This window comes from Lycium barbarum, chromosome 7 (assembly GCF_019175385.1).
Source record: "Lycium barbarum isolate Lr01 chromosome 7, ASM1917538v2, whole genome shotgun sequence".
In the NCBI taxonomy this organism is placed as follows: domain Eukaryota; kingdom Viridiplantae; phylum Streptophyta; class Magnoliopsida; order Solanales; family Solanaceae; genus Lycium; species Lycium barbarum.
The window spans coordinates 105,922,296-105,994,384 of NC_083343.1; the positions used below are offsets into that span (position 1 = coordinate 105,922,296).

General features: G+C 38.5%; 1 protein-coding gene, 1 long non-coding RNA gene and 1 pseudogene across 2 annotated transcripts; 2 read left to right on the forward strand and 1 right to left on the reverse strand.

The window, feature by feature from the left end:
• The first annotated feature begins 32,617 nt into the window (after positions 1-32,617).
• On the forward strand, positions 32,618-33,699 carry LOC132602375 (uncharacterized). The gene has a single exon (XM_060315251.1). It carries the CDS (start codon positions 32,852-32,854, stop codon positions 33,335-33,337), a length of 486 nt encoding a protein of 161 aa, XP_060171234.1. The 5' UTR covers positions 32,618-32,851; the 3' UTR covers positions 33,338-33,699.
• A 2,145-nt stretch (positions 33,700-35,844) lies between these two features.
• LOC132602376 (tRNAse Z TRZ4, mitochondrial-like) lies at positions 35,845-42,002 on the forward strand (annotated as a pseudogene).
• A 5,736-nt stretch (positions 42,003-47,738) lies between these two features.
• LOC132602377 (uncharacterized) lies at positions 47,739-52,325 on the reverse strand. The gene is made up of 2 exons (XR_009567756.1): positions 51,909-52,325; positions 47,739-50,919 (listed from the first exon to the last, which is right to left on the reverse strand). It is a non-coding gene; the product is annotated as an uncharacterized LOC132602377 (long non-coding RNA).
• Positions 52,326-72,089: the final 19,764 nt, after the last annotated feature.

Below are 72,089 nucleotides of genomic sequence, written 5' to 3' on the forward strand. Positions count from 1 at the left end.
TTAAAAGAAGTCATCATTTTACCCTTTAAATCTTTAATTCTATGTGCAGTTGCATAATTGATTAATTTTTTTATCTGGTTAATCAAAAGAAGTATTTGCAAAATGATTTCTATTTTCATTTATGAGTCATGTTTTACATTATTTAAGTTCTAATGGACTATTAATTAAGTTTCTTTCTTTATTTATTGGTTTATTTTTCCCTGACCTTTTATGCATATATATGTATATACACCATGTATATACCAATATACATGGTGCATATACAATATATATGTATATATAGAGAGGCCCAGCGTTTCAGAAAAATAAGGGACCAGGCCCAGTCCAAAGGACCAGGACTCGGTCCATTAAGAAGTTAAAGGGGGGGGGGGGGGGGGGGAGTATTATACTCCTCCACCCATTTCAACAAAAGAAGACCCTAGGGGGTCTGTTTGCAAATAAAGAGAGGAGTGGCGGCTAGGGAGCAAAACCCTAGCGCCGCCTCCTGTTCACCACCTACCTCGACCCTTTTCACGATCCCGTCCCATCTCAACACTGGTAGCGTGAAGAGAGAAGGAAAAGCTATCAATGCTTCATCCTTCTCTCTACAAAATTGGGCCAAACAAACCCTTAAAGGTACAATCTCTTCATTTTATATTTTTTCTACCGTTGTTGTTAATATAGAGGCTTCTAAGCCATTGATTTCATTATTGTACCATAGATCTGGAACGTATGTTTGAGTTTGTGAGTAGGACTTGCATAAATTTACAAGTTAAATAGAAACCCCCATTCATTCAAGAAGGGAGTTGGAAACCACATATAGACTAAAAATTTGCCATTTTTAGTCTTGAGAGTTCCAAAGTCAAAATTTTCATTTTTTATGCTTAAGTTTTCTTTAAGTTTCCCAGTTCTAAAATTCGCATTTTTATTATTGTTGGTGTTCGTGGTAGTCTGAGTTTGGAGTTGGAGCACAAAGGCTTCCTAATCCGGCGCTTATGCCTCGGTTGCACTCACAAAAGGTAAATGGCCTTTTAGTTTAATGCTTTTTTATATGTCATGCTTAGTTCATAAGATTCTAGTTAGGGTAGTGCTTTAGTTCATTGTTTTCTTATTTATGTTATGTTTAGTTAATGAGATTTTGTTTTAAGGTAGCATATTAGTTCATTTTCTTTCTCACTTGAATTCTACTTATGTTGTACTTAGTGAGTAGGAATATGTGAGATTTTAGGATGAAGATTAAGTAGTTATTTTTCTTTATGCTCAGTTCCTGTTTGGTGTGATGTTTAGGTAGCATAATTGCATGGTCTATGATAGGGTGTGAGTTAGTGTATTAGCTTGTCATCATTTATGTCTTGATTCTGCTTGCACTATGCCTAGTTGAGGTATGTGTATGGTTTAGGATAGATGTCTAAGTCTATATGTTTGGTTCATTCCTTCTTCTTTTAGTTTTGTGACCACATAGTGCTTGGTTCATGTAATTACTTGAGGTTTAAAAACAAATCTTAAACCTGATGTGCTTATTGTAGTTCCCTTTTGATCTTATCTGCATTCTTGCTCACTTAGGGAGTCTCATGTGAGTTATATAACAATCTTCAAACTTAGTAGATTGTTTTGGACTCAGCTTCTTAGTCTGGATTTTGTTCATGCTTTGTATGACTAGTTGTTTCTATTTCCTTATACCTAACCTAGGCTATAATACTAAGCTAATGAACCTGCCTCACTTAGATTTCTACTTAGCTTCCCTAATTGTACCCTTGGTTGTTCAGTTGTGATTAAAGACCTTTGAATATGGCTTAGGACCATAGTCTGAGTTGAGAGAGTTTTGTCTAATGTGGATTTCCTTCTGAACTTTCTTGTCTTATCATGATTGTCTAAATATTTTTAAGTGTTCTACGTAAGGGTTTGAGTTGGGTTCATGCTAGTGTATTGCTTAGTATAAGTCATGTGTTATGAATTAAGGTCAAGATGGGCTATTGAAGTCATGAATGGTCTAGTCCTGTGTGTCCCATGTAATAAAAAATTAGGTTCATGAGGTTAGTTTGAAGTCACAAGCTCTTTTGAGACTTGATTTACTTTGTGTCTTGTTATTTATCATTAGGATTCTTGTCCTGGTCTGGGGATCAATAAAGGGAAGGGTCAAGAGGTCGGTTTGAAGCAGATTACCTAATCTGATCATTGCTTGTTTTATATGTGGTGATTTGTTGGTTGGGAGTTTGATGTCTTGAACACACGTGATCATAGTTTGTCTTTGCTTGATCATCATGTGTCAGGGGAAAAGTGAGGGCCTGTCATATTAAAAGCTTGTTATGCTGAATCAAGTCTTGTCATGGTTTGTCCTATGTGGTTTTATGTTGGTTGGGAGTTTGATGTCTTGAACCAGTTGATCATGGTCTATCTTATTTGATCACAAGTGTCATTGGCAAGTTAAGCTTGTCTATGTGTGAACCCAATCTTATTATTGTTTGTTTGATGTGGTTATGTGTCAAAAATAATAGTAAAGGCTCATCATGTTGAGCCTTAGCCTATTTGCTAGTGTCTTACCTAGTCATACACTAGTTGGAGAGATGAAAAGTCTAAGAAGAAGTGGACCCAGTCTAGGTATCACATTGTCTTTTCTTAAATAATTTGGTTCGTTTGAAAGTTGAAGTTGTCATGTGCTGGACCTGGCCAGACCATGTCTGTTCTCTAATGGTATTTTGATTCCAAAACTGGTAAATGTCCTGTGTGCTCTTTGTAGATTCCCATTTGTTTGATTTGGCAACTTGTTTGGCCTGATTCTTGTTGTCTCACCTAAACCTTAACCATTTGATAAAACTTGGTACTTTCGGGTTGTAATAAGGTACATTGAAACAAAGATTTTAAAAAGGGAGGTTCCTAGGGGGGAGGGTGGGTGGGTGGTGATTCTTGGGGAAAGGGCTTTAACTGGACCAAGTTGCCTCACTTAGCTGTGCTTTTTATTTGGTTGTTTCTATTTGTGGTAAATGTGGGAATATGCTAGACTGTCTCTGCGTGGAACATGTGGAGTGATTGGCTGTGATGTGATTAAATCTAAAAGGTTTTCTCTAAAGGTTGCTATAATAAGCTAGGCTCAGGGCAGTCCCAAGGTGGCCCATGCCTGATAAAAAGGTGAGGCAAATCACCTAGTCTAATAGGTTGGTTAAGGGGGTAATAATTATGTGTTTGTCCTCACCTAGCCGATGGAATTTGGCTTCTGATAAAAGAGGCATAAAAAGGATTTTAGTGTTGATAGTCTTGGCTAGAAATGTTTGTATGTGTGTGTGGTCGATGGGCTAGGTCTATGTGCAAAAAAACCTTTTCTTTAAGAACTTGCCACCTAGTTACCATAATAGGTAAATAAAGGATAAAAGAAAGAAGGATGATAGGATCTCTGGTATTTTGTTATAAATATTGCCTCACTTGGCCTTGTGTGGTATTTTTCTAGACACTGTGGTGTTTTCCTTGACATTAAGAGATGTGTTTCCTTTAAAGAGAGTGGTATAAGGCTAAAATGATGGTGTTGAAATCTGTTGATTGTTCCTTTGTGTGGTTTGATCCTGATGAACAGAAAATGTGTGCTCTTCCCTTTGAACTATAATGTGGTCAGAAACAAAGATATTCTTCCATGACTTTGGGTTTAGCTTGAAGTTGTCAGGGAAAACTAGTTTGTTCCCATCTATTATGTGTCTATGAAGTGCTTGTTCCCAGTGCATCACATCTTAACTTGATAACCAAGGCCTATTTTTTATAATCTGGATATAGTCTTATGATTTAATCATCCTATTGTTGTGTGCAATATGTTTATAAGGGGGTCTTTTCCCAGTATTTACATTTGGATTTGATAACAGAGGTCTCTAAAACCTGAGCATAGTCCTCACGAATCAGTTAGTTTGCTGTTGTTTGGTGTGTATTTATGAGAGGCTTGTTCCCAGTGCTTAAACCTAACTTTGGTCACAAAGAGTCTTTAGACCTAGACCATAGTCTCATGAGTTTGTCAAAGGGATGTTATGACAATGTTGGATGTTTATGAATCTGCCTAGGACCTCTGGTGTTGGCACTGGATGATTAGGGTAAGGACATTAGGATGGGGGAAAGGGTTTTAGGAGAGGAAAAGGTGAGCCTGGACATGAACTGAGTTAGTGACCAGCGGGGCCCAGCATTCCTTTTTGCTGAAAGGAGACTCACGAAAAGGAGATGGGGAGATGATGACCCCACCCTATCCTGTTTCCCTTTCAAGGGCCTGAAACTCTCACTTCCATTCTCTTGGACCTTCCTCTCATGATCCTAGGACTCACAGAGGCCTCGGGTAGGGGAGAACAGTCTAATCATGTCTTACAAGGAAGGGAAAGATACACCTAGAATAAAAAAAGCTACTGCAAATACATGCCAAGTCTGAGTGTCATGTGATCCCTACCTTGCTTCTTTTTCTTTTCTATTTTTTGAAAATCCTTTTGTCTGAAAGTTTTGTAGGTATCCTGAGCCTTAGTTATTTGAAATTGGTTGTGTGTAAAAGGAGTGGGGGGCTGACGGTTGTGCTATGTGAACCTTCGTTCATCTATGAGAAACTGAGAGTTAAGTGTGTTATGTGTGTCATGTGCTTTGTTGTTGGCTATATGCCTTTGTCTATTTGTTCTAATTTGCTTCATCCATGACTGATGTTTAAAACCTGCCACCTAGTCTGTTTGGTTTAGGCTTGTCCTTTATGCGGTGTCTGGTCTCTTTATTTTGCCAAAACTGTGATCAGGCTATCAATTCGTTTCTTGCTTTCTTGTTCTTCCTCTTCTGTTCTTTGGGAAAAACCTTGGATTAGTCTAAAAAATATTGAAGGAACTGTTTTTTTTTAGGAATCAAAGTTGTTGACAGATTGTTTAGTTGACTTGTCCATCGAGATCCCCCCCCCCCCCCCCCTCTCTTTTAGTAGAGTTTTCTTTCAAAGTTCACTTCTATATTAATCCAGGGTCTTGTGTATCAGTTTGTGGTATGTTAATAAAGATGAGTATATTTAAGGGATGCCAGTCCTGAAAATTCTCTAAAAAGTTTTAAAATTGGCCATGAGCCTTGGCTATGTATGAGGTCCTCCTGGGTTTTCTTTTCTTTCTTTCCTCTGAAAATACTGTGTTTGTTTTTTGACCTGTTTGTGAGCAATCTTGAATTTGACTGGGATAAAATGAATGCCCTCAAATAAATTAATGTAATTAGCTTTGTTTCCTCTGGGCAGTTGGTTTTTGAACCTTAACAAATAAGTAGGATAGGTTGTTTAAACGTGGGAATTTGGGACCTATCTTCTTCCATTTATGAGAAGTCCTGGGTTGAGTGACTGCCAGAAAAGTGACCAGTTGGTGTTTGACTATGAAATCTCTTGAACCTGTTTTGATATACCTGAAGTGTTCCAATTTTACTCCTTCTGTGTTTTGTGATTATCTTAACAAGTCCATGGTTTTGAGTGATCATCATCCGTGTTCCCTTTATAGCAGTGGTATACATTACCTTCAGTCATGAAGCTGAATTTTCCTCGCATTATTTTCTTATACTTGCTGCTTGTCTAGTCTCATTTAAGGTGTTGTTGCTATTTTGGTATCAATGTCTCCCTTTAGAGTATGGCACTTGGTTGTTTGTTTATATGAGTTTGCTTTGAAAAATGTTACTGCTCCCAAGTTCCATACTCCCTTTTCCTCTTGTTTAGAGGCACTGGTTGAAGCTAAGCTACGGTAGTTTAGGGTCGTTCAAGCCTTCTTGGTGTTAGCCATGCCTGGGGCTCTTAAGAATCCCCTTGGAACTTGTGCGACATCAAGGATATAAGGTAAGGACTCAGTCCCCATGCTATTGCAAAATTGCCAACCAAAGCAAATCCATTCAAGGAGAAGAGGGGCAAGTATAGAACAATGCAGGTACCTTTCGTGTTTTATATACTATGCATAGTCTTTATTATTTTAGTGATAAGTTCTGTGTTTATAAACTAACCGGGTCCCCTTTTTCTTTTCCTCCTCTACTTGCATGACCATTCGGGTCAAGACTAGCCACCTGTTGGGCCAAAGGCCCAATAGGACCTATATTCAATTAAGATCTAGTCCGAGAAGAAAATAATAGTGAGGCCACTAGGGGCTTGGTATGCCCCTAGTTTAAACAAAAACCAGATTTTTCTTACCAAGTTATGAATACCCATTTCTAGAAAATAGGGGCAAATGAAGGATTTTTAGCACGAAACACTGTTTTGGCCCAAAGTTGACCCAAATTAGCTTACATTTTCAAACGGGATATACTCGTTCAAATATAAAATGCCTTTATAAACATTTAAAGGACCTATGTGTAATATAAAGTTCCGGATAAAACTGAAACGTACCAATGTGAGTCAACCCGAGCCCTGATGTATGAGTATAAAATAAATAACTCATAAATAACATTTTCTTTACTTTTTTTACTAACTCATACTTATATATAAAAGGAAACAACTTATACTCGGACGATATAAATCTGATACTACGATACCCCTATAAATAAAGGGGATATATATTTTCCAAAATATATGATATGCATGAAAGTTCTTTTTACGGGAAAATAAACACAAAATAAGTAGTTTAAGCAAATACTCATACAATGGAATTCGAAGGTCAACCGTATAGTACAGATCCTTAATACTGGGGTGCCTAACACCTTCCCCAGGGGATCATCAGAATCCTTACCTATAACTCTAGATTACGAAGGTTTTTTCACGGTATTTGAATAAACCCTTCACCACTGGCTTTCCTAATTTCCTAAAATTAGGTGGCGACTCTTTTAAAAACAAGTTCGAAAGAGCACCAACGAGTTCGTAGTAGCCTTTTATGCCCTTAACACCGCGTAAAAAGCAAACCGCGACGGGGAGATCTAAGGCGAAATATGTAACACCTCAGACCTTTAACTTAAGCTTTGACCATGGTTCCAGACTTAGAAAACCAGAAAAAGAATGTGGGAATTGGAAATTTCTCTTCAGCTGTTAGATGGAAATTTATGCCCCAGAATACAGACCGAATTTTAGTATACGGCCCATATTTCAAGTCGTAAAGTGACACCCAAAATCACTGTGCCTTCTGAAATTTGGCTTGTGGAATTTTATATTGTTAAATACGGACCGTATTTTGAAATACGGCCCTAAACTGTGATCGTATTTAAGAAGGAAACATAAAGCAGTGATTCTATTTGAAATATGTTGAATTACGATCCAGATTTACAGACCGTAATTCAGTATACGGACCGTATTTTGGTCCGTATTTCCCAACCCGCACCAGAACTTATAAATACCAGCCTTCAGTTATTTTATTTCGTTTTTCATAATTCCAGGCCCTAGAAACGAAGTGTTCTTCTCCCAACAAACCAAAACAGCAAGGTAAGTCATTCCAAGCTCTTCCAAATCAATTCTATCATATATGCTCTTAATCTAGTCATGAAACCATGTTCTTAACATAGGGTTTTCAAGAAAACTCAATTAAAGAGCATAAAGAGCAAAACCTTGGAACTCTTTTCGAAGACCAGATTATTATTCAAGTTTGGGAGCAATTCCAGGTATGTTAAGCATACTATCTACATGAGGAACATTGTTTAATCATCCTCATACCTTAATAATCATAATTCCCAGTAATCCAGCAAGTTCATGATTTTGCCCTAGTTTTTGATTTTCATAACTTAGGGTTAGAGTTCAGTTTTCTAATTATGTTCATACTTGTTTATGCATGCTATGGACCCTAGATTAATCTAAAAGACTTATAATTTAATCTACGAGTCTCAGAATGCAGTCTAAGTCATCAGCCATGATAAAGAGTCAGTAGTAAGTTTTACCCCTGTTGCTTCATGTTTGATTGGGCCCAGGGCCATAGTTATGATTCATATGCATATGTAATTATCTTAGGCCTGAGGCCATAGCTTTGTGATCTCATTATTTATTGGGCCCGAGGCCATAGTTACATGATATTTGCACAGGTGGTTTCTATACAGATCAACTCATGATATGAGTATTCAGTTTCATTCTACTTTATTGCTCATGTATCCCTTATCATTGCTTCAGTTGCTTATCATACTTGTACAATTCAAATGTACTAACATCCTTATGTATGGGCCTGCACTTCATGGTGGAGATTCTGACTTTCAGGAGGATACAACAGCCGCTTAGCTTCCAGCACTTTGAGTACATCAGCTAGTTGGTGAGCCCCTCTCATTCAAGGCCTCCCGTTTATTTCCAGCTTTCGAGTATTAGCTAGTTCATTAGTATTTGAGGCATGTCAGGGTCTGGTCCTGACCTAGTTATTCTTATAGTATTTTGATCATAGAGGTTTCATAAACACAGTCTTATTATGTTGATTTCGCCTCACAATATTTATTTCCGCATCCTCTATTATATTTGAGTTAGAATATTCTCTTGGTTTATTTTATATCTGGCATACTTTCATGATACAACTGTTAGACTCAGCAGCTATTGGTTCGCTCGGTCATAGACAGTCAGGCACCGAGTGTCGTGTCACGCCCAGGCCATGGTTCGGGGCGTGACAAAGTTTGGTATCAGAGCAACCAGGTTCAGTGTCGTAGGGAGTCTATGAAACTGTATCTAGTGGGGTCTCCTTTATATGTATGACAGCCACATGCATATAAACAGCTGACCAGCAAGACATATTAAGGTAGTCTCACTTCTTTGTATTCTAGATCGTGCAACTAGAGCTATAACATCAGGATGTCTTCCTAATTCTTGTGTTTACGTAATTTCAGACGATTATGGCTCCAAAGAGAAAGACTATAAACAGTTTAAGGGCAGCTTCCAACACTGCTCGTCATGCGGCTATTCGAGCCAATTCTGATCAGACGCCTATGCTAGAGACTACTCCTACTGCTCCAGCTCCGACAAAGATTCCGGATCCTCTGACTGGAACAAATAATGTGGATGTTGGGAGTGTTATTGCAATGCTCACATAGTTAGTAGTTGCTCAAGCCCAGCGTCAGGAAGCTGGGTCCAACTCTGGAAATCATGGAGAATCCCCAGGGCTAAAGATTTCTTAAGAAGGAAGCCCCAGTCTTCTTGAGGACAAAGAAGGAAGAGGACCCTCAAGATTTCATTGATGGTCTTTAGAAGATTTATAGAATGTTGACTGTGACGGAGACAGAAGCAGCTACGTTTGGAGCTCACCAGCTGCAAGGAGTAGCAAATGCCTGGTACGAGACTTGGGAATTATCCTGAGGTAATGATGCTTCTGATGCCACATGGGATGAGTTCGTAGAGGGTTTTCTAGACAATTTTATGCCTATTGAGGTCTGAGAAGCCAGAGCTAAGCAGTTCTTGAAGCTCAAACAGAATGGGAGGATTGTTCAAGATTATTACTTGGAGTTTACGAGTCTGGCAAAATATGCTACTGAGCTTGTTCCTAACATGAGGGCCAGAGTAAAGAGGTTTGTCACCGGTCTTGATTCTCACTTATATGATGGGGCGAATATTGCAACCCAGAATGGAGGTATGACTATTGCCAAGATATTGGCATTTGTTCAAGGAAATGAAACAAGGCTCAAGGAGAAGGAAGCTATGCAGAAAGAAAAAGAGAAAGAGAAAGAGTTTAACAAGAGGGTTAAGTCAACCGGGCAGTTCAGCGGAATAGTGGAAGGAACAGAAAATTCTTCAGCAACAGGTCATCTGGACCCGTTCCTTCATCAGCCAGTGCTCCAGCTCCTAAGTTCAAAGAGGAGAAAAGAGGAAGCTTTCGAGCGTCAGGATCATAATCTAAAGGAAATTTGAGCAGTCATGGCTTCCAACCAGTTTGTAATACTTGTGGGAAGAGACATTTAGGGACAGGCCGTTCGAGCATGGATGGTTGCTTTGGATGTGGCCAGTCAGGTCACTTTTTGAGAGATTGTCCATTTGCTAAGTAGGGTACAGGTGGGACCATAGCTCAGTCCACCAATTCGGTTGCAAACAAGAACACACAGGCTCAGTCAGATAGAGCCCCAACGAGATCAGGGAATGAAAGTGGAGGTCCAAACCACCTGTATGCTTTAAGTGCTCGACAGGATGCTGAGGTTTGTACCGATGTTGTCACATGTACTATCACCGTTTTCAGTTACGATGTTTTTGCACTTATGGACCCAGGATCCACCCTTTCTTATGTAACCTCTTTTATTGCTAAAAAGATTGGAGTCAAACCAGAACCATTGTTCAAACCTTTTGAAGTGTCTAACCCTGTTGGTGAGGCAATTCTAGCCAGATATGTGTATAGAGCTTGTCCAGTGAGAGTGTACCATTAGTCGACAATAGCAGACCTTCACGAGTTAGAAATGGTAGATTTTGATGTGATCATGGGGATGGATTGGAATATTCTTGTTATGCGTCAGTTTGTTGTCAGACCAAAACAGTCAAATTTCAATTCCCAAATGAGCCAGCCTTAGTTTGGTTCGGTGATTCAATAGCACCCAGAGGTCAGTTTATCTCTTATCTGAATGCCCGAAAAATGATTTCTAAAGGCTATATCTACCATCTAGTCCGGGTTAGGGATGTAGATACCAGACCCCGACCCTTCAGTCATTCTAGTAGTCAGTGAGTTTTCAGAAGTCTTTCCAGTGGACCTTCCAAGAATCCCTCCAGATAGGGAAATATAGTTCAGAATTGATCTACTCCCTAGTACTAAGACTATCTCTATTCCGCCATATAGAATGGCTCTAGCAGAACTCAAAGAACTTAAGGCTCAGTTAAAAGACCTCCTAGATAAGGGATTCATCCGCCACAGTGTTTCCCTATAGGGCGCGCCAATTCTATTTGTGCGAAAGAAAGATAGTTCCATGCGTATGTGTATAGACTATCGCCAACTAAATAAATTCAATATGAAGAGCAGATATCCCCTTCCTAGAATAGATGACTTATTTGACCAACTTCAGGGTGCCCAGTTTTATTCTAAGATAGACCTCAGATCTGGTTACCATCAGCTTAAGGTCAAGGAAAAAGATATTCCTACGACAGCTTTCAGGACCAGATATGGACACTATGAGTTTTGTGTCATGTCTTTCGGGTTGACGAATGTGCCAGCAGCCTTCATGTATCTTATAAAAAAAGTGTTTAAGCCGTATCTCGATCTCTTCGTGATTGTCTTCATCGACGATATTTTAGTATACTCCCGCAATGATTCAAATCATGCTCAGCACCTCAAAGTAGTATTGCGGACACTTAAGGACCGTGAGCTATTCGCAAAATTTTCCAAGTGTGAATTTTGGCTCAAGTCCCTGGCATTCTTAGGCCATGTTATTTCCAAAGAGGGTATTCGAGTTGATAACACTAACATTGAGGCTGTCAAGAGTTAGCCCTTACCCATCTCTATTTCAGATATTCGTAGTTTCTTGGGTCTGGCCGGTTACTACAGGCGTTTCATAGAGGGATTTTCCTCCATCTCAGCTCCGTTAACTAGATTGACTCAGAAGAAATATAAGTTTCAGTGGTCAGATGCTTGTGAACTCAGTTTCAAGGAGTTGAAAACAAGGTTGACTTTAGCTCCGATTGTGACCTTACCGGAAGGGCCGAGGGGTTCGTAGTTTATTGTGATGCTTCAGGAGTGGGTCTCGGATGTGTCTTAATGCAGCATGGTAAGGTGGTAGCTTATGCATCTCGTCAACTCAAGGTTCACGAGAAGAATTATCCAACTCATTACCTAGAGTTGGCAGCTGTAGTTTTTGCACTTAAAATATGGCGTCATTATTTGTATAGAGTGCATGTTGATATTTTTACAGATCATAAAAGCGTGCAGTATATTTTCAAGCAAAGAGAGTTGAATCTTAGGCAGAGAAGATGGCTCGAATTGCTTAAGGACTATGACATGGATATTCTTTATCATCCCGGGAAGGCTAATGTTGTGGCCGATGCTCCCAGTCGTCATTCCATGGGAACTTTAGCTCATGTTGTTACAGATAAGAAAATTATGACCAAGGAAGTCCACCATTTGGCCAGTCTTGCGGTTCGACTATTGGACTCCGAGGATATCGGTGTGGTTGTTCAGAATAGAGCCCTTTCCTCCTTAGTCGTTGAAGTTAAAGAGAAACAGTATAAAGATCCCTACTTGTTGCAGCTGAAAGAGGGGATTCACAAGCATAAGACGACGGCTTTCGAACAAGGGGGAGATGACGGAACCTTGAGATATCGAGGCAGATTATATGTTCCAGATGTGGATGGGCTCAGAGAGAGAATTTGTCTGAAGCTCACCACTCCAGGTACTCCATTCACCGAGGTTCCAGAAAGATGTATCACATTCTTAAGGGGATTTGTTGGTGGAATGAAATGAAGAAGAATGTAGCAGATTTTGTGGCTAAGTATCCAAATTGTCAGCAAGTGAAAGCCAAACACCAGAGGCCTGATGGCTTGGCTCAGAATATTGATATTCTCATTTGGAAGTGGGAGATGATAAATATGGATTTCGTAGCAGGTTTACTTCGTTTAGCTAGGAGGCATGATTCAATTTGAGTGATTGTGTACAAACTTACGAAGTCAGCGCACTTCTTACCAGTTAAGACCACAGATGCAGCGGAGGACTATGCCAAGTAGTATCTTCACGAATTTGTCAGACTTCATGGGACTCCAGTGTCCATTATTTCAGATCGTGGTGCTCAATTCACAGCAAAATTTTGGAAATCCTTTAAAAAAGGATTGGGTTCAAAGGCTAACCTCAGTACAACTTTTCACCCTCAGACAGATGGCCTGGCAGAGCGCAGTATTCAGACCCTTGAGGATATGTTGAGGGCATGTGTCCTTGATTTCAAAGGTAATTAGGATGATCATCTACCTCTTATTGAATTTGCTTACAATAACAGTTACCATGCTAGTATTGGGATGGCACCGTTTGAAGCTCTTTATGGGCGGAGGTGTAGATCACCGATTGGTTGGTTCGAAGTTGGTGAAGCAGAGTTGTTGGGGCCAGATTTGGTCTATCAGGCTATGGAAAAGGTCAAGTTAATTCAAGAGCATTTGAAGACGGCTCAGAGTCGCCAGAAGTCTTACACAAATGTGAGACGGAGAGATTTAGAGTTTGAAGTTAATGATTGGGTATTTCTTAAAGTCTCGCCTATGAGGGGTGCCATGAGGTTTGGTAAGAAGGGGAAATTTAGTCCCCGCTATATTGGACCATACAGAATTCTGTGAAAAGTTGGTCTAGTAGCTTATGAGCTTGAATTGCTACAAGACTTGGTTGCCGTACACCCAGTATTTCATGTGTCCATGTTGAGAAAGTGTGTGGGAGACCCCTCGTTGGTTATCCCCACTAATGGCATAGCAGTCAATGATAATTTGACTTAGGAGGACGTCCTAGTGAAAATCCTTGATCGTCAGGTTCGCAAGTTGAGAACTAAAGAGGTAGACTCAGTAAAGGTTTTGTGGAGAAGTCAGAAAGTTGAAGAGGCTACATGGGAAGCCGAAGAACACATGAAGTCCATATATCTCTATCTCATTGAAGAATCAGCAGAAACCGGTGAAGGTATTGTACTTCCCCTCTCAGATCCTTCCTTTTATAGTTTCCACATTATCAGTATTCAGCCTGTTAGACAGTCAGTTTAATAGTTACTCAATTCAACGGACAATGCAGTCCACACCCTTTCAGTTCAGTTTTCATGTGTTCATGTCAATTAGTGTGCACATGTCTCGGCAATCCCTTCTAACCAAAATCCATCATTCGAGGACGAATGATCCAAGGGGGAGATATTGTAACACCTCGGACCTTTTAATTAAGCTTTGATCATGATTCCAGACTTAGAAAACCAGATAAAGAATGTGGGAATTGAAAATTTCTCTTCAGCTGTCAAATGGGGATTTACGCCCCAGAATACGGACCGTATTTCAGTATACAACCCGTATTTCAGTATACAACCTGTATTTCAAGTCGTAAAGTGACACCCAAAATCACTGTGCATTCTGGAATTTAGCTTGTGGAAGTTTAGATTGATAAATACGGCCCGTAAATGGTGATCATATTTAAGAAGGAAACATAAAGCAGTGATTCTGTTTGAAATATGTTGAATTACGGTCCAGGTTTACGGACCGTAATTCAATATACGGACCGTATTTTGGTTTGTATTTCCCAACCCGCACCAGAACCTATAAATACCAGCCTTCAGTTATTTTATTTCGTTTTTCATAATTCCAAGCCCTAGAAACGAAGTATTCTTCTCCCAACAAACCAAAATAGCAAGGTAAGTCATTCCAAGCTCTTCCAAATCAATTCTATCATATATGCTCTTAATCTAATCATGAAACCATGTTCTTAACATAAGGTTTTCAAGAAAACTGAATTAAAGAGCATAAAGAGCAAAACCTTGGAATTCTTTTCGAAGACCAGATTATTATTCAAGTTTGGGAGAAATTCTAGGTATGTTAAGCATACTATCTACATGAGGAACATTGTTTAATCATCCTCATACCTTAATAATCATAATTCCCAGTAATCCAGCAAGTTCATGATTTTGCCCTAATTCTTGATTTTCATAACTTAGGGTTAGATTTCAGTTTTCTGATTATGTTCATACTTGTTTATGCATGCTATGGACCCTAGCTTAATCTAAAAGACTTATAATTTAATCTACGAGTCTCAGAATGCAGTCTAAGTCATCAGTCATGATAAAGAGTCAGTAGTCAGTTTTACCCCTGTTGCTTCATGTTTGATTGGGCCCAGGGCCATAGTTATGATTCATATGCATATGTAATTATCTTGGGCCTGAGGCCATAGCTTTGTGATCTCATTATTTATTGGGCCCGAGGCCATAGTTACATGATATTTTCACAGGTAGTTTCTATACAGATCAACTCATGATATGAGTATTCAGTTTCATTCTACTTTATTGTTCATGTATCCCTTATCATTGCTTCAGTTGCTTATCATACTTGTACAATTCAAATGTACTAACATCCTTATGTATGGGCCTGCACTTCATGGTGCAGAGTCTGACTTTCAGGAGGATACAGCAGCCGCTTAGCTTCCAGCACTTTGAGTACATCAGCTAGTTGGTGAGCCCCTCTCATTCAGGGTTTCCCGTCTATTTCTAGTTTTCGAGTATTAGCTAGTTCATTAGTATTTGAGGCATGTCAGGGTCTTGTCCTGACCTAGTTATTCTTACAGTATTTTGATCATAGAGGTTTCATAAACACAATCTTATTATGTTGATTTCGCCTCACAATATTTATTTCCGCATCCTCTATTATATTTGAGTTAGAATATTCTCTTGGTTTATTTTATATCTTGCATACTTTCATAATACAACTGTTAGACTCAGCAGCCATAGGTTCGCTCGATCATAGACAGTCAGGCACCGAGTGTCGTGTCGCGCCCAGGCCATGGTTCGGGGCGTGACAAAGCTTGGTATCAGAGCAGCCAGGTTCAGTGTCGTAGGGAGTCTATGAAACCGTATCTAGTGGGGTCTCCTTTATATGTATGACGGCCACATGCATATAAATAGCTGACCACCGTGACATATTAAGGAAGTCTCACTTCTTTGTATTCTAGATCGTGCAACTAGAGCTATAACATCAGGATGTCTTCCTAATTCTTGCGTTTACGTAATTTCAGACGATTATGGCTCCAAAGAGAAAGACTACGAACAGTTTAAGGGCAGCTTCCAACACTGCTCGTCGTGAGGCTATCCGAGCCAATTCTGATCAGACGTCTATGCCAAAGACTACTCCTACTGCTCCAGCTCCGACAGAGATTCCGGTTCCTCGGACTGGAACAACTATTGTGGACGTTTCATAGACACAGACTTTAGTCGGTTATGTTGGTTTTGCCTCACAACATTTATTTCCGCATCCTCTATTATATTTGAGTTAGAATATTCTCTTGGTTCATTTTATATCTTGCATGCTTTCATAATACAACTGTTAGACTCAGCAGCCATGGGTTCGCTCGGTCATAGACAGGCAGGCACCGAGTGCTGTGTCACACCCAGGTCATAGTTCGGGGCGTGATAAAATACATACCCCGATTCATATTATTTGTGCTGTAAAATTACACTATTAAATAAATATTTAATCGGCTTAATTGTAAGGATTAATAATTAATCAACATTCTATTAGTAGGAACAATAAGAGTACATTTTAAAAAATAATAAATTAATTCATATTTTTAATGCGTCAAATATTTTAATCCCTCCATTTCTTTTAAAATTATGGGATTAACTATCCCATATAGAAGGTGGGATATAATCCCATGTGATATCCCAACCCATAGGATATCATTATCTATCTCATCTCACCAACCAAACTAACTCTTATAATATGTTTAGCAAGGAATGTTACTATCATTTATATTTAGTAATTTTTTGTTTCCAACAGCCATATTTACTATAAGATCCAAGGACATTTTGTTATACATTAACATAAATTTCAGTTGAAGATCAAAAGATTTAAAAATCTTTTTTACTTATTTAAATCATGTTTGATCAAATTATAATACATAAATTGAAACGATTACAATTAAATTGTATAAATATACATGTTACGCAGAACATAAATATAAATAACATACGTTAATATACAAATAACAAATGTTGTGTGCTTATTAATACAAGCATGCAGAACGACACATGCAGTTTTTATTTTTGTGTAGTCAAAAGTAAATAATGATGTGCTGGAATTGCATAAGAGCAGTTTATTTAGATCACAAGCTTATCAACGAAACCAATTAGATTTGTTGACTTTGTTGAGAAAAATACTAAAAAATAAAATCTGTTAGTTTACCACTTGGGATTATGACAATAAATTTGAAATCAGGTTGATTTGAAGTTGAAATTTTGTTTAGACATGCAATTTAGATATTAAAAATTGGACTTTTTCTTATAAACATAAAAACCCCACAATTTGTTAACACTATCAAAACTTCCTCAACTCTAATACAATCTTACAGAATGAGCAAACCATACTCCATAAACAACGTATCGAAATATCTTACGGTGTCATATTAATAAATCGCATATCTCCATGTCCTTTTTGTAATTAAATTCTCGCGATTACATGCATTACTAACATTAAATACACATATTTTTACAAAGATTAACTGGTCTAATAAATCAACAATAGTAATAACCACGACCCAAACAGCCGTGAGTGGCACCCACCCAAATCCCCTAGTGGGCGAACCATCTACTTAACCAACCATTCAAACCATTATCAAATTAGTTAGCCAATTTTAAAGCGTTCAAGGATATAAAAAATATAAATATCTCCACAAGTCTAGTCATGCCATATTTAAATAAAATCTGCGGAAGTCTAACTATTACAACCTCAAAATCTGAAAGTCATCGTACAAGGACTCTAACATAAATGTCTAAGAAAGAACCACTGTCTAAAAACAACAAAAATGTATGAAATGACATAGACATCTAAAATAGGAAAGATGTTCAGGCGGCCTGACATGGATAATAGCTCACCCTCGAATTTGTCGGAAACTGACCTCAGTGCTAAATATGACGTCTCGTAGAAGTCTCTAGATCACAATCTACACTAAAAAGAATGCAGCAAAATAGTATCAGTACAAACACTATGTACGAGTAGATATCATTGGCCGACTAAGATTAGTATCATGCATACAATTAAAAAATTAATAAAATAGACAGATAGGCACAACAGCACATAATCCGAAGAACTACATCAGATAAACATAAAAAAGAATCGTGATTTTCTTGGCTACTTTCTTATTAGTTAGAGGCAGAGTTATTTAGATTAAATTTTCCTTCTTTTTTTTTTTTTGGTTAATGTTTCCACATGAACTTTAGTTTCTAAAAACATTCAATAGAAATCATCCAACACCAAAATATCATCCAACACATGGATAAGGTAAATCCACACAAATGGAAATCAATAAGAGTAACTCAACCCATGTAATCACCAAACACAATTGTAAATCACAAATTATATCAGCTCTGTCGCATATCGGTACACACATGCTAAATGGTAGTGTTTGATCCATTAGTCATGACCTACAGGGGACCCATGGTATCCATGTACCCTCGATCCAGAATCTTACCTCAGATCACGATTCTTTAACTTAGGTCACACCCTCACCCTCGGTCAAATTTGCCTTTTCGTATTTATATATCTTTCTCATCACAATGTATTTCCGTTCCACAAACAAACAAGGAATGGGAACAATCAATAAATCAATATCAGGGAACACAATCACCATGTCACAAGTCCTATCAAGACTCAACTGTCAAAACATGAATAAGGGAATTCTCTAAGTCAACAAGAAGAGTATTTATGAACTCCTTCTTTATCATTTCATATCAGTTCATCACATAATTAATCAATCAATATCAAACTGAAGAAAATTACCAACCACACTTTATGTCTGAAGCCCTAATCATGCTTCTTCTGTCAATTTCGTAACACATGCAATCAACTAATCAAAGTCTATCTCAAGTAGACCGTAGCCAACCTCAAAGACGAACTGGAACAATGCAATCACTCCGCGATAGCTTTCCCCTTTCGCAAAGCTTCAGAAAGTTCAAAGTCTAGAAATATAGAGCTACATACGTATTCAATCATCTACTCCAATAATACAACAAATTGGGAAAAAGAACCCAACTACTTCTACCCTTTTCAAATGGGTGGACTATCACTAAGCTTGAATTTATCATAATATCAACCCCAATAATCATATTCTATCCGTTCATGGGTTTTCTAATCATTCTAACCCTTTTACAAGCAGTTTTTATACCAAAGTTATCATCTTTATGGAACCCTAGGTCTCAATCAACAAGTTCCACCATTAATAGACAAGTTCTCATCCTAGAAAGAAATAATATATACTCCTAGATGATTAAGTAACAATAAAATCAACAACTCACTCATTAATCAAGGTTTTCTTAGGTTCTCGGGTTTTAGCCCTTTCATTCACCATTAATGGACCTTTAACTAGTCATGGATTCTAACATGATGCTGGAATTAACAAAGTCAAGGCTTGAAACTTACCTTTCAAGCGAACTCTAGCCTTAGCCTTAATTTTTTGCCACAGCAGTTCTTGGAAACTATTTTGGTGTTATGTGGGGAATGGGTTCGGAATAAAGAATATAAATCATGAATTCTGCCTCCCGTCGGCTGCTGCAGTGGTCTCTCTATAGCGGGAAGGCTCCCGCTATGGCTAACTGTATTAAAGTCCCGCGGCGGGGACCCCCTGACCGCTACGACGGACCCGCAGTTGCGGTCCTTCACCCGCTATCGCAGTCCCCATTTTGACCTGTAGCTTGGGTTTTTGCACTCTTTTTCACCCACAAATTCCAACACCAATCCAAGGCCCTACAGACTCAAACAAAACATGCACAAACACATAAAATCACGCTACGGGCTCACCCACGGCATTGAAATTCCCAACGGAGGTCAAGTTTTCTAAGTAACCCTTCCATAACGACCTAGCGGGTCGTTACATCAGATACCATTTAAACAACCGTTCATCCTCGAACCTACAAAAGAAGGAACAAGGGGAAGGTACCTGGCCCAGTGAAAAGCTGGGGATAATTCTTTGGCATATTGGATTCTGTCTCCCAACTAGCTTCCTCAACGGGACGACTCTTCCACTGAACCTTTAAGGACGCTATTTCTTTCGACCTTAACTTACGAACCTCTCTATCTAAAATAGCAATAGGCTCCTCCTTATAGGATAGATTCTCATCTAACAAGATAGAATCCCAACGGATGATAAACGAACCATCACCATGATATCTCTTCAACATAAAGACATGGAACACTAGATGGTCACTTGACAAACCTGGGGAAGGCCAATTCATAGGCTACATCCTCCACTGGATTGAGAATCTCAAACAGACCAATGAATCTGGGACTAAGCTTCTTTTCTTCCCAAATCTCATCACACCCTTCATGGGTGAGACCTTCAATAATACCTATTCCACAACCATGAACTCAATATCTTGGACCTTTCGATCCGCGTACTCCTTCTGCCTACTCTGACCAGTTAAGAGCTTTTCCTGAATCACCTTGACATCTAATGATTCTCTCAAAAGATCTGTACCCCATGGCCTTACCTCGAAAGCATCAAAACATCCAATTGGAGACCTATATTTCCTCCCATAAAGAGCCTAAAAGGAGGCCATATCAATGCTCGAGTGATAACTGTTTTTATAAGCAAACTCCACTAATGGTAAGAACTTATCCCAATGGCCACCAAATTCAATCACACAAGCTCGGAGCATATCCCCTAGGACCTAAATAGTCCGCTCAGACTGGCCATCTGTCTGAGGGTGGAAAGTTGTACTAAGGTCTAATCTAGTACCAATTTCCAAATGCAAATTCTTCCAAAACCGGGATGTAAATGTCTTGCCTCTATCGGATATGATGGAAATAGGAACCCCATGTAGATGAACAATCTCACGAATATAAATCTAGGCCAACTTCTGGGCGGTATGGGTAATCTGAACCGGTATGAAATGGGAAAACTTAGTCAATCTATCAACAATGACCCAAATCGAATTAAACTTGCCCAAGGTCTTCGGAAGACCAACAACAAAGTCCATACCTATCCTCTCCCACTTCCACTCGGGAATGGGCATCTTCTGAAGAGTACCTCCAGGTCTCTGATGCTCGTACTTAACCTGCTGGCAATTCAAAGACTGTGAAACATACTCAACAATATCACGCTTCATCCTAGCCCACCAATAGTGATGCCTCAAGTCACGGTACATCTTGGTAGCACCATAATGAATGGAATATCTAGAACTGTGAGCCTCCGCTAGAATGGTCTTAATCAAATCATCAACAGGGGAAACACAAACACGCCCCTTGATTCTCAAGACACCCTCATCATTAATCATGGCCTCCCTGGCCTCACCACGAAGGACCTTATCGCGAATCTTACTCAAACTCGCATCCTCAAATTGTCTAGACTTGATATGCTCTAAAAATGATGATCTCGCCTCAACACAAGCCAACACCCTGCCTGAATTAGACACCTCGAGCCTCATGACACTGTTAGCTAGAGTCTGAACTTCCCTGGCCAACGGACGCACTGACGCAATCAAATGAGCCAAACTCCCCATACTGGCTGATTTCCTACGAAAGGCATCTGCCACCATTGGCTTTGCCAGGATGATACAAGATAGTAATGTCGTAATCTTTAAGCAACTCCATCCATCTTCGCTGCCTAGAATTTAGATCCCTCTGAGTAAACACATGCTGAAGACTGTGATGATCAGTAAATACCTAGCAACGGGCACCATAGAGGTAGTGCCTCAAAACCTTCAATGCGAACACCACCATTGCCAACTGCAAATCATGAGTATGATAGTTCTTCTCATGAACCTCCAGCTACCTGGACGCATAGGTAATCACCTTTTTTTCCTGCATCAACACAGCACCCAAATCATAATGAGAAGCATCACAATAAACTATAAAGCCCTTGCCCTCCACGGGCAAAGATAGAAAAGGATTTGTAGTCAATAAAGTCTTGAGCTTTTGGAAGCTCTCCTCATACTCGTCGGACCACTGAAAAGGTACTTCTTTTTTAGTCAACCGCGTCAAATGAAGCAATAGAAGCAAATCCCTTCACGAACCGACGGTAGTAACTAGCCAACCCCATGAAACTGCAGATCTCTTGCATGGATGTTGGCCTAGCCCAATCCCTCACTGCCTCAATTTTCTTCGGATCCACCATAATCCCTTCCTTCGAAACCATATGTCCCAAGAAGGACATCGATGTAAGACAAAACTCATACTTAGAGAACTTGGCATATAACTCTTTGTCTCTCAACAACCCAAGAACAACCCTCAAGTGCCTTTCATGATCTTCCCGACTTTTGGAATAAACCAGGATGTCATCAATGAAGACTATCACAAAAGAGTCCAAGTATGGCTTAAATATGCCATTCATCAAATCCATAAAAGCAGGTGGGGCATTAGTAAGCCCGAAAGACATAACCAAAAACTCATAATGTCCATACCTAGTCCGGAAAGCAGTCTTAGGAATATCTTCTGCCCAAATTTTCAACTGATGATATCCTGACCTCAAGTCAATTTTCAAAAACACAGAAGCCCCCTGTAACAGGTCAAACAAATTATCAATACGAGGGATAGGGTATTTATTTCGAATGGTGAGTTTATTTAACTGGGGCTAATCAATGCACATCTGCATAGTTCGATCTTTCTTTTTCACAAACAGAACAGGAGCGCCCCACGGGGAGACACTCGGACGAATGAAACCCTTAAAAGAAGATCCTGAAGTTGTTCATTTAATTCCCTCAACTCTGCTGGTGCCATCCGATATGGTGGAATAGAAATAGGGTGGGTCCCTGGCTTTAAGTCAATGCAAAAATCAATGCCACGGTCCGGTGGCATGCGTAGCAACTCTGCGAGAAACACTTCTATAAACACACGTACCACAGGAACTGACTCAAGAGATGGACCGTCAACACTGGTATCACGAATATGTGCCAAATAAGACAAACACCCCCTGTCTACTAGCTTCTTTGCACGAATAAAGGAAATTATTTTCTTTGGGGAGGGACTAAGGTTATCCTTCCACTCAAGTCTAGGTACCCCGAGCATAACTAAGGTGACTTTCTTGGCATGACAGTCCAGAATTGCATGGTAAGGAGCAGCCAACTCATACCCAGGATGACATCAAAATCTATCATGTCTAAAATCACTAAGTCAACCCAAGTGTCATACTCCATAAGTGTGACAATACAAGATCGAAAAACCCTATCTACAACCACAGAATCTCTAACTGGAGTAGATACATGTATAGAGGCATTAAGTAAATCACAGACCATATCAAGACCCATAGATAAATATGTAGACACATAGGAAAACATAGAGCCCTGGTCAAACAATACAGAAGCCATCGGTGACAGACTGAGATGTTACTTGTAATAACCGCATCTGAGCCCTCAGTCTCTGTCCTGCCAGGAAAGGCATAACAATGAACCCGCCCGCCAGTAGCTTGTGAACCATTGCGATCAACCTGCCCTGTCTGAGTTCCACCCCTACTGGGCTAATGACCACCTTTACCAGACTGAAACCTGCCTCGGTTAGGCTGGGGGGCCACCTCTACTAGCTGTGTGACCGCTACTCCCAGACTGAGCATGGTTCCGACCATAAGATCCTCCCCCTCTACTTGATGCTGGGGCTCGAGGAGCCCGAAAATAAGTATCCTGACCACCTTGCCTAAGTCTAGGACAATTTCACTTGAAATGCCCCGTATCATAACACTCAAAGCATCCATGGTCTACTGTCAGACGCTGAACAGAAACGGACGAAACCGAGTAACCACCATAATCTAGAGTTTTGGTTTGCGAACCCCCTGGCTGACTGGAATAGTGCTGACTGACCCCTGATGGGCCTCCAGCTGAAACCTGCATAACTGACTGAATAGGGCGTCCCAAATAAAACTGGAACTCTGGCTCTTAGCAAAGAGCCACTGTAACCACCACCCTTTCGGGGCTTTTTCTCCACGTGCTTATGGTAGCCCTTCTGTCGAACTCCATCGACAATCCTAACATGATCCACCACTTCCTAAAACAAAGCACCTGTCACTGCAAGCTGAAGAGCTAACAACTGAAGGGCAGTGTTCAGCCCCTTCACAAATCTCCTAACCCTCTCCTCCTTAGTAGGCATAAGTTGGAGGGCATAGCAAGACAACGAATGAAACCGAGCCTCATAAGCAGCCACAGACAAATTACCCTACTTAATATTACTGAACTCAACATGCCTGTGGTCCCTAAAAATACGACGAACATACTTGTCCAGAAACACCTGATAGAACTGAGTCCAAGTCAACGGAGGTGATCCTGCTGGCCTGTACTCCACAAAATCCCTCTTGTATAACTTGGCATCACCCAAGATCTGGAAGGTCATGAACTCAACACCATATTTCTCCACTGCCCCCATCTTATGGAGCCTCTTATGACAGTCCATAATGAACTCGTAAGCATTCTCAACCTCAGTTCCGTAGAACTCTGGAGGTTTCATCTTAGTGAGCCTCCAAAACAAATCATGTTCATCCCCGTTCAACACCGGACTTCCCATTAGCCTAGGAAATACATCCAGTTTTGTAGCCTCACCCAAACGAGGAGCCACAGTCGCAGCATGTTGTAACCCCGGAGCACGAACTCCGCCCGAAGCTGGATCACCCACTCTGGCACCCTATGCACTTCGAACAGCTGGTAACACCCCTGCCTCTGTCAAAACATTCAGCAGGTTCAACACTTGGACCATCACATCTAACAACACTGGAGGAGCTATAATATCTGGTTGTACAAGTGCTGTTGTAAACTCAGCTGCCTCATCTGGAATTTCCTGAGGCTCAAGGGACTCAGCGCGTTGCTGACTAGCCGTAGGAGCCCCGCCCCTAGCTAGTACTGCTGCTCCCCTGCCTCTACCACGACCATGGCCTCTGGTCTGGCCTCCTCCATGAATTGCAGCCCCAGCAGCCTAACCTCCCTCATAGGCTGCGGCACCAGCGGCCGGCGTGGGTGCCTCATTTGTTGCTGCTGCCGCTCGAGTCCTCACCATCTGTGAGAGAATAGAAAGAAAAGTCAAATACCAATTGAATTGTCCAGATACCAACTGGAATCAAGTAGCATGAAAGAAAGAAAGAAAGAAAGAAAGAAAGAAAGAAAGAAAGAAAGAAAGAAAGAAAGAAAGAAAGAAAGAAAGAAATTAAATTTTCCTAGTGTCCCATGGCCTCTTGAAGATAAGTACAGTCATCTCCGTATCGATCCGCCAGAATCTACTAGACATGTCCTTGTAAAATGAGATCGACGAACCTAGGGCTCTGATACCAACTCTGTCACAACCCAAATAGCCTTGAGTGGCACCCACCCAAATCCCCTAGTGGACGAACCATCTACTTAACCAACGATTCAAACCATTATCAAATTACTTAGCCAATTTTAAAGCGTTCAAGGATATAATAAATATAAATATCTCCAAAAGTCTAGTCATTCCATATTTAAATAAAATCTGCGGAAGTCTAACTATTACAACCCCAAAATCCGAAAGTGATCATATAAGGACTTTAACATAACTTTCTAAGAAAGAACCACTGTCTAAAAACAACATAAATGTCTGAAATGAAATAGACAACTAAAATAGGAAAGATCTTCAGGCGGCTTGGCATGGATAATAACTTACCCTCGAATCTATTGGAAACTGGCCTCAATGCTAAATATGAGGTCTCATAGAAGTCTCTAGATCACAATCTGCACTCAAAAGAATGCAGCAAGGTAGTATCAGTAAAAACACTATGTACCAATACATATCATAGGCTGACTAAGATTAGTATCATGCATGCAATTACAAAATCAATAAAATAGACAGAAGGCACAACAACACGTAATCCCAAGAACTACCAACAGAAATCATCCAGCACCGAATATCAGCCAACATAAGGATAAGGTAAATCCACATAAATAGAAATCAATAAGAGGAACTCAACCCACGTAATCAATAAACACAACCGTAAATCACAAATTATCTCAACTCTGTCGCATATCTGTACATATATGCTAAATGGTAGTGTTTGACCCAGTAGCCATGACCTGCAGGGGACCCATGGTGTCCATGTACCCTTGCTCCAGAATCTTACCTCAGATCACGAGCCTTTAACCTAGGCCACACCCTCACCTCTTGTCAGATGTGCCTTTTCATATTTATATATCTTTCTCATCACAATGTTTTTCCATTTCACAAACAAACAATGAATGGGAACAATCAATAAATCAATATCAGGGAACACAAGTCACCATGTCACAAGTCCTATCAAGACTCAACAATCAATAACATGAATAAGGGGAATTCTCCAAGTCAACAGGAAGAGTATTTATGAACTCCTTTTTTATCATTTCATATCAGTTCATCACATAATTAATCAATCAATACCAAACTGTAGGAATTACCAACTACACTTTATGTCTGAAGCCCTAATCATGCTTCTTCTATCAATTTTGTAACACATGCAATCAACTAATTAAAGTCTAACTCAAGTAGACTGTAACCTACCTCAAAGCAGAGCTGGAAAAATGCAATCACTCCGCGATAGCTTTCCCCTTTCGCAAAGCTTCCGAACGTTCAAAGTCTAGAAATATAGAGGTACATGAGTATTAAATCACCTACTCCAACAATACAACAATTTGGGGAAAAGAACCCAACGACTTCTACGCTTTACATATGGATGGACTACCATTAAGCGTGAATTTATCATAATATCAACCCCAATAATCATATTATATCCGTTCATGGGTTTTCTAATCATTCTAACCCTTTTACAAGCAGTTTTTATACCAAAGTTATCATCTTTATGGAACCCTAGGTCTCAATCAACAAGTTCTACCATTAATAGACAAGTTCTCATCCTAGAAAGCAATAATATATACTCCTAGATGATTAAGTGACAATAAAATTAACAATCCACTCATTAATCAAGGGCTTTCTTAGGTTCTAGGGCTTTAGCCCTTTCATACACCATTAATGAACCTTTAACTAGTCATGGATTCTAACATGATGATGGAATTAACAAAGTCAAGGGTTGAGACTTACCTTTCAAGCGCACTCTAGCCCTAGCCTTAATTTTTCGCCCCAGCAGTTCTTGAAAACTGTTTTCGTGTTATGTGGGGAATGGGTTCGAAATAAAGAATGTAAATCTCGGATTCTACCTCTGGTCAACCGCTGTTGCAGTCACATCCTCTCTGCAGCGGTGTTGCTATAGAGGGAAGACTCCCGCTATGGCGGACCTCATTAAAGTCCCGCCTCCTGCGACGGCGACCCCCTGACCGCCGCGACAGACCCGCTGCAGCGGTCCCTCACCCGTTGCAGTGGTCCATTTTTACTGGTAGCTCAGATATTTGCACCAATTTTCACCCAAAAATCCCAACACCAATCCAAGGCCCTACAGACTCAAACAAAACATGCACAAACACATAAAATCACGCTACGGACTCACCCGCGGCCTCAGAATTGCCAACGTAGGTCTAGTTTTCTAAGTCACCCTCCATAACAACCTAGCGAGTCGTTACACTATCCTTAATATCATCCTCTGACAATGTACGAAAATCTCTTCATATTGAGCATTGATCCTTTTTTTTCGCAAAATTTAAAAATATGGGTTTTCTTTTGAAAAATATAAACTTATAGGTAAAGTTTTAAATTGAAATCACAGTTTAATATTTGAAATATGAAGTCTTATTTTTTGGAGAATTTGTTTTTAATTTATTAGGGTGCTATATAAAGGTATTTAAACGTTATAAAATGTATTTAAAAAAAAACTTATTTGGGTATTGAATGTAAGAAAGTAAATAAATGTTATATTATCTTACCTGATGTTTCCTAGGATATATGGCATCGATTTTTCTTTTTTAAATTGCAGTTATTTATAGGGAAATGACAATTGCATTTTCTCATTTTCTTTTAATGAAAAAATGGTCAAATGTACCCCTAACATATTACCAGATTATCAACTACACACCTATTCTACACGGGTCCTATTACCCTTGAACTGTTTAAAACTGAAATTATTACACCCTCAAAAAGCCACGCCCACATATGTTTTCGCTGCGCACGCGCTTGCCACTTGTAAATTTCAGTTAGAACTTTTTTTGAAAATTTTTTTATTTATTATTCTATATATTTAAATTTCTTTTTCTATTTCTTTCCTTTATCTTCCTTGTGTTTCCTTCTTCTATCAATGATTGCACTGATTTAGGGGAATGAGTTCATCGATTCTTTGATTGCCTCAACCACCCAGAAGCGCCCCACTGTTTTTCCACCGTAATCCATCACCTTCCAACACCCATTTCATCCCCATGAAACAACAACAGAGCATCGACTTTCCTCCATTGAGGCCGGCGAGCTCTCGTCAATATCATACAGAATTTCTTCAACTATAAGGGTCGCCCCTAAAACTATCATCTTTTGAGGCATCTTCTTCAAGTCGCCACAAGAACCCTTACTTTTGTGGCAATCATATGTGTTTCCACAAAAATTCGTTACAAAAAACCATATTTATTGTAGTGAGCAACAAAGCATCGACTTTTCTCCATTGAGGCCGGCGAGCTCTCATCAATATCATACAAAAGTTTTTCAACTCTAAGGGTCGCCCCTAAAACTATCATCTTTTGAGGCATCTTCTTCAAGTCGCCACAAGAACCCTTACTTTTGTGGCAATCATATGTGTCGCCACAAAACGTCATTACAAAAAACCATATTTCTTGTAGTGCGATCCGCTTCTTTTCGGGTTGAAACAAGGATTCATTTGAGTTCAAGTTTTTCGGCGAGTCAAGGTGTCACGCCCCTCATAGTTGAAAAACTTCACTCGGTGCCTAATATATGTGACCGAGCAAACCAACTGGCTAGCTGAATCAACATGTGGTATATATACTGAATGCGAGATAATATACACAAGCACGCTGATCAACTAAAAGACTGACTGAATAACCATAAATGCGGAAATACTGAGATAAGTCTAAAAGTATAAATAAGTAGCTAACATGGCTAACACGAAAGCCTGCTAAAGACTGACTGCAACTATATAGTCTATGAAACCTCTAATGAATAATGAATACTAACTGTTTATCGGGACAAGGCCCCCGGCATAACTGACTGTCTAAAATACTGAAAAGACTGTAAATATGATAACGCCTAGAAGGAATTGGGACTCACCAAGCAGCGGATACGAGAATCCTAGAGAGCAGATCCGTCGTCCTATAAATTAGTACCTACATCATTAAATGCAGGCCCCAGGCAAAAGGGTCGTTAGTACATTTGAATTTTACTAGTATGTAAAACCGACTGAAAGAATAAACAACTATGGGGTGCTCGGGAAAGGGCAGCCCAAATCAAAAAACAGATAATATACTGAAACAAAAAATATTGATAGATGAACTGAACGAGAAAAGTAACGTCATAAGTACTTCATGCTTTGAATATGGAATCACCTGTTTAACTGAATTAACAATTTGTGGCCTCAGGCCCAATATATGTGCAAATATATGTGGCCTTGGGTCTAATTATACGTATACATAAATTGTGGCCTCAGGCCCAATTACAGGTGTTCAACATTCAAAAATTTATAATAAGGAACTGAGACTTCTACTGTAACGCATGAAACTGGAATACTGAGACATGTATTCATGAACTGATTATGGAGTTGAAAGCATTAACTGTTCATAAGGATAGTGAGTATTCATGACTGAGACTCATGGGATAACAGACATGAGTCTATACTGATTACGTGTTGAGTTCACGACATTCAAATTGGCAATCATGAATAAATTACGAAACTATCATTTAGAGAATAGAACTTATGAAGCTTTCAATGAAACTAAGGCTTACCTCTATTTCTGAGGCAATTCATAATAGTTGTAAAAAGAACGTGGCGTGGGGAGAATCATTAACATTCCCACACGTAGAGAGTTAGTCTTACATACCTTAACTCCGGCCTTTGAGCGTAATACCATGTTCGCCACCCCTTTCAACTTTAATCTATAGCAATATAAGTCAAGGGGAATCAATATTAGCAAGGATACTCATGCTTTGGTCATTTAAGCATTTTATCAAACACTTGGTGGGCATAAAGCTCCACAACCCTCATTAATGATGTTTATTCACCTAATTACCCATCCTCTTGCTTCTAGGTGATTCTACAATCTCAAATAGGTATGACTAACAACATTCTTCATCACCCATATGATTACAACAACCCTAAGTCAACAATCCAAACCCTACAATAGTTCATACGTTTCTTTTTATCATACCCATCAACTTATAGCCCAAGAACTTAGAGTCTATAATCGTCTATACAAAACTATAATCGATTAGAGGATGAAAGTATTACCTTTTTGCATTCAACTCTCTTGAATTCGGATTATAGGGTTCTTTCTCCAACGAAGAAGACTCAATCAATATCTAGGGATTTTGGAGAGTTAAATCATGTTAATAAGATGTTGGGGAATTGGAATTTACTAGAAATCATCATTAAACTTATCTTGCAGTGCTCTTGAGGCTTTGGGGTGAGTTCTCTCCTCTTCTAGGGTAATTTTCATGTTTGAAAGAGTTAGGAAAATAACCCCAACCTTAAAATAGGTTGAAAATACGCAATTCTGAAAAATATACCCAAAAACCGACCCGTGCACTGGGCCCGCATCGCATGCACTGCGTGCGACCCTCTGCAGACCAAAAGTTCAGATAGCAGTCGCACGCGTTATCGCGCACGAGCCCTGTGTGCTACCGCGCGTGGCCCTGCTGTGCTGCGTTTTTGTAACGCTCATAACTTCTTGCTTCGATATTCGATTGGCATGATCCTTATATGGATGGAAAGGTATTTCAATGTACTAAAACTTTCATTTAGGAAGATTTTCCAAATTCCAACTAATCAAGGGGTTATGGTCTCTTGAAGTAGGCCCTTCGGCCATTCGCTCAAACCTGCTACCCTTCTAAATTTTTGTTATACTCTCTTACTACGAGTATACTATGGTCATGTTCTCGGTCGGGGACGGGGGCGAGGGTTAGGAGGGGTAAGTGGGTTAAAGGAGCGTCTAGGTTGAGAGTAGGATCTTGGAACATTGGAACGTTAACGGGGAAGTCCATAGAGCTAGTTAAGATTCTTAAGAAGAGGAAGATTAATATAGCTTGTATCCAAGAGACCAAATGGGTAGGTCCTAAAGCTAAAGAGGTAGACGGGTATAAGTTGTGGTTCTCTGGTAGGTCGAAGTATAGAAATGGGGTGGGCATTTTAGTAGATAGTGAATTAAGGGATCAGGTGGTAGAGGTTAGGAGAGTCACTGATAGGATGATGTCGGTTAAGGTGGTCGTTGAAGGACTCACTTTGAACATTATTAGTGTATATGCGCCGCAAGCGGGCTTAGACGACGAGGAGAAGAGGCACTTTTGGGATGATTTGGACGAATTAGTGGGAGGAATACCGCCTACTGAGAAGCTATTTGTGGGAGGTGATTTCAATGGACACATCGGACCTATTTCGGGAGGTTATGATGATGTGCATGGAGGCTTTGTCTTCGGGGACAGGAATGGAGGAGGAGTCTCACTTTTGGATTTTGCAAGAGCTTTTGGGTTGGTGATAGCCAATTCGAGTTTTCCAAAGAAGGAGGAACACTTGGTAACCTTCCGTAGTTCGGTGGCTAAGACTCAAATAGACTTTTTACTCCTTAGGAAGGATGATAAAGGTCTGTTCAAGGATTGTAAGGTCATTCCGAGCGAATATCTTACAACCCGACTTAAGCTCTTGGTGATGGATTTAGCGATCAAGATGACGAGGAAGAAGAGGGTCGTGGAGGACCGACCTAGGATCAGATGGGGGAGTTTGACCACTATTAGTGCCCTGGAGATGGGAGAGATATTGAAGGATATGGGGGCCTGGGATAGTAGTGGGGATGCGACCAGTATGTGGGATAAGACGGCTAGTTGCATTAGGGTAGTAGCAAGGGAAGTGTTGGGGGTCTCGACAGGTAGTCGTGGTCAGCATCGAGGGGACTGGTGGTGGAATGGAGAAGTTCAAGGGAAGGTGGAAGCAAAGAAGGTGGCGTATGCGAAGTTGATAGAAAGCAAGGATGAGGTGGAGAAGTGGACGAATACAGAACTTTATAAGATGGCGAGGAAGGAGGCGAAGTTGGCGGTTTCGACGGCAAAAACGGCAGCTTTTGAACGCATGTATGCTGAACTAGAAGAGAAAGGAGGGGACCAGAAATTGTTCAGGCTAGCCAAGGCGATGGAGAGAAAGGCACGTGATGTGGATCAAGTAAAATGCATCAAGGACGAGCATGGCAAAGTATTGCTAGAGGAGACTCTCATTAGACGGAGATGGCAGTCATACTTCTCCAAACTCTTGAATGAAGAAGGGGACAGAGACATTGTGTTGGGTGATTTAGAACATACAGGAAGGCGTCGCGATTTTGGCTATTGCAGGAGTATTAAGGTTGATGAGGTTAAGGGTGTTGTTCGTAGGATGCGCAGGGGAAGAGCGACCGGACCTGACGAGATTCCGAGGGAATTCTGGAAGAGCGTGGGCCCGGCAGGTTTGGAGTGGTTGACTAGGTTGTTTAATGTCATCTTTAAGACGGCATTGATGCCCGAAGAATGGAGGGCGAGTGTAATGATCCCTCTATACAAGAATAAGGAGATATCCAGAGTTGCAACAACTATAGAGGTATCAAGCTACTAAGCCATACTATGAAAGTGTGGGAAAGGGTGGTAGAGATGAGGGTGAGGAGAGGTGTGTCTATTTCAGAAAACCAGTTCGGATTCACGCTAGGACGTTCAACTACAGAAGCCATCCATCTTATGCGAAGGTTGGTGGAGCAGTATAGGGAGAGGAAGAGGGACTTACACACGGTATTCATCGACCTAGAAAAGGCTTATGACAAAGTTCCAAGACATATCCTATGGAAATGCTTGGAGGCTAAAAGTGTACCTATGGCGTACATTAGGGTGATCAAGGACATGTATGAGGGAGCCAAAACCAGGGTGAGGACAGTAGGAGGAGATTCAGAGCACTTTCCAGTTGTGATGGGGTTGCATCAAGGATCAGCTCTTAGTCCATTTTTATTTGCCTTGGTGATGGATGGATTGACACGAAAAATTCAAGGTGAGGTGCCATGGTGTATGCTTTTCGCAGACGACATAGTCCTGATTGACGAGACTCGTTGCGGAGTTAACGCTAAGCTGGAGTGTTGGAGACATACTCTGGAGTCTAAAGGGTTTAAGCTGAGTAGGACCAAGACAGAGTACTTGGAGTGTAAGTTCAGTGAAGCACCTCAGGAGGCTGACTTGGAAGTAAGGCTTGGTACCCAGGCCATCCAGAAGAAAAGTAGTTTCAAGTACCTTGGGTCTATTGTGCAAGGCAGCGGGGAGATTGACGATGATGTCACACATCGTATTGGGGCAGGCTGGATGAAATGGAGGCTTGCTTCCGGAGTGCTATGTGACAAGAAGGTGCCACCAAAACTTAAGGGCAAGTTCTACAAAGTGGTGGTTAGACCGACTATGCTGTATGGGGCGGAGTGTTGGCTAGTTAAGATCTCTCACGTTCAAAAGATGAAAGTTGCCGAGATGAGAATGTTGAGATGGATGTATGGCCACACCAGGAGTGACAGGATTAGGAATAAGGATATTCGGGATAAGGTAGGGGTGGCCTCGGTGGAAGACAAGATGCGAGAAGCGAGATTGAGATGGTTTGGGCATGTGAAGAGGAGAGACACAGATGCCCCAGTGCGGAGGTGTGAGAGGTTGGCCATGCATGGTTTCAGACGAGGTAGGGGTAGGCCGAAGAAGTATTGGGGAGAGGTAATTAGACACGACATGGCACAACTACAGCTTACCGAGGACATGACCTTAGATAGGAGGGTTTGGAGGACCCAAATTAGGGTAGAAGGCTAGTAGATAGTCTCGTTATCCGTTCTTATTAGTAGTCGCATTATTGCAATATAATTTCTTGTGCTCCGATTTCTGTTATTATCTGTTATTTCCTGTGCTTTGATTATCCTGTGTTATCTGCTCCGATTTCTGCTATTATCTGTTATTTCCTGTGCTTTGATTATCTTGTGTTATCTGTGTCGCTTGCATTATTTCATTTCCATATCGCTTTGAATCTCCTATTCGAATCTCTTAACCTTATCTGACTTCTTTTTATGCTTTTATTGAGCCGAGGGTCTTTCGGAAACAGCCGTCCTACCTTGGTAGGAGTAAGGTCTGCGTACACTCTACCCTCCCCAGACCCCACGATGTGGGATTTCACTGAGTTGTTGTTGTTGTTGTCTCTTACTACGAGTCAAGCATTAATCTGAAGACCCGAAATGTTACACAAGGTTCTCGTTGTAGCTCCGGTCTGCATCTTGCTCCTGTTCGCGGGTTAAAGCTCTGGTCGAGTCTTACTCAGTTAGAAATTAAACTGCATACCTTCGCTGCTCACAAATACTTTCGGATAATACAAAAGGCAATCTATTGAAATGTGCAGTAACTAATGGTGTACATGGACCGTGTTGGTTCAGATTTTTTAAATACCAAAGCAAACCAATTACATCGGTTTTTTAAATCTACAAACCAAACCAACAAAAGTCAGTTTTTTCAACCTCAAGTTTTCTTGGTTTTTTCGGGTTGCTCGGGTTTTTTCGGTTAAGTCTTCATATAAAAAAGAGAACTTGTACTTCAAATATTTCTTTACTCCTAATTAGATACGACTATCTAATTAAGGTATTCTTTAAGAAAATAACACAAAATATGAGATGAGAGATGATATTGTACTAAAATATTCAACAAAAAAGTAATGAAATCATATAAACTGAAATGATCATAATCTAAAAATAATATGTCATGCTATAATAAATATGCCAAATTTATAAGGCATATAGAAAATTATCATAATCTAAAAGTATTAAGAGCCCGTTTGGCTTAGCTTATAAGTTGCTGAAAACAGCTTATAAGCTGTTTTTAGCTTTTTTGAGTGTTTGGTTGGTTAGCTTATAAGCCATTTTGTGCTTAAAATAAGCCCAAAAAAATAAGTTGGCCCATTTGGCTTAGCTTAAAAAAAGCAGCTTATAAGCTGAAAATAGCTTATAAGCCAAAAAAAAAATAAGTTGGGCTACCCCAACTTTTTTTTTTTTTTTGGCTTATAAGCTGCTTTTTTAAGCCCATCCAAACATGCTCTAAGTCATGCTAAAATAAATACGGCTAATAAGTACAAATTACACGACTAAATATTAAAGAAAAAGTAAAATTTAATTATGTATTTCACTATCTAAACCAATATAAAACTAAAGAATAGATATTCAACATTATTGTCGCTCCTAGTGTTAGAACTGAATTTCTTGTGTTAGCATTAGTATTGACTTGATTTTTGTTGGGTTTTATTTGAGTTACTAACATCTATAACGATAAAACATATTGGACCATTCAGAATTCTAAATCCAAGCTTGAAATAATATGTTAAAAGACAAAAAAAACTACGAAAAAGTTTAAGAAATATTTATAAATTACATTATAATAAATATTTTTATATATAAAATATTTTTGAAATTTTATACATGTAATGTTGGGTTGGGTTGGTTCGGTTTGATTTTTTTTAATTAAAACCAGACCAAACCAATGGTAGTCGAGTTTTTATTTTTAAAAGCAAACCAAGTCAAACCAAACCATTAATCGGGTTTTTTTCTCGGTTTGACTCGAATTATCGGTTTGGTGCGGTTTATCGGTTCCTTTGTACACCCCTAGCAATAACCCATTAATAAAAAAAAAAAAAGTAGGTGAAGAGGAAAATGGGAAGAGACTCGCTTGACGACAGAATTATTTCTTCCATTAAAGAGAAAAATTATTTCTAATGATGAAGAAAGGAGAGGATGGCATAATTGGTGGTGGCTGAATATATAGTAAGGTGAGTCGATGGTATTTTCCGACAACCTGAATCCGGCGAAGTGTTGAAGAGAAGAAGAAAGAAGAGCAAGAAAATGATAAAGAAAGAAAAGTGAAAGACTTTAAAAAATCAGAAAATTAATATTAAATAAAAATTACTTATAAAAATAAAGCTTGAATAATCTATTTTTGCCATTCACTCTCTTTGAGAGAGTGAAATACACTTTGTCTTTGTCACCTTGACATTTAGGGAGCAATATATTCTACTTTAAAGTAGTTCAGGATAATAGCATCCGTGTAGAATAGGTGTGTAGTTGATAATTGGATACCTAATAGGTTCGGGGCATTTAACTTTTGGAGAAGTTATTACATGCAATGACGACTATAGGGTTTAACAATGAAATATCTATAGCGTGATGCCGTGATTTTTTAAGACTAATAGTAAAATACAATTTTTTTAGAAGTAACAGTAAATTAGAAATCACTGAAAACCCTAAATTAAACAGTTACACTAACAAATTAATCCCCAAACTAAAAAATTTAGGTAACATACGACTAAGTGTTTTTTCTCTCTTTTTACCGTTTTCTACTTGGAAGAACACAGAGTTCTTCAGATAGTCTGCTGGAAAAACTTAGTTTTGTGCATAATTTTTTTCAGAAAACAAAGTTAAATGGGGAAGAAGAGGAATTCCCAATATGCTAATTTCAACAAAAGTAGGGCTGAATAATAATGATAGGCCGAAAAAGAACCCTAGACTCAAAGACCACAAGTCCAACGCTGGTAACTCAAAGTCATACATACAGGTATGTTAATAATATGGTGGTCAAATCTTCTTGTTTTGTGGTGTCAATCTAAACATAACATTTTTTGACCTCCTTTTACCCTTAGTATGATCTTACTGTGCTAAAGGAGATCTTTTTCTATACCCTGAGAAGATATGCAAAGAATAAAGTTTTCTGCTTTGTACTGATAAAAACAAGTTTTCTGCATGTGTTAATTTTCGTAGTCTAAGGTTTTTAATGTCTTGTATACACTATATCTATGTGCTAAAAGATTCAACAGTTCATAAGAGCATAAACCCTGCTAATCAAAATATAGTGACAATTACTATATGCAATGCTACTTTTGGTGAACTTTTTTATGCCCTGAGAAAATACACAGCATATAATTTTCTCCTTTCTATTAGCTTTGCATAATAACGTTTTCAATATTCATAAGAGTGTTGACCGTATCACTTTTCACAATAAGGATTATCTGGCGTGGACAAGCATCTTATGTCGTTACAACATATGCCTTTAGCATATGTGTTCATTAATCTAATCGACTTTGTTATTATAATCCCTTGCTTTTTCACACTCAGAAAAATTTGTCTTCTTTTGATTCTTTGAATTTCACACAGATCCTAGGAAATGGCATGGATACTCAAGATATATCACCCTCTGTCCTCCTCTTTTTTGACAAATGGAGATTTTTATTTGACGCTGGAGAAGTAAGTGTTTTTCAAGTTTCCGTCTGTAAATAGCACAATAATGGGCGTACTAGTTATGCAACAATAATATGTGCATGGACTATTATATGGTGAATTGTTTTGGATGAACAATAATGCGCTAATCGTTATTCAAAGGTTGACATAACCAAGTCAAGAATTAGCTTAATAAAAAAAAAGAAATAGCTTAATCCTGTTAGTTCTAATACACATATTCTTATTGGGCATTCTATATTACTTAAAATGATGCATAAATTCCCCATATAAGTTATGTAGGTATTAGTTATTCAGAGTTTTATTACAAAAATCAAACGTTATATTAGTAATGCGGAATTTTATATCGGAAACCAAACAGTGCATGGTATTAACTATGCAGAGCTTAACTATGATTTTTGTTTTCTTATACAACAAAATGGGTGACCCCAAGTGTAAGTGCAGGTAGTTCTCTTATTGTTCCAGCTGATACTAAAAGGGTATAGTTCTATTGTGATTCCGTTTTGTTAGTTTGGCAATCCATTTAATAGCTATTTGATTGAGTACAACAACAACAACACAGTAAGATCCCACTAGTGGGGTCTGGGAAGGGTAGAGTGTACACAGACCTTACCAGGGGCGGAGCCACATACGGTCGAGGGGGTACATCCGAATTCCCTTTGGTGGAAAAAAACACTATTTATACATAGTTAAAATTATTTTTTATGTATATATAGTAGATGTTGAACCCCCTTTGGCTTCTTCGTATATTTACTTTTTTATATTTTGAACCTCCTTAGTGAAAATCCTAGCTCCGCCACTAGACCTTACCCCTACCTTGAGAATGTAGAGAGGTTGTTTCCGATAGACCCTCGGCTCAAACAAAGGTGAAAAAGGAAGGCAGTAGATCTATTTGATTGAGTAATAGTGCCATTTTTTATTGCTTGGGTGAAGCAGATAGACTTATTTGACCTAAAAATAAGATACCTTATATGCATTTAGTTACAGACTGTTTCTGTTAAAGTCTTTGTCCTACTAGAATGAGCAGAATAGAATCGAATAGTATAGAGGATCCATACACTAAGCCCATCTAGCTTCGTCTTGCGGCATAGTGGATTGATTATTTGATCCACCTATTGTGGATTTTCCTGAATAGATGTTCAGTAGATAGAGACAGGCATAAGGATCCATGCTATTGTCTGTCTTTATTGTTGTTCTTGTAGGTCTTCATAATTATATTGTTCAACAAACTGTTTTCCACTTTTTTCCTTCTTGCTCTTTCTTGGTTCTTGTTGCCTTTGTCAAAAAAAAAAAAGATTTATGTAGATAAGCTGGAAGAAACTAAAAAAGTACACTTGGACTTAGCACCTATTTATGTTCTGCTCGCAGGGATTGCAACGCTTCTTCACAGAGCATAAAATTACATTGTCACAGGTATTCAGATACATAATCTTGATGTTCTAAACTTAGTTATTGTGTATGTTACTTTGTCGCTGATCTAGGAGAATATACATAAAAGTCTTTTTCTCCAGATTGATCACATATTTCTATCACGTGTCTGCTCAGAAACTGCTGGTGGACTCCCAGGTTGGTTATTAATGAGCACAATATGAAAGTTAACTCTTTGAGTGCCTGGATAAAATTAACCCTAGAGAAGATTCTGGCTTATTCATTGCAGTTGAGTAAGATCACCAAAGAAGTTCAATCGTTTTAATTGCAGGTCTCTTATTGACTTTAGCTGGAATGGGAAAAGAAGGGATATCTGTGAGTGTCACATTAGCTTATTTTACTTCCTATATATTATCACAGTTTTTTGAACTTTAAATGGTGTTTGAACTAAAAGTTCATTGCAATTTTTTATATGTTTTACGTTTTAGCTTTTATTCTTCTTGTTTTATATAATGTTTATCTGAGATGAATTTAAATGGTCAGTGAGGATTTGTATAGTTGAACCCAACTTGTTTGTGAGTGAGGCGTTGTTGTTATTGTTGTTTGTAAATGGTGTTGAAAATTTGATACCACTTAGAGTATTTGTTTGCAGGTTAATGTATGGGGTCCTCCGGATCTCTATTTGTTGGTTGATGCAATGAAATCATTCATCCCAAATGCTGCCATGGGTCATATACGTAGTGTTCTCCATATGGATGGATCAGATGAAGTTGTTAGTACTTCTTCAAGGAAGTTTGATCGTCTTTTTGCTCCCATTATTGATGAAGTTGTCACAATATATGTTGTTCTCTTGCCACCACGTTCCTTGGAAGTGTGTGACTCAATGAAGGAAGGATCCTCTGAGCCAAATGCTCCACTAGTTAGTGGTAGTCATTTACCAGAAGACCTTCAAGCACAATGGATTAATCTCACAGCTGAAGTTGCATTAAATCCTGGTGAGCTTTCGGTGGTTTATATCTGTGAGTTGCCGGAGATCAAAGGGAAGTTCCATCCAGATAAGGCTGCTGCTCTTGGGGTGGAACCTGGGCCAAAATATCATCAATTGAAAAGCGGGAATCCAGTGGAGTCAGATCACCAAAGCATTACAGTGAGTTAGAAGGATTCTTTTCAAAGTTTATCTTGGACTTGATAGTCTATCTCACTAAGTTCTCGATACTTTGCTTACATTGTTTCACCATGCAGGTTCACCCTTGTGATGTTATGGAGCCTTCTATTCCCGGTCCTGTTGTGCTCCTTGTTGACTGTCAAACACTCTCTCATCTGCAAGAGGTGTCATCTTTACAGTCTCTTACTCCATATTACTCGAATATATCAGAACAACCTGTTGAAATGTGCAAAAAAGTAAATTGTTTGGTACACCTTAGCCCTGCGTCAGTAACAAATACGACTGCATATGAGCAATGGATGACCAGATTTGGTGAAGCCCAGCACATAATGGCAAGACATGAGCCGTAAGTACCTTATAATATTCTCTTCTTTTCAACTGCATATCTGGCTTTCTCCTCTAATTTATGTTTCCTGTTTATATAGTTGTATGTTTATTATTCTTGTGGGCCATCTACGGGAAGAATATTGAGATTCCAATTCTGAAATCTAGTTCAAGAATTGCTGCAAGACTTAACTACTTGTGCCCTCAATTCTTTCCTGCTCCTGGTTTTTGGTCTCTTCAGCAATTGAAGGGCTTACCAGCAGTCTCAAAGTTCCCGAGGGAGGTATACCTTACTGAATTCTGTTTGGATGAGCAATATATTTTTTTTTGATTAAGCACCGGGTGTCCGGGTCTCTTTGAGCCCCGACTAATCCCGGGGGTGCACAGGCCCTCGGCAAGGAGTTTCCCGCAAGTGCACCACGGGTAATTCAGGGTTTTACCCCAGTCCGATGGCCCTCAGAAATTGTTTGCACCCAGTGGGTTTCGAACTTGAGACCTTGAAAGGGAGCACCCCAAGGCTCAAGCCAATTACCACCAGGCCAACCCCGCCAACCCCTGAGGGTTGGATGAGCAATATATTTTACCGCTGATTTACTGTTACTTTTCTTCATAATGCTTATCTATAGTATTTCGAGTTCTGTTATTTGTCTTCATAATGCTTACTTTTCTTTACTTCCATCAATTCTTGTCTGACCTTCTTTGTTATGCTTTTCTTGAGCCGAGGGTCTTTCGGAAACAGCCTCTCTACCTCTCAAGGTAGAGGTAAGGTCTGCGTACACTCTATCCTCCCGAGACCCCACTATGAGGGATTACACTGGATATGTTATTGTTGTTGTTGAATGACTTGACCACGGGTTTGTTTGCCTAATAGAGCAGCTATTTTAATTTTGTTATTTTGAGTTGTCTCTTCCAACTTCGTGTCAGATCATGTATGCAGAGGACCTCCTCAAGGTGAGAGAATCGATATAGTTTGGCTGAAATGGTTCTGTATCAGTAAAAATAAATCTTGTCTATCAAAAAGAAAGGACTAAGAAAGTACATACCAATTTTTAACTTGATTTGCTTTGGAATGTACATATACAGATATATTTTCCATAAAATCCACCGTCATCTATCTTACGCAAGCTATTCAATTTGATGCTTGGTTTATTTATAATGGACTTTGTTTTCTGGAACAGTTCCATCTTCTTCCATACAAAGATCTTGGATTAGACAATTCTGGTGTTCCTGCTACTATTTCACGGACAGAAATCTTAAATGAATGAACTTCGGAAATTCCAGAAATTATAAGTGCTTCTAAACATATTACCCAGTTATAGCATGGGAACAATGGAACAATTGAAGAGCCATTGTTGCATGAAACTGGATTACCTAGTTGTTTGGAAAGTATAACACGAGAGGATACGGAGATTGTTCTTCTCGGAACTGGTTCATCGCAACCTTCAAAATACCGAAATGTTAGTTCTATATTTATTAATCTTTTCTCAAAGGGAAGTATTCTGTTCGATTGTGGTGAAGGAACACTTGGACAGCTAAAAAGAAGGTAAAGTAGGAGTTCATTAATATAAGCCTATCATAACCATATAGTTTTTGCCTAAACTTAAATGTGTAATATAATGTGCTCCTTCCAAAACAGATTTGGTGTTGAAGGTGCTGATGAAGCTGTGAAGGGTTTAAGGTTTATTTGGATTTCTCATATTCATGCGGATCATCAAGCGGGTCTTGCAAGAATTCTTTCTCTGAGACGTGATTTGCTCAATGAAACTCCCCATGAACCTTTGATTGTTGTAGGTCCTCGGCAACTTGAAATATTTCTTGATAGGTACCAATTGCTCGAGGAACTTGATATGCAGTTCCTTAATTGTAAGGATACCACAGAATCTTCTAGGGAGGCTTTCGAGTCAAACGAAGACAATGATGCTAATGGGAGTGCGAGCAGGCTAAAGAACATGTTCGGAGAAGCAGGATTGAGGGCATTAAATAGTGTTCCCGTTATTCATTGTCCGCAAGCTTATGGGATCGTCCTAAAGTCTTCTGATAGGACTAACGTTATTGGGAAGAAAATACCAGGTTGGAAGATTGTTTACTCTGGTGACACAAGGCCTTGTCCAGAATTGGTTGAAGCCTCTCGTGGATGCTTGTGTGGAAAATAATTTAACCCATTCCTCGACCCTTCTTCATTTTCATTTTCATTTTAATCCACACCAATTCACTTCTCTTTCTCTCAAATCTCAATCTCTCAATTATAGTTACTTTGCAATAATTAGCCACTTTAAATTTCTCTCAAATAAATATTATAGTCTTATTCTAGTTTCAATTATTAATTTTGCAATTATAATATTGTTGGTGGAGTTGGTGATTTTGCAACAATCCGAAATAGCTTTGGTGGATTTGCAATTCTAGCCGCCTTCATTTTGTTGGAAATTAATCCGGCAATTTGGTACCTTCGTTCCAACTCTATCTTCATTTTTCGCAATTTAATTTACGCAATTTAATTCTAGCAATTTAATTTGTTGCAATTTATTTTCTTGTGATTTATTTGATTGTGATTTAAATTAATTCTATTTAATAATGGCAAAGAGATTTAGACGTGGTGCCGGTAGTAGCAGTGGTATTGTTAGGGGTGGGCTTAATGAGGAAATATTTGTGGAAGAAACACCTAATTTAGGTATTGATGTTGGTGGAAATAATCCACTTTTAGGTCATGAGGCAATGCAACAACATTTTACCGACACTTTTAATGAAATTGATGATGATGATGAAACACAATCCCCCGAAAATCCCATACGAGATACATGTCCTGCACAATCACATACACAAGACAAACAGCCTAGAACTCGTAAGTCAACCGCTAAAATTTAAAAATTTATGACTAAGGATAGGGAAAACCAATCAGTTACATGTACCCTATGTGGACAAGTATTTGTTTTTAGGCAAGGAACCAATAAGGATGGTGGAACGGATACACTAAATGGTTATATGTGAAAAAAACATATGGATGCTTGGGGAGAACAAACGGGTTCAAATGTGGGGGATATTCAAATGACGATAGACTCACGAACTGGTAGAAATTTTAAGTATGACAAGAAAAAAGAGCGTGTAGAAATAGTTAAAATGGTAGCTTATGATTGTTTACCATTTTCCTTTCCCTCAGGTTTGGGGTTTGTTACATACATTCAACGTTATAATCCGTTATTTGAGGGTATTCCTAGAAGTACTTGTAGAGCAGATGTTATAGATTTGTATAAAAAATATAGATTTTATTTGCGCCATGTATTTAATTCTTTAAATTGTAATGTTTCTCTTACCGCTGATTTGGGTCTTAGTCTTAACAAGTTAGATTTTTTTGTTATTACATGTCATTGGGTTGATGACAATTGGGTTATGCAAAAAAGAATTATAGCTTTTTTATATGATGAAGGAAAAGGTCGTCACGATGAAAAAATTTTAGCGGATTCAATGTCTACTATAATGAGATTTTTTAATATTTATAGAAAAACACTTTGTATTGCTTTAGATAATGCTTCTAATAATACAAAGGCAATTGGTCTTTTAAAAAGAGAAATAAACCCTCCGCTAAGAAATATTTTTCATGTAAGATGTAGTTGTCACATTTTAAATTTAATTGTTAAAGATGGTCTTGTGTGTTTTGACGATTCTATTCAAAAAGTTAGAGATGCGGTTGCGTTTCTTTTTTGTAATGCTAATAGGGCAAGACTTAGAGATTTTAAGAATGCTTGTGTGGAAAATAACCTTAGACTTAGGAAAATTCAAGTAGAAATTGAGACTAGGTGGAACTACACTTACATTATGCTACAACAAGCATATGAGTATAGGATTCCCATACAACAAGTTCACAACAAATATAATACTGATAGTGATGATTGGTTAAATTTTTCGCATTGGGAAGATATTAAAGAATGTGTTGAACTCTTAGAAAAATTTTATAATGCAACTCTTGCTTTTTCTAGACAATTCTATCCCACGGTAATCGAAATTTTAGCCTACTTAGCGGAAATAGTTAGAGTTTTACAAGAGTATAAATATAAATCCGGTTATCAAGCGGCTATTTTTGAAATGATAATCAAATTTAAGAAGTATTTTTTTTCCATCCCAACTTTATTTATTTTGGGTTCTCTTTTAAATCCTTATTTAAAAGTGTCTTATACTAAAGCATTGGTTGGTCAAATTTATACATTTTTAGAAATTGAACCGAAAGTTCAACCATCTTTAGCTGAAGCCGAACTCGCTATTGATGATGAGTTTAGAAATTTTTTTCCTCATTATTCTAATTTGGAAGAACGTGATACACCCGTTGCTCCACGCCCTACTACTTCTCAAAGTAGCAAAAAGAGCTTGTCGGGTTTGTCGCATTTAAATGTTTTACATTCACAGCTAACTTCTTCTTGTAATGCAAACTTTGATGAATATAACTTTTATTTAATGCAGCCAAATGTGGATATCAAGGAACTGGATGAATTGGACGTCTTAGCATGGTGGAAGAAGTACAAGGCAAGTCATCCGATACTCTCAAGAATGACTCGAGATATCCTTACGGTTCAAGTATCAACCGTGGCTTCGGAGAGCGCATTTAGCCAAGGAAGACAGCAAATTGGAGACCATAGATATTCATTATCCGGCTTTAGCTTACAAGTACTAGTGTGCATTCGCGATTGGATTAGATCGGAGCGACGCAACCAAAACTCAGAAGCGGGGGAATGCAAAGAGGAAGAAATTGAAGATTTGATAGCAAGTGGACCGGACCAAATGGAAGACTTTGAAGATATTTCCTGGCCAAATATGATATGGGGGAAATTAACGAAATGATTCAGAATTGGTGATTTTATTATTCTACTATTTCTTTACAACTCATGTATTATTTGCAAGTTAAAAAAAATTACAACTTGCAAATAAATGTTATCCAAGAATGAATAAAATATATAGCTCATTGAGCTTTCTTCTATTTGCTTGTGTTCATATTTTTACTTTTATTAAATTAGAAATATACCTAAAATATACTAAGAATATACTTATAATATACATCTACTTAAATTAAAAACTAGAAAGTTATATACTTGAAAAATAACTAAAATATATTAAGAATATATATTATAGTATATATTAAGAATATATAGTGTAGATAAAATATATTTGGATTATACTTATAATATATAGTATACATATAAGTATAACTTATATATATATATATATATATATATATATATATATATATATATATATATATATGTTTAAGTTATACTTATAGTATATATATAAGTATAGTATACATATAATATATATTAAGGATATATAGTATACATAAAATATATTTGGAATATACTAATAATATATAGTATACATATAGTATACATATAACTATATAAGTATAACTTAAACATATATATATATATATATATATATATATATATGTTTAAGTTATACTTATAGTATACATATAATATATATTAAGGATATATAGTATACATAAAATATATTTGGAATATACTAATAATATATAGTATACATATAGTATACATATAACTATATAAGTATAACTTAAACATATATATATATATGTTTAAGTTATACTTATAGTATACATATAAGTATAGTATACATATAATATATATTAAGAATATATAGTATACATAAAATATATTTGGAATATACTTATAATATATAGTATACATATAGTATACATATAAGTATAACTTGAATATATATATATATATATATATATATATATATATATATATATATATATATATATATATATATATATATTAAGTTATACTTATATGCTATATATTCTTAATATATATTATATACATACTTAATATATATTATATGTATACTATACTTATATATATATATAACAACAACAACCCAGTGAAATCCCACATCTTGGGGTCTGGGGAGGGTAGAATGTACGCAGACCTTACTCCTACCAAGGTAGGATGGCTGTTTCCGAGTATACTTATATATATATATATATATATATATATATATATATGTTTAAGTTATACTTATAGTATACATATATATATATATATATATATATATGTATACTATATGTTTAAGTATAGTATATGTATACTTAAACATATACTATATATCATAACTATATTCTTAATATATTTTAGTTATTTTTCAAGTATATACACGTATATGTTGTATTGCTGACTTGCTGTTAGCCTGTTAGTCAGTAAATATTTAAACTTTACTTATAAACTTATATAACATATGTAAATATACCTACAATATACTAATAAATACTATAATATATATATATATATATATATATATATATATATATATATATATATATATATATATATATATATATACTATACGAAAAAAAGAAAGAAAGGGGGTTTTGGACTGTTTGAACCGGACCGGTTCCGGTTTTGGTTTTGTAACCGGTAAACCGGAACCGGTTAAACCGGAATCGGTGGCCGGTTCCGGTTTTTTAACCGGAAACCGGCCGGTTCCGTAACCGGTTACCGGTCCGGTCCGGTTTGACCCGGTTAACGGGCTTATCCTGGATAATTTCACAGGTTTGGTTCTGTATATAACTAATTGCTCTAGATCAAAAGAATTATACGTTTCTATCAACGAAAAAAAAAAAGGAATTATACTTCTGTATCTCCCTTGCCAAAGAGGAGAGTGTCAAACCCTCTGCTTCTATTTTCTGCATTTCTTTCCAAATTGGAACAATTGGTGCTGTTATTCATTAAAGACCATCCAGAATATACCAAAAACTAGGTAAAAATTCTACTCATGCAAAAGGCAACTGGGATGTTTACCCTTTCTCTAATATGCCGGGGATTACTTACAAGACAATATTCCATTTATTTATCCACTTTTGTACGCATGCTTTCTTGAGATATTCGACGGAAATCATGCAGAAAACCAGAATAAATTATGAATTTGCACCAATAAGTAACATTCAACAGAAAAAGTGTCCCTATTTCAAATAATCCGCCTTCCTCCTCCACAAGGGACATAAACCTTTTTATTTTGGGATAAACGAGAAATAATAACACTAATTAATTGTAGAGATGAAATCAACCATACTAGACAACATTAGGTAACTTTCAACTCCTTTGCCCGCAAAAAAATAAAGGAATTATAGAAGCTTATAGGAATTTTCTTTACAAATTCGAACATATTGAAACTGTGGAGATGACCTTAAATTGAAACATATTACTAAGAGGTAAGCTCGTGCAGAACGCTCAATCTAGGCAGTTATATGAACTCATGAACAAAGTATGCGGTTCAATATTGTAGTGCTTAAATATACTTCACATCCTAAAACCTAGAAAATGTAAGCGTTTTCTAAATCCTGCCAATGGACTTACTTCTCCATATGGCACACCAGGTACTTTTTAGAGAGGTGTCTACAGTTGTAAGATTTACTTCTTGTCCCAGTTTCAGTGTCTTACTTTTTCTTTCTGGTTTGTCCCAAAATAGTGTCTCTTTTTATATTTAGTAAGTTGAAAATTCAAATGACAAGTTTAAACCACAAGATTCAAAGGTCATTTTAGTACATTACACATATCTTTATTCTAGAACCACAAGATTCAAAAGTCTCTTTTTATTCCTTAAACTTTGTGCCCAGTCAAACTAAGACACTTAAATTGGGACGAGGGAGTAAGTAACTAGAATGAATGAACCTTGCGAAGGAAAAATAATGCCCTATGAAAAGAACTTCTATTATACTTTTATCTTAAATAAAAGAAGGGAGGGGAAAACAGAAGGCAATACCAAAACCAATAAATTATGAGACCTTTGGAAGGATAATACCAGGTCACATAAATGCATATGGTCCAAAGGAAAAACTCCTTTATTAGGGGAAGAAAAGGTATGGAGGCAAATTAACTGTTCCTTTTATAGAGGATAATTTAAATTCCATGTATTCCATGATTCTGTAGTAAGTAGCATGTGAGAGTAAAGCCAAGTTATCCGCCACAAAGTACAAAGATCCCCAACTTAGGCATTTGTGTCAAATCAAACACTTAAGTGAGGAAACAATTATCTACGTTTACGGTCATAAAAGTACAAATAAGAACACATGATGCTGATACCCATGAACTCAATCATTAATTTTTCAAGTTCCAAGCTTTATTCTGATGGCATTGGAGAGGCGCGAAAATTAACCTTTGTGGGTAAAAGTTTTACAATCATCTAATAGATGGTTGACCATTTGCCTAAACATTATAATAATTACCTTGTTAAAATGTTTCATGAGGTCAGAGTCTTACAAAGTAAAATAACAAAGTTAAACAACAGGTCCCCTGTGGATTACTAACTGGTCTATTTAGCTTTTTGGGGATTATATGGTTCTAAATTTTGTATTGTATTGGATGCAGACAAGTTGACAGCTGATGCTGCTCTTGATCCGTTCGGGCTTGTAGCTGTTGCAGTTTGCCATGGATTTGCTTTGTTTGTGCGAGTTTCAATTGCCGCTAACATCTCCGGTGGTCACGTGAACCCTGCTGTTACCTTTAGATTGCTCTAGGTGGCCAGATCACAGTTCTCATCGGCCTCTTCTACTGGATTGCTCAACTTTGTGGGCCATTGTAGAGTTTGTCAGAATAAAGTGACACACGAATACATAAGTCGGTACCTCTGTTAATTATCTTGAACCTTATGTAGGCTTCTTTCCCCTTCGCAATAATGTGATGGGTCTAGAATGAAAATTCAAAAAAAAATAGACAAACATCAAAATTTGATCAAATAACTCAAATTTCGGAAATGTTTTGAAGAAAGAGGACTTTGCAGAACTCATTACATGAACTGCTTTTGAGCAGAAATTGCATCCTGAAAATGCACAAATCCACATCATTATCCATCCTACATTCACAACTTTTTTTATTGAGATGCGTAATTGTAAACAAGAAAAATGTTTGAGCAAATGATAAACTAACAATAACCAACAACAATGAAAAACAAACTATAGTTTTGAGTTGAACATCATGACTGTGAATTGGTCAAAACTGTTTGACAATAACGTGGAGGTCACTTCTTGTTGTGTTGGTTGGCAATCCTCCAATGTATATTGGTTTGCATGTAAACGTGTAAACAAACAATTCAGAAAACGGTAAAACATGATAAATTTCCTCAACTATTTGATTTAAGACAATGCAAATTTACATTTCGATTTCCTCGTTAGAATTATCTTGTTGTAGCACTGGTTGAAGGAGATGCATCTTTCGACACACCACTCGAACTAGAGGTCAGCGCCTTAACTAAGCCGCTATTGGCTTGAGGTTTATTAAGGTGTTGATGGGAGACCAACATCTGCAGCAGTTTATACAATATTGTATGGGGATTTCCAAGGCGGTGAGGACTTGCCCTACTTCATCTATAGGAAGAATTTCGAATTAGGCAAATCTTTAGATGTAAGAAACTCTAAGAAAAACTTTATAATCTCCGTATAACTAGCATCTGAACCAAGTGATCCCTGAAGTTATAACTAACCATTGAAGCATAACTAACTTTAGGAGTCCCATTCTCAACGACGGAAGCTGTCTCAACAACTGATTTTTCTTTTTTGCTCGGAGTGATTGAAGGCTTCTTGACAACTTGATCATCATTTATCACCTTAGTATCTGGTTTTTAGAAACTTCCTTGACATCAGATTTGAAATTATCTTCACCTTTGTTTTCAGTTGCTAGTTCTGAATGCAATAGTAATTCCAAAAGGGAAAAGAATAAGATAAGTTACACTAAGGAGCACCTCGAGAAAACCAACTAGAGGTATACAAAACATAACGTCATGTCGGAGGCCACCTCCACCCTTTCTACCACCACTCCAAACCGCTGTTCATACCGTTGCTACAACTATAACGACGCCTTCCACATCACCACTAAGAAACATAGACAACAGAAAGAGGAGGAGCTAACGGTGGTGTTAGTGGTGATGGTGGTGATATGTAAGGTGTCGTTAGAGTTGTTGCAACGGTATGAACAACGGTTCAGAGTGGTGGTGGAAAGGGTGGCGGTGGCCTTCGTTGAGGACATGACAGTATGTTTTGTATACCTCTGGTCGCTTTTCTCGAGGTGCTCCTTAGTGTAACTTTTTCCCCCTTTTGGAATTACTATTGCATTAAGGAATAGCTACTAAAAGCAAAGCTGAAGATGACATCAAAGCTAATTTCAAGGAAGTTTCTTATAAATCAGATACTAAGGTGACAAATGATGATCAAGTTGAAAAGAAGACTTTAATCACTCCGAGCAAAAGGAAAAATTTATTGTTAAGACAACTCCATTCATTGAGAATGAGACCTAAAGTTAGTTACGCTTCAACGGTTAGTTATAAATTCAGGGGTCGTTTGGTTCAGATGCCAGTTATAGGAAGATTATAAAGTTTTTCTTAGAGTTTCTTACATCTAATGCTTTGCCTAATTCGAAATGTTTCCTATAGATGAAGTAGGGCAGGTCCTCACCGCCTACGAATGCCCCATACAATATTGTGTGAGTTGTTGCAAATGCTGGTCTCCCATCAGCACCTAAAAACCTTAAGCCAATGACGGCTTAGTTAAGGCGCTGACGTCTAGCTTGAGTGGCGTGTCCAAAGCTGCAGCTCCTTCAACCAGTGCTTCAACAAGAAAATTCCAATGAGGAAATCAAATGTAAATTTGCATTGTCTAAAATCTAATAGTTGAGGAAATTTTACCATGTTTGACAGTTTTCTGAATTGTTTGTTTACACGTTTATAGTCAAATCGATATACATTGGAGGATTGTCAACCAACATGACAAGAAGTGACCTCCACGCCAATGTTAAACAGTTTGGACCAGTTTACAGTCGCGATGTTTAGCTCAAAACTTATGAGGGATATTTGTTTTACATTGTTCCTGGTTACTCTTATTTTATCATTTGCTCAAACCTTTTTCTTGTTCACGATAATGCATCTCAATAGAAAAATTTGTGAATGTAGGATGGATACTGTTGCGGATTTGTGCATTTTCATAATGCAATTTCTGCTCAAAATGCAGTTCGTGTAGTGAGTTCTGCAAAGTCCACTTTCTTAAAAACATTTTTGAATTTTGAGTTATTTGATCATATTTGTTTTTCGTCTATTTTTTTTGAATTTTCATTCAAGACCAATCACATTATTTTGAAGGGAAGAGAAGCCTACATAAGATTCAAGAGAATTAACAAAGGTAGGCACCTTATTATGTATATGCTTGTGTCACTTTATTATTTCATAATCTCAAGTGGTAAACTAGAAGAGAACTTGTGAATACCTTTGAAGGAAGAGTATTGAAACTGAAAAACCAAATAAGGGACAAAGAAAAGTGAAGATTAGGTGATGAATTTATAGTGGCGAGAGAAAAATATTAAGGCAGTAATTCTTGAGAAGATTTTCTCCAATCCCAACTAGTATTTTATGTGTGAGAGTGAAACTCTTAATACTACCAAATCATTAAATATATTCCTTATATGTATATTTTAATTTTTTTTAAATACTTCTTAGTGACATTAGTTAACCATTGAAAAGCTTTTAATGAGATTAAAATATGAGGTAGACGCTTGGACATGAATTAATTGATATTTAAAGGAAAAAAAGTAGTATTTGAAGTTCCTTTTATCGAAAATCCTAAGTTGCCACTAACGGAAACTAAAAAACTATATATTATAAATAATTGTCTAAGATTTTTATTAGCTGATAATATACAAAAATAATTATGTTAGAATTATTGTTTTATGCATATTAAGGAATGAAGTTTCTTTAAGACACAAAATATTTTCATAGTATGATTTTCATATACAGTCGAACCTCGTAATAACGGAGTCATTTGGCCGGATTAATTAATTTTGGCTTCTATAGCTAATTGTTGTTATGAAGAACATGTAATATAACATAACATGAAATTCGGTTCCATGGGGAGCTGGCTATTATAGTGATATGTTTTATATAGAATAGTAGTTATAAAAAGTTTTGATTGTATATGATAAATTAAAAAAAAAACTCAATTTGTTGAAACCCTAATCATGATTTATGCACAATTTTGAATAGTCTTTCCCCTTCTACCATCTTAGTTTTTTCTATTTGTTTAATATTCAATATCATTTTAATTTTATCAATTACCAATTTTACTATTGAAAAATTATTATTTTTCAGATGTCGAATTTCTTTATATATGCTTTAATTTCAAGGATCAACAAAATTGAGTCTTCGACAAGTTTAGACAAATCAAATAATTCTGAAATTGATGAAAAGAATTGTTTTAAAAAAAAATAAACATGTAACTTACCTCTTCTAAGAATTTCGCTTGATCCACTTATGCTTAAATTGATGATCATTTCATGCATTTGGAAATACTTAAACCAGTTGTAGAAAAGAAGAACTTCTTCAATTGAATCTACAAAAATCAAGTAAGATAGATCATCCAATCGATTTTCTCGCCACTTCCGAGAAATGAAAATGTATTAGGAGATCACATCTGAATTTTCGCTTAGTCACCAGCGTTCATCAAACGGGAAGATTTAGAAGGATGACTTCAACAAAGTACCATAGATTATTCAAATGATCTCTTGTTATCGGAGAATCAACTTTTCGGTGTATCCGAGGAATGGAAATGTATCATGAGACGATATCTAAGTCTTCGCCTAGTCGCAAGCGCTTATTGGGTGGTCTGAGTTGGCCAAAAAATGTGAATAAGAAAAAAGGAAAAAGGAAAGCACGTATTATATATGATTCTTAAAGTAAAGGAAAAGAAGAAAAAGGAAAGTAAGAAATAATAGATTTTCACTAAGGTCCCGCCCAATGTTTTGCTGTTCTTGAGAAGAGTATAAAGTGGAGTCATACTGTTAGCTGTACTTTTCTAATCAACTTGGTATTTTTCATTTATGAAGATATGGTGACGTCAAAGGGTTTTTTTTTTTTTCGGGAAAAAATATTTTTACATACACCAACTCATATTAATTTATCATTGTTAAATACTTAGTTAATAATTTTATATTTATCATTCAAGTATTGACACGCACATTAAAAACAAAATAGTAATTAATAAATATATTTAGCAAAATTATTGTTCACTTGTCCTTCAATGGCTAATTAATTAGTATTCAGCTCCTTGACGTGGAACAGTAATTTGGTGAATATTTTTTTTAAAAAAACAATAACTTTTTATTTTTTAAAATGACAAATATTTTGGACTAAACCTTCTGACTAAAGTGACAAATTAAAATGACCATAAGGGAAATCTAAGGTGTATTACCCCGATCCATATTATTTGTGTTTTAAAGTTAAGCTTTAAAAAAATATTAACCGCCTTAATTGTAAGGATTATGACTTAATCAACACTCTATTAGTAGGAACAATAAGGGTACATTTTAAAAAATAGCGAATGACTTCGTCTTAACGCGTCAAATATTTTATCCTACCATTTGTACTAAATGATAGGATTAACTGTCTCATATAGAAGGTGGATAGCTAATCCGATGTGATATCCCACCAACCAACAACCCCTTATAGTCTATTTAGCAAAGAATGTTATCTTTTATATTTAGTAATTATTTAATTCCAACATCCTACATAGCATATTTAAGACTATAAGATTCAAGGACATTTTGTTACATTAACATATTTTTATTTTAAAATCATAAGATTTAAAAATCGCTTTTACTTATTTAAATTCGTGTTCGATCAAATTGAAACACATAAATTGAAACGCCAAAGTAATTACAATTGGGTTGTATAAATATATATGTTACACAGAACATAAATATAAATAACACATCAATATACAAATAAAAAATGTTGTGTGCTTATTAACTACAAGCATGCAGAACGACACATGTAGTATTAATTTTTCTGAGGTCAAAAGTGAACAATAATGTGCTGGCATTGCGTAGGAGCAATTTGAAATAATAAATGTAATTTCTCTAAATTACAAGCTTATTAATGAAACCAATTAGATCTGTTGACTTTTTTGAAAATAAAAACTAAAAATCAAAGCTGTTTGTTTACCCCTTGAGATTGTGACAATAAATATGAAATCAGATTGATTGGAAGTTAAAATTTTGTTTGGACATGCAATATGAATCTCAAAAGTTGAATTTTTTCTTAGGTACAATCACAAATGAAAAGCTTGTTAACACTCAAATTTTCTTGTACAGTTTGCTTCATGAAATTTATTAATATTTTAATTCGCATGCAAATTAAAGGATACTCCTCTCCTTACTATTTTAGACATTAGAATAATAGAAATTACTAATTACTATTAAGAATAAGTTGATAACATGAAAAATGAAGTAACCGACTTGCAAAAATCGATTAAATTTTGATTTGATTAATTTGAAGTGTACAAACATTATTTTGCCTCTATACGTAAATTCAACTAAAAACATACTTATTCTCTTTGTCAAATTTTGATTTGATTAACATTAAAGTAAATCAAACTTAATTAGTCTATATGTCTAAACTTAGGTTGAAATGTTTAAAAGGGCACAAACTACACAAATATACAGGAATTTACTATATAAGTATATATTGTTATTATTATTTCTAAAATTTTAGTAACTTCATGAGAATTTAATCAGCATATTATTTAAATTTTAAGCTTGGGAAAAGACAATTTAAATTCTTTGACAAATACATAGGGAAGAAACAGTTGGGAGGGTTGGGAATGTGAGGGAATTAACTTGGGCAAGAAGAGTGTGGTGATGGAGGATGACATAAGAAGAGGACACTTTAGTCCAAGCACTCAAAAATATATATAACAGCTACAGGAAGCGCTTAGGCCCAACCATATTGCTTCATTTTAACTGAAAAGACCGACATGCCCCCCAAAAAGCCAAACATGCATATTGACCTGATGCAGGGCCGGCTAGAGGGTAAAGCCTCCAAGGTCATTGCAATTTGGGGGCCCCATTTTCTAATTATAGTATATGTATATGTTATATTTTCTTTAAAAACATTATTAAAAGGTATAGTGTAGAAATTATAAAATATTTACTCCCTCTATTCCAAAAGGGAAAAGGGTCAAATATACATTTCTATTTTGTTTTATTAGTTAAATATACCATTTTTTTAGTGAAAGTTAACAAAAATACCCCTACCGTCTTCAAACTTCACACTTATACCCCTATTTGGATGAAAATCCCCAAATCTTCTAAAATTACCCAATTTTAAAAAAAACACCCACTTTTTTTGTTGACCCGCTCAGCCCGACCCGCTTATAATCATCATCAAGCTTTAGCTTCATCTTCTTCCATGGAGAAAAAAAAAGCAAGAATACCAAATGATAAAATCCCAAAACTCACCTCAAATTTAATCTTTAAATCTAACTCCAAATCTTAGTGCAACCCGTACTTGGACTGTCCAAGTATTGACCAAACGTATCATCCAAGAGGTTCATTTGAGAGCTAGTTTAACTCCAAAGCTAGCAAGTTATATGCAGAGGCTGGACTTCTACCCTTAGAAGAAATGGACTGAGCATTGAAAGATAGTTGTTTCTTGATAGTTTAGCTACGTTGTTGATAGTTTGTGCCTAGTTCGAGCACAACTGGGGTTTGTCCAGTTAGTTGCTCCTTTTTCCATTTTTCTTTGAGCTGTACATACTGCCCTTGTTAATAAATACAATGTTTATTTACCCCCCCCTCCCCCCCCCCCCCCCAAAAAAAAAAAGATAGGAGCTCAATGCATATGGATGGGTTCTAGTCCCTTCTTCTACTAGCTCAAGGTTAAGAGCTTGTTTGGATGAGCTTAAAAAAAGCAGCTTATAAGCTGGAAACAACTTATAAGCCAAAAAAAAAAAAATTAGGGTAACCCAACCTAAGCTGTTTTCAGCTTATAAGCTGCTTTAGACAAGCTAAGCCAAACGGGCACAATTATTTTTTTGGGCTTATTTTAAGCACAAAATGGCTTTAAGATGGCCAGTCAAACACTCAAAAGAGTTGAAAACACCTTATAAGCAACTTATAAGCTAATCCAAACGGGCTCTAAGTATGAACAAACCTTTTACCTTCCCAACCACAGCAATAGTAGGCTACTCGAATAAAAATATTCTATCAGTTTTAATCTTCTCCTACCTCGCAGACAGACAAATTTCACCATTTTGACAGACTGAACTATTCCCATTTTTACACAATTTAATTTCAACTTGTCCTTTATAGACTCCAAGTATTGGTTGCACCAAGATTTGGAGTTAGATTTAAAGATGAAATTTGAGGTGAGTTTTAGAATTTTATCATTTGGGTGTGTTCTTGCTTTTTTCTTTTTTTCACCATGAAAGAAGATGAAGCTAGAGCTTGATGATGATGATAGGCGGATCGGGCAGGGCGGGTCAACAAAAAAAAGTTGATAATTTTTTTGAAATTGGGTAATTTGAGAGAATTTGGGGATTTCCATCCAAATAGGGGCATAAGTATGAAGTTTGAAGACGGCAGGGGTATTTTTATTAACTTTCATTAACAGAGGATATATTTAACTAATAAAACAAAGCAGAGGGGGTATATTTGACCCTTTTCCCATTCCAAAATTATGGATCTCCAACTTTTCCAAAAGTTGCAAGTTTTCCTATCATTGGATTTGTGCTCTTTCTGAAGGATGCAAATTGTCCTAGCATTGATCTCTATTTTTTCCGAAAGATGCAAGTTTGTCTGCCACAGACATAGTATACAGGAAAAAGTCAAAAATGAAAATCAAAGTTTGCTATTTATGAGATTGTTTAACCTTAAAATGGAGAACAATTGAATTTATGTGCGGTGCTAAAGATATGTGGTTTAATTCAATACGAGATTAGATTACACGATAAATGAATAAGTAAATAAAATATGCAGATCTGACCAAATATGAGTGATGACTGGTCTTGGGTATCGGAAACCGAGGTCAAACCCTTATGACCGGGTGTTTGAACAATGAATAATAAAGATAACCTTAGAAAATATGAATGAACTCAGATGATTCTATTGCTTTCTTAGTACATGAATTCTGTCTTTCCCTCTATGCTAGAACCCTTTAAATGAATGGGGGCCTCCTCTTTATATAATAGAGGAGTCCTAACCCTAGTACAATTCTAAGTAAGGAAAGGAATCTGTTGACATCTGTTGCCGAGATTGGTGCTGAAATATCCGGCTGAGGGCGGATATTCCAGTATTTTTCTCATGGTGGTTAACCGCCTCTTCTACCTATTTTAACGCCTCGTTCCAGATCGACCTTGATTCCTTATCCCCGATAAGCCGGTCGTATCCTGACCGAGCATTACCTTGACATCGGGAAACCGAGTATGCCCATATCCTCGGTTTTACCCGTATACAGATAGTCCCCCCATTTCCTGAGGTGAAATTTTGATGGCGGGAAATGGACCCAAATAAAGCTAAGCAGCTGCGTCCATCTACCTAGGACAAGACCTTGTAGTCAACACTTTACTCTACCCGATGCTAGGTCATTATTACTCAGCCGCCAAATCTTTTTTGGGAGACCTCCTTGTGTCAGAGCCCTTGATACGCTACAGGACCCCTTGATTTCCTTTCTATATAAAGCCCATGTATTCTTCTTTTCTCATGCATCCGTGCTTCTTCAAATCTAAACTTTTCTTCTCCCCAAAAAACCTTGCTGTGATTTCCATATTGAGCCCATAGCCCTCATCGGACTTTGAACCTTCTTCCATTAGGGCGCGATCATCCATTGTTAGGTTAAACCTGTCACGGATGTGGCTTACATTCCATTATTGACCCAAGGTGAGGATCAATCTTCATCCTTGCCGCCAACAGGACCCGTCGGTTCTGATAAGGAGCTAGAATCTCTCGTTGCCGATATCCTTCCATCGGGATTTAAATATATGAACGACTGTAAAATCTCTTACCATTTTGACTCGGTGGAGAATTCTGAATCTTGTATCGATGATGGCACCATTACCGTAGTCAGGGAAGACTGCAACTTCGGCGCAGATGCTGATGTTCGCCCCATTGGAAATGGGGTAAAAATAAATTACCATGTTGTTGGCTACTCGTTGTCATACACTTATCCTTTCGCCATTGAGTTTACTCTCCTTTTTCCTCGAGTGATCAAGGACTTTTGTCGTCGGTATCGAATATGTATCGGCCAGATCGCCCCACAGATTTGGAGACTTGTGTATTGTATTGAGAAGTTGGCTAATATAGCCGGGATTGCCTTCACCCTTGACCATTTACTTCATATATACATACCTCGGGTAATCCAAGGGGGGATTGTTCATCTGCTTCCTCGGGTAAATCGAAGCCTGATTGACCCCGAGGATGATTATGACCAGGGGTGGCTTCATCGATTCGTGATGATATGCACAGCTCAACTTCATCGTCCATCGTCTACCGATTTTCCTAAGGTGTGGAACCCTTCACCAAATCCGATTGAACCTGAGCTCGATACAGCTATCTTTGAATGGGTGGTTGCCCTTCTTCGAGCTTCTCATAGCATAGGCCGTTCTTGGAGGAGAATAGCACCCGAAGGGTGGAAAATCAAAAGCCATGGTAATTTCTTAATCCGATCATTCGACCCTCATTTCTCTGTATTGTATCTCAACCCAAAGTATTTGAGTTTCAGGACTTACGACGAGAAGTGATTCTAAGGGAAAGATCGTAACCGAGGATGTCGTTCGGGGAAGAAGAACATCTGCGCCGCCGAGGGCACCTAGACGCAGAGAGACTGGAAGCTTCCCAGTTAGACATTCGAGGGTTGGTTCTCGGGTCCGAACCCGTCATATCATGGAGACCCGTCGGGAAATGCCTTTTGGCGAAACCCCGCCGATAATAGTACTCGATGAAGAAGATTTTCTGGAGCCGAGTATCCCGGTTCATCCGTTTCCGATGAAGATTATGGGGATACCTAGACGGTTTCACGTACCGTCGTAGGGTGCTGCTATTTTTCTTTCTTTTCTTTTTCAGCTTATGGCTGTAGAGTAAGGCCTTTTCTATTTTTCTGATGGACCGATGTATCTGAGAAAGTCGGAATTTTGCGAAGTGGAACAATTTTAATATAAATTTGCGGATCAATTTTTATCGGTCTTTATTGAGTACTCTATTTGCGTTGTTTGAACCTACACTTTTGTATATGTCTTTGCAATATTTTATCAATTGTCATTTTGTTCTATAGTTCACCAAAGTTTGAAATGCCTTGCTATTAGTCGCCGTGCTTGCATGTTTTATTCTTTGTGCTCGATCGTGACCGGTTTGGAACTGCATCCTTTGTGGCTGATATGACAGCTTTACCCGATCATAGTAGTATCGGTGCAAAGGCCCGACCTAAGCCTCATCGAGAGACCGGTTTGCTCATATATGCCCCGATGATCTAGAGGGGCGATCCGGTTTCTTCCCATGTACGCTTCCCATGGGTAGATAAGATCAAGGTCACATCTATCACATCGTTCTGAAATTGGCACGTTTTGAGACCCGGTTGGTTGCGAAGACGGTTACGGAATGTGAATCGTCTCGGCCCCACCCTATAAAAGCAAACTCCCTCCTTCACTTTTCCACTTTTCTGATTTTTACCAAAGAAAATTTTACCTCCGTGTGCCTTGGATACGCAAACCTTCATATCTTCATGTCTTCACACCTTCTTATCAGCTCTTTACCTAATCTTCATACAAGCCTTTATACCTTCATAATTCCATAATGACGAACAAATGTTCAAAAGCTAAAACCGGCGAGACCTCCTCGGTCCCAAAACTGGAGCTTGTACTGACAGATTTCATTCCTCAAGATTACGCGACCATCAGGGATTTCAAGGTCGAGAAACCTTCTCTACAAGGGGATCGAGGCGTCGATATATCAGACTATGTGTGCACGATACCCCCGAGTAAACTCGAGCAGGTCGAGAAAGACTGCTAGTGGAAGGGTATGGAGGTCGTTATTCCCGATTAGACTGAAGCTGTAACGACCTATGTGGAAGGGTATTTAAGCGTTTATACCTACCCTTTCACATTTAGCACACTCGATCTCGTAGTGGTGGATTTTTGCAAACGGTATGATATTTGCCTCGGCCAGATTCATCTGTCATTTTGGAGGATCATTGTGCTCGTCCGTTACTTTACTACAAATACGAATATCCCCTTCACGATGAACCATTTACTCCGGCTGTACAGTCCTCTCGGTTTTTGAGGAGGTATGATTAAACTCACCAAACGAGCCAGAAAGGCACCTTTTTTCGGTCTCGATGAAGATAGAGATCGAGGCTGGCAGGGAAGATTTGTCTGAATCAGAACAAAGGATCTGATACCTGCTGAAAACTTGCCATTTCCAGAGAAACGGAACCCAACTCGTAAGTAACTTTACTTTGGTATGGTATGATCATATGTCTGAACCTACACTGACCCTTTGATTTACTCGTATGTACATAGCACTTATTCGAACCCTTAGTGCGGTTCCAAACATTAATGAATGGATCGGGAAGATCTGTTCCCAACTTACCTATGCCGACCGCAACTGGCGACATTTGTCTCGATCCTTGTGGGAGGCCGGAAATCACGGTAAGTCCTTACCCTAGAGTGTTGCTCCATTTCCTTACATGCTATACTATGATAAGTTTAAACTATTTTTCCTTCCTTTACTGGTCTTTCAAAGGCCACCAAAATCTGGGGACAAGAGGTTGCTGAGGCCTCGGCTGACGAACAAAACCTCAAAGCTCCCAATCAAGGAGACAAGGCCGAGGGGAGAAAAAGACGGTCCTCCGAGTCTTCTCGAGCTCCTTTAGAGGCCAGGAAAAGATCGAAGCCCACAATTAGAGAGATATCTTCGGAAGATGTCTCGGCCCGGGACCTTGATATCGACATTGTTGGTCAACTAACGGATCATTCCAATGATGAAGACCAGGAATTAGGTAAACGTCGGCTTACCGATGAGGGTCTCAATCAAGAATTGGCCGATTCTGCAGAGATTACTCCACCCTTGGTGGAAAGCTCAAGTCCGATGCTGTTGGGATTGAAGAGTATACTGATACCGACGGACGTGGGGAGCATCAGGTCGAAGGTCGAGATGTCCAAAGACATACAATCGGTTACATCCCCACTCGAATCTCGGGAAAGCTTCCAACCGCAGCCGCTGGATCGAAGGCAGCTTCCTCCGGACCAGGTTCAAAGGTACTTAACATTCCGCCTTTGTATGGTATTGGTTCTGTCCTTCTGATACAAGACGTGGCTTCGGCTGAAATGATTATTTGCATACAGGACTCTCCCCCTCGATTGATGGATATTTTCATCGACGATGCTAAAGCCCAAGGCAAAACGACCGAGGTGTCAACAGGGTCGGAAGGGGCAACCGGTTATGGGAGTTATGAGATACCCGCACCTGGCATGTTAGGCTTTGAACATTTATCCATTCCCGTGGCCAACCGTTTCGGGGTTAATTCCGTTCCCCGATTGGAGAAAGTCTTTCCTGCCTCCAGTACCGACTCGAATGGGAAGAGGTTGATCTCTTTTAAGGTGCCGGCCGATATGAACATGTTGTCGGGGTCGGTCGAGGCAGCCAACTATTTGTACCCTCTGGTGTCCCAAGAGGACCGTAAGAAGATGGCTGAAGTCAGCGAATCCTGCCTTTTCAATGAGGCTTAGCAGACATTGAACCGAGTATGTCCTGTTCCTTCGTTTTTTCACTTAGATTTATTTTCTTGCCTCATTTTAATAACTGCTTCTTTTTTCCTTATAGGCTTCCGTGCTTCATCATGCAAGCTTCCACCGATTTAGGTCAGAAGTGGATCGACTAAAGGGGGAGCTCAAAAGGAAAATTGAGGAGGTAGATGAGCTCATGGATCTCTATAGGTAGAAATTGGAATATATTTCAACTCTCCCTGATCTCTCTACCCTTCAATCAGATTTGGCATCATCTCGAAGCGAAACTACCGAGGCCAAGCGGGAACATGACCGGCTGGCAGAGAAGGTAAGGTCATTCGAAGCTTCTAATGAACCTTTAATAGCCGATGCTAATGCCCCTCCCTCTGAGGCCCCGGCTTACGTTAGCCAGATTGACCAACTTCGGGCGGAGCTTGATGGGATCAAACCTGAGCTCAATATCCTCCAAGAAACGACAACTGGTGTTGTTGCCGAGCGGGATGCTCTTAAAGAGAAGATTCGTGTGAAGGTGGAGCAAGTAAATGGACTTGGGTTGTCACTTGTTGTGGCCGAGGCAGAACAGGATAGACTTGGCCGGGATATCATCAATCTGCGGGCTGAACATAAAAAAGCTCTTGACCAAATCTAGAGTTATGACGATATGTTGGACCAGTATAAAGCCGATGTAACTGCTGCCGAGAAGGCCAGTGATCTTCGAGCCAAGTACGTGCGGTGTTTATCTCGAAGAGAATCCCTCGAAGAAGTTCAAGCCACTGGAGTGGATTTATCAAATCTTATCGAGAAGGCCAAGAGACTCGAGGCAGAAGAAAAGGCTTTATTCGACCCTGAGGATTTGGATGTTGACTTTGAGTCAGCCGGGGAGGAAATCGAGGGCTCGGATGAAGATTAGGCTCAGGGTTTTTTTTTTTTTTTTTTTTTTAAGGCTGTTTGTTTGAGCCTTTGTAAATCCTCTATGTGTATGTATAAATGAAAAGAAAAGATATTCATTTGGCCTATTCATCGCCTTTCGTTTCCCTTTATAAAGTGTTCCTCGGTTCGTTGTTTGTCCGATTCATGCCATTATTTTTAGCTTGCCTTATTGTTTCGGCCCGAATAAAATTCAAGTGGTAATGATTCGTGATCGGGTTTAGGTCCATGTTGACTTTAATCGTTGCTTTATTTATAAATTGCAAGACAGACCGGATCACAATATTTGTTTGTGTTTTTAGACCGTAATCTTTAACCGCTTAGACCATAGTCTTTTAAGTTTGCGTAAGTTTTTTAGACCGTAGTCTTTAATGCTTAGGAGTCTGATCCGGTGAAAATGCAATATTGGCAATACAAGATCATTTTGATCGAGGCAAGATTTTTATTGATAGACCAACCGGAGATGTAACTGTTATCGTTGCCGTGGCAAGAACAAACTAATCGAACACGATTCAATCGATCGTTTGGTCCTTACATCTGGTCCTATCGTTCAAGCCTTGACTTTACATAGTTACCACTTAGCCCATTGCCATGGCAAGAACAAACTAATTGGACACGATTCAATTGATCATTTGGTCCTTATATCTGGTCTTATTGTTCAAGCCTTGACTTTACATAGTTATCACTTAGCCCATGGTATAGTATTCCCCTAGTATTCGAGTCTGAAATATGAGGGCTCGTGTACTATTAGGCCGATATATGCAGTCTCCAGTCCCCGATCTTTGATCGGTCTGCTCTATTCGCGTAGCACGCTATTCGGCGCTGCCTCATTAAAAACCTTGCCGAAAACCCACTTCGGGACAAAACGGTTGAAGGGAAAAAGAGTGCAGCGCATGCTTTTAGTCTTAAGTCTATGACTTTCCAGTTTCCACTGTGCTGCTCCCAATGCTCCTTGGGTTGTATCCCTGCGTGGTTAGATGGAGAGAGAGAAAAACCAAAAAGAAAAGTTATTCGTACCTTTAACAATAATACCTCTTTAGGTGTGCCACGTTCCAGTTATTTTTCAACTGTTTTCCGTCTTTGTCCTCGAGCTGATATGAACCTTTCCAAGTTATTCTAGTGACTCGATATGGCCCTTCCCAATTTCGGGCTAGTTTCCCTTCATGAGGGTTCTTGGTGTGGAGTGTGACTTTCCTCAGTACCAAGTCCCCAATCTGAAAGTGCCTGAAGTTAGCCCTTCGGTTATAATATCTTTGCATCCTTTGTTTTTGTATGGCTATCTGGATATGAGTAGCTTTCCTCTTCTCGTCCACGAGATTCAGACTAGCAGACATTACTTCACGATTCGAGTCCTCAGTGGCATATCGGAATCCTAAGCTCGGTTCACCAACTTCAACGAGTATTAGGGCCTTGGCTCCGTATACCAAGGAGAACGGAGTTTCCCCGGTTCTTGATCTTATCATCGTGCGGTAGGCCCATAAAAACTCGGGCAGAACCTCTTTCCGCAGGTGCTTTGAGCCGGCTAGTCTTTTCTTTAGATTCTGCAATATAATTTTATTGGTAGATTTAGCCTGGCCGTTCGCGCTCGGGTGATATAGGGTGGACAAGATCTTCTTGATCTTCTATTCTCCGAAAAACTTGTTGACTTTGTTGCCTATGAACTGTTTCCCGTTATCACATGCGATTTCTACGGGTACCCCGAATCGACAGATTATATGGTCATAAATGAAATCAATAACTTCTTTCTCCCTGACTTTCTCAAGTGCCTGTGCTTCAACCCATTTAGAGAAATAATCAGTCATAAGTAAAATAAATTGCGTCTTACCTGGGGCCAATGGCAAAGGCCCCACTATGTTCATACCCCATTTCATGAATGGCCATGGAGAGAGGACCGGATGGAGCTCTTTCTCGGGTTGGTGTATTGACGGGGCGTGCCTTTGGTATTCGTTGAACTTTCGAGTGAAGGTTTTGGCGTCTTCTTTAATCTCATTCCAGTAGTATCCTGCTCTGATCAATTTGCGGACCAGTGAGTCGGCTCCAGAATGGTTTCTGCAAGTTCCCTCGTGAATTTCCCTCATAACATAGTCGGTTTATCCCGGTCCTAGATATTTCACCAAGGGGCCATGGAACGACCTTCGGTATAACTGGCCATCGACCAAACAAAATCTAGCTGCTTTGGTTCGAAGGGCCCTTGATTCCTTGGCATCGGATGGTAGCTTTCCTGTTTGAAGATAGTCTATGTATTTGTTCCTCCAATCCCAAGTGAGGCTGGTCGAGTTTATCACGGCGTGGCCAGTGTCTATAACCGATCTTGTCAACTACACGACAGCTCCGGAATTGAACCCATCTGATTCTACCGAGGATCCTAGATTTGCCAGGGCATCCGCCTCTTTATTTTGATCCCGAGGCATGTGTTCCAACGTCAATTGCTTGAACCGACAAAGGACAGCCTGCAGTTTTTCTTGGTATCTCCACATTCGGTCATCCTTGACTTCGAATGTTCTGTTCACTTGGTTGACCACCGGGAGAGAATCGCATTTGGCCTCTATGATCTCGGCTCCCAAGCCTTTAGCCAGTTCTAAACCTGCAATCATAGCCTCATACTCGGCTTCGTTGTTAGTTAAATCAGCAGATCTAATAGATTGTCTTATTACGTCACCCGAGGGAGGTTTGAGAACGATCCCTAACCCGGACCCTTTTACATTAGACACACCGTCTGTGTAAAGAGTCCAGACTCCCGTACTAGTCCCCAAAGTAAGAAGCATTTCTTTATCAACCTCGGGGATCATGGCCGGTGCAAAATCAGCCACGAAGTCCGCCAGTATTTGGGATTTGATAGCAGTTCGGGGTTTATTTTCAATATCATATCCGCTAATCTCCACAGCCTATTTTTCTAGTCGGCCTGAGAGTTTGGGTTTATGCATGACATTCCTTAAGGGGTATGATGTTACGACGCATATGGGATGACATTGAAAGTACGGTTTTAATTTTCTAGATGCGCTCAATAAAGCCAAAGCAAGTTTTTTCAAATGTGGGTACCTGGTTTCAGCGTCACCTAGGGTTCTGTTTACATAATAAACTGGGTATTGCGTACCTTTCTCCTCTCGAACCAGGACACCACTTATCACTATCTCAGACACCTCCAAGTATAAACATAAACGCTCGTTCGCTTTTGGCATATAGAGCAAAGGCGGGCTTGATAAGTACTTTTTGAGTTCTGCTAAGACGATCTAACATTCGAGGGTCAACGCAAAGTCAGTCTTCCTCTTGAGCAACGAGAAAAATCAATGACTTTTATCCGATGATCTGGAGATAAATTGGCTTAGGGCAGCTATCCACCCGGTCAATCTTTGTACCCCTTTGATGTCGTTTATCATGGTGATATCTTCAATTGCCTTTATCTTATCTGGGTTGATTTTGATCCCTCGATTCGATACCATGAATCTGAGTAACTTACCCGAACCAACACCGAAGGCACAGTTTTCCGGGTTCAGCTTCATGTTGTACTTCTTCAATATGCTGAAAGTTTCCTGCAAATACTTTAAATGGTCCTCTGCTCACAAGGACTTAACGACAATGTCATCTATATAAACTTCCATTGATTTCCCTATTTGGTGTTCAAACATACGGTTGACTAGCCACTGATTGGTGACACCGACATTTTTTATGCCGAAGGGCATTACATTATAACAATAGGTGCCAGACCTAGTTATGAAAGAGGTTTTTTCTCGATCCTCCTGGTCCATCTATATTTGGTTGTACCTGGAGTAGGCGTCGAGAAAACTCAGTGTATCGTGACTCGCAGTAGCGTTGATCATGCGATCGATGCTGGGTAAAGGAAATGAATCCTTCGGGAAATCCTTGTTTAAATCGTTATAATCTACACACATTCTAAATTTATTTCCCTTTTTAGGCACTACTACAACATTAGCTAACCAGTCTGGGTATTTAACCTCTCGAATGGATCCTATGTTAAAGAGTTTGGTTACCTCGTCTTTGACGAATGCATGCTATACCTCGGGCTGCGGCCTCTGCTTTTGTTTGACGGAAGGAAAACTTAGATCCAGACTTAACTTGTGTGTTGTCACCTATGGTGGGATACCTGTCATGTCTAAATGGGACCAGGTAAAGCAATCAGAGTTATTTTAAAGAAATTCAATAAATTTTTTCCTGAGCCCGGGGATTAGCCTCGTGCCCAGGTATACCTTCTTATCCGGTAGATGAACGAACAGCATTACTTGCTCGAGTTCTTCAACTGTGGATTTAGTGGCATCTGAATCATCAGGCACCATAAAGGCCCTCGGAACTCGGAACTCTAACTCTTCGTCTAGTGTGTTCCTATTCCGATCTTTCGAGGGCTCCGGGATCGGAATCTGTGATTTCTATTTGGCACTTTCTCCTTCGTTCCGATCTGGTATCTTTGTAGTCTTAACAGATTCTTCGACTGTGAACATTTTCTTTGCTTGTTCACCATGAATGGTTTTGATCCCCTTTGGGGTCAGGAGTTTCAACGCCTGATGCATAGTTGAGGGGACCGCTTTCATGAGGTGAATCCACAATCTTCCCAGCAATGCATTGTATCCTATGTCTCCTTCTATCACATAAAATGTGGTCTTCTGCGTAGTTTCTACCATGTTGATCGGTAAGGTGATCTCACCCTTCGTCGTCTCGCAGGCCATGTTGAATCCGTTGAGGACTCGTATTGCTGGCACGATCTGATCTAGTAGTCCCAGCTGCTCGATGACTCTCCATCGGATGATATTAGCCGAGCTACCTGGATCAATTAACACACGTTTGATTCTAAATTTATTGACAAGGACAGATATTACCAGTGCGTCGTTATGAAGTTGAACGATGCCTTCCATGTCCTCGTCACTGAACGAGATGGGACCGTCGGGGTCATCATTCTGAATACGCTTTTCTCTTGTTGTGGAAATTTTGGTGCATTTCACTACTGGCCCAATGGGAACGTCCGTTCCTCCCATGATCATGTGTATCATTTGTTGAGGCTCTTCCGGTCTATCTTGCTTGTTGGAGTCCATGTTCTTGAAGTGAGTTTTTGCTCGTTCACTTAGAAATTCTCGAAGGTGTCCCAAATTAAACAGACGGCATCCTCCTCTCTCAGCTGCCGACAATCTTCGGTTCGATGGCCGTGAGTGTGATGGTATTTGCAAACAAGGCTTTTATCCCACTTCTCTGGATCAGATTGGATTGGCCTTGGGTGTCTCGTTTCTCTGTTACGGATTACGACCGCTGCTATGGTCGCTATATCAAAGCAGAAATTGTACTCGGATAACCTTGGAATTTCTCTATTTCCCGAGGCTCTATCGACAACATTTCTGTTCATCAGTCTATGACTACTTGGGCCTCGATCTTTCCTTCGATCATTCCTCCTATCATTCTTGCCCGATTTGCTGTTACGCCCATTCCCCCTTCGATCGGGTGGGTAAGGTTGATACCTGTCATATGATGATCTGGAATCCCGATCTGTTGTTCTCTTCAATAGATCATTCCCTTTACCAGAATGCCACGACACTGAAGCGGCCCTCAGAATTTTATCATCTTCGACCCTGATCTTTGATTGATACCTGTTGTGTACATCAGCCCAGGCGATTTTCGGGTATTCTATTAGATTTTGCTTTAGCTCCATAGATGTAATCGAGCTTCTTGAGTTGAGCCCTTAAGTGAAAGCCTGAACAGCCCAATCGTCAGTGACCGAAGGTAAGCCCATGCGGTTCATTTGAAACCAGGCCACAAACTCACGGAGGGTCTTGTCGTCTCCCTGCTTAACATTGAACAAGTCCGATTTTCGGGTTTCGACCTTGATGGCCCCAGCATGGGCTTTGACGAAAGCATTCGTGAGCATGGAAAACGAATCAATCGAATGCTCGGGCAAGTTGTGATACCAAATCATTGCCCTCTTGGACAGGGTTTCCCCGAATTTCTTAAGCAGCACTGATTCCCTTTCATCATCGGCGAGATCGTTGCCTTTAATAGCACACGTATATGCAGTCACATGTTCGTTTGGGTCCGTTGTCCCGTTATACTTCAGGATATCGGGCACGCGAAATCTCTTGGGGATTTTCATCGGTACCGCACTCGGCGGAATTGGCATTTGGACGAATTTCTTCGAATCCGGTCCCTTCAACACCGGTGAGGCCCTCGAAATCTGATCGACCCTCGAGTTGTAGTTCTCCACCTTCTTATCGTTCGCCTCTATCTTCTTTTCGCCGGACTCGACTCGTTTCTTCAATTCTTCTAGTATTCTTATCAGCTCGCCACTCTGCTCGAGATGGTTCTCGTTATTCCGAGTAGCGTGCCTTTCTTCCGTTTCCTAGGTCTATTCCGATGGAGCAATATCGGGTGTATGATTTCGGTTCTGCAATTGCACTATGATCTCTTGCTGGGCTTGCAGTTGGGCCATAACCATGTCTAACTGGTTTTGAAGCTGTTTCAGAATAGCTCCATTATCCTCGCCGGCCAGCACGTTTCCCACCGATGATCCGGTTTGAACAGGATTAACAGGGGGTACATTGTTATTATGTACGCCCCCATCGTTATGCTCGTGATGGCTTGACTCAACTTGAAAGTTGACTGAATGGGAGTCCGACTTGTCTGATAGACCTGAAATCAATCCTTAAAGAACAAATGCAAAATATCGAGTGTAACCAGAATTTTGTATTGAATTGCCACTACTATCTCTAGCCCCACGGTGGGCGCCAAACTGTTTAACCTTAAAACGGAGAACAATTGAATTTATGTGCGGCGCTAAAGATATGTGGTTTAATTCAATACGAGATTAGATTACACGATAAATGAATAAGTAAATAAAATATGCAGATCTGACCAAATATGAGTGATGACTGGTCTCGGGTATCGGGAACCGAGGTCGAACCCTTATGACCGGGTGTTTGAACAATGAATAATAAAGATAACCTTAGAAAAGATGCATGAGCTAAGATGATTCTATTCCTTTCTTAGTACATGAATTCTGTCTTTCCCTCTGTGCCAGAACCCTTTAAATGAATGGGGGCCTCCTCTTTATATAATAGAGGAGTCCTAACCCAAGTACAATTCTAAGTAAGGAAAGGAATCTATTGACAACTGTTGCCGAAATTGGTGCCTAAATATCCGGCTGAGGGAGGATATTCCAGTCTTTTTCTCATGGTGGTTAACCGCCTCTTCTACCTTTTTTAACGCCTCGTTCCAGATCGAGCTTGATGCCTTATCCCCGATAAGCTGGTCGTATCCTGACCGAGCATCACCTTGACATCGGGAAACCAAGTATGTCCATATCCTCGTTTTTACCCGTATATAGAGATCTCTATAATTTCATTTTGTTAGGGAAATTATCCTATTTTCTTAATATGTTGTTTGGGTCCTGACTCCTGACATACAGAGGAGGATGCAGTAAGAGGCTAGGGTGTTCACCCGAACACCCTGGACAAAAAATTACAGTGTATATTTTGGGTAATTTTTCTGTGTTCATTTATACTCCCTCCATTTCAATTTATATGAACCCATTTGACTAGACACGACATTTAAAAAAGAGGGAAGACTTTTGAAACTTGTGATTCAAAGTAAGCCTTGAAAATTTGTGTGGCTGTAAATCATTCATAAAGTGAATTTGTTTCCAAATTAGGAAAGAGGTCATTCATTTTGGCACGGACTAAAAAGGAAATAGTTTCAAACAAATTGAAACAGAGGGAGTATATATTAACTTTTGAACACCCTTAACATATATTACAGTGTATATTTAGGTCTAGTTATTTTTTCGAACACCCTGAGTGAAAATCCTGAATCCGCCACTGCTGACATAGGTGCAATCAAGCAACAAAGAGTATCTTTTTCTTCCTGTTCCTTTCGTAGATAGTTTCATAGGTTTGGTTCTGTATATAACTAATTGCTCTAGATCAAAAGAATTAAACGTTTCTATCAACAAAAAAAAAAAGGAATTATACTTCTGTATCTCCCTTGTCAAAGAGGAGAGCGTCAAACACTGTGCTTCTACTTTCTGCATTTCTTTCCAAATTCGAACAATTGGTGCTGTTATTCATTAAAGACCATCCAGAATATACCAAAAACTAGGCAAAAATTCTACTCATGCAAAAGGCAACTGAGATGTTTACCCTTTCTCTAATATGCCGGGGATTACTTACAAGACATCAAAATCAACAATATTCCATGGAATTAGTATATATTCCTTATATGTATATTTTGTAATTTTACTGATACTTCACTTAGTGACATTATTAAACCATGGAAAAGCTTATAATGAGATTAAAATATGAGGTAGGCGTTTGGACATGAATGAATTGATATTTAAAAAAGTAGTATTTGAAGTTCGTTTATCGAAAATCCTAAGTTGCCACTAACGGCAAGTAAGAAACTATATAATATAAATAATTTGTCTAAGATTTTTATTAGTTGATAATATACGCAAATAATTATGTTAAAATTATTGTTTTTATGCATAATTAGGGAATGATGTTTCTTAAGACACAAAATATTTCATAGTATGATTTTCATATATAGTCGAACCTCTTAATAATGGAGTCATTTGTCCAGATTAATTATATTTTAGCTTCTATTGAGAAATGTTGTTACAGAGAACATATAATATAACATAACATGAAAATCTGTTCCATGGAACTTGGCTATTACAGTGATATGTTATTATATAGAATTGTTGTTATAAAGGTCTGACTGTATTTCATAAATTAAAAAAAATATTCAATATTTTGAAACCCTAATCATGATTTAGGCACAATTTTGAATACTCTTTCCCCTTCTACCATCTCAATTTTTTTTTTTTTATGTTTGTTTAATATTCAATATCATTTTAATTTTATCAATTACAAATTTAATATTGAAAAGTTATTATTTTTCAGATGTCGAATTTCTTTATATATGTTTTAATAAGGATGGACAAAATCGAGTCTCAACTAGTTTAGACGAATCAAGAAATTCCGAAATACATGAAAAGAATTTAAAATAAAATTAAATAAACATGTAACTTACCTCCTCTGAAAATTTCGCGCGATCCACTTATACTTAAATTGATGATCATTTCATGCATTTGGAAATACTTAAGCCAATCTAAGAGAAGAAGAACTTCTTCAATTGAATCTACAAAAATCAAGTAGGATAAATCATCCAATCAATTTTCTGGCCACTTCCGAGAAATGAAAATGTATTAGGAGATCACATCTGAATCTTCGCTTAGTCGTCTGCGTTCATCAAACATGGAGATTTAGAAGGATGACTTCAACAAAGTAACATAGATCATTCAATCGATCTCTCGTCATCAGAGAATCAACTTTTTCGGTGTATCAAAGGAATGGAAATGTATTATGAGACAATATCTAAGTCTTTGCCTAGTCGCAAGAGATCATTGGGCGGACTGTGGTGGCAAAAATGTGAATAAGGAAAAAGTTAAAAGGAAAATACGTATTATATATGATTCTTCAAGAAAAGGTAAAAAAAAAAAGAGTAAGAAATAATATATTTTCACAAAGGTCTTGATACGCTCAAATTACACGTAATAAATGGCGTAAAGCGGATATTGTCAAATATAGTAACCCAACTAGGTTGGAGTCGAATCCCGCCAGGAACAAAGTGTGAAAAGGTTACTATAGTAGTGTGGTACTTAACTTTCAATCTAGTTTCGTATTTCGGTAAGTGTGTAAAAAGAGTTTATGTTTCTACTAGCTATTTTGATTTGCTTGTAATTACTTGGATTAAGAAACCAAGGTTGTGTCCCCTATAGATGAGATGTAATGTTATAGGTGTTAATATGATATACTTCCAATGGATTGTTGTAAGGTATGCACTTAATCTCTAATTGACTTTCCAATATTTCCCAACTTTTAGAAAGTATTTCTCTTTATGATTTTCTCAAACATAGAAGAGTTGAAATTAAGAACGATTAGTTTGTGCCAAGTAAACTCTGCTTATCCCTAAGTGAGTTTATTAAATGAGGGT

What these genes read in the sequence shown, in the direction of transcription:
- LOC132602375 (XM_060315251.1), top strand. Translation starts at nt 32,852, where the DNA reads ATGAAATGGAGGCTTGCTTCCGGAGTGCTATGTGACAAGAAGGTGCCA.